General features: G+C 46.2%; 1 protein-coding gene and 1 long non-coding RNA gene across 8 annotated transcripts; one reads left to right on the forward strand and one right to left on the reverse strand.

Annotated features, from left to right (window-relative positions):
• Positions 1–19765: 19765 nt before the first annotated feature.
• On the reverse strand, positions 19766–57634 carry LOC125623294 (uncharacterized). Of its 7 annotated transcripts, none has more exons than XR_007352960.1 (8): positions 57548–57634; positions 51599–51693; positions 25191–25314; positions 24065–24230; positions 21568–22402; positions 21280–21384; positions 20286–20389; positions 19766–19860 (listed from the first exon to the last, which is right to left on the reverse strand). It is a non-coding gene; the product is annotated as an uncharacterized LOC125623294 (long non-coding RNA). The 7 variants fall into 7 exon arrangements; XR_007352959.2 differs by having other exon boundaries at positions 21568–21724; positions 22138–24230; XR_007352957.2 differs by adding an exon at positions 28023–28182 and having other exon boundaries at positions 21568–24230.
• LOC142071010 (uncharacterized) lies at positions 29496–31363 on the forward strand. Its single transcript, XM_075125160.1, has 2 exons — positions 29496–30433; positions 30822–31363. The coding sequence occupies exons 1-2, from the start codon at positions 29854–29856 to the stop codon at positions 31361–31363; spliced, it is 1122 nt and encodes a 373-aa protein (XP_074981261.1). The 5' UTR covers positions 29496–29853.
• Positions 57635–69850: the final 12216 nt, after the last annotated feature.

The following is a 69850-nucleotide window of genomic DNA, read 5'->3' on the forward strand; positions in this document are numbered from 1 at the left end:
TTCTCACCCTAGACCTGGAGCCAGTACCCCCCCGAACCCACCCAAGGCTGCCTCCCGGACCCGCTAGGTGGAGAAGGGACCTCTGGTGAGTGTACCTTTTAAAATACTATACATGGTTTAAAAGCAAGCATGTTTAATGATTAATTTGCCCTGGCATTTGCGGCTCTCCTGGATGTACTCCCAAAGCCTTTACAAAAGGTTTCTGGGGAGGGCAGCCTTATTCCATCAAATACAAATAATGAGGCATCAAAGTCAGAAATGGTTACATGAAAAACAATGATAAAACACTTACTAGTGCCTAACTTAACAAACTATATCAGATTCAAGCAAAGTTTCTCGCCACATGCTTTCAGCAATCTTACTGACCAAAGGACCCAAGGACTCTTCCACCAGAGTGTACTGCTTCCTTTGTTTCTTCAGGTGCAGTGAATATGATGGGCAGGGGGGAGGGTTTCTTGAGGTGTTTATCCTGCCTTTTTATAGTTTGTCCCCCTTCTTGAAAAACATTTCCAGCTGAGAACCAGGAGCCAAAGAGTCTATGAGAAGGATATTCCCTGCTGTTTTTTTCACTTGTTTTAACTTTCTTTGTCTTTCCTTCCTGCTTGATGACTCTGTTTACTACTTAAATGCAAATTAAGGACAGCACACATTCCTGTGTTTAGGACAACTTCTGTTTGGGCATGACTGTGGGGTTTGGAACATGTGTTAATAACACCATAGAGGGGAATCTTATAACCTCGCATACAATGTTGTCACACATATTTTACCAGGACTATAGTGCCCAGCAAATTATGAGTTTTCAAATGATACCTTACAAGACATACTTTGTACAATGATTATAACAATAATGTGTAGCGTGTGAATACAAGGGTGTATTCTGTCTCAAGGATGCAAGAAGCTCTGCTGATAACTCCCTCTTCTACGGAATCTGAATTAGGGCCCCAGGTATCCATTGGCCAAAACCCAACAATATTACTGGCATTACTGGGGGGTGGGAGGGCTCTCCCCTGTACAAAAGAAGCAGCTCCTCCAATTGATCAAGAACTTTACGACTGTATTCTCCCTCCACCCAGGGAGAATGCAGTTAGTCCAACATCACCTAGCAATTATCCTGGGCCAGCTAGTCAGGGAGAACCCTAGACCATTGTCCAGGAGGATGTGGGACTGTTCGAGAAGAAGTACGAGCAATGCTGGAGAGGGGGGTAATTGTGGAGCCCCAAACTGAATGGAGGATTCCATAGTTCTTGTTCCCAAACTGCACTGTTTGGTTGGGTTTTTATCAACTTCAGGAAGGTTAATTCTATCTCAAAATTTGATGCCAATCCAATACCAAGGATGAACAAGTTGCTGGAGTGGCTAGGACCAACAAAGCAGCTGTGCACTACAGACCCAACAAAAGGTTATTGGCAGATCCCTTTATCCCCCTCCTCACATGAGAAAACACTTTTCTACACCCCTTTCAGGCACTTCCAGTTCAAAACTATGCCTTTTGGCCTCCACGGAGCTACTGCAACTGTCCAATGGCTTATGAATAGGATCCTCAGCCCCCACCATCAATACGCCACAGCCTCGACAACATGACCATTTATAGTCCTACCTTGGAAGACCACCTGTAGCACTTAAAGACAGTGTTAAAAGCCCTCCAGGATGAAGGACTAATGGCCAACCCTGCAAAATGTAGATTAGCCATGGGTGAGGTAACCTATCTTGGGTTCTATGCAGGCAGCAGCACTGTGAAACCAGTGGCTGACAAGGTACAGGCACTACCAGCATGCCTAATAATCCAGAGAAAGAGGCAAGTGAGGCATTTTCTCAGCCCGGCAAGATATTACTGGAGGTTTATCCCCACTTTCAGCTCATTTGTGGCCCCCCCTTAAGGACCTCATAAAGGAAACAACTCCTAAAAGATCCAGTGGGATGAGAAATGCAAGGAAGCTTTTAGTGAACTGAAAGCATGACTATGCTGGGCACTCGTGCTCCACGGCCCCGATTTTCCCTGTAAATTCATACTGCACAATCAGATGCCTCAGGCATTGGACTCAACGCCATACTCTCACAAGACTTTGGAAAAGAAGAACACACAGTCCTATACCTGAGTAAGAAGCTATTCCCTAAAGAAAAGGCCTATTCAATTATTGAAAAGGAGGCACTAGCATTCCAGTGAGCTGTGGATTCCCTCCGGTATTACCTGTTGAGCAGCCCCTTCTCCCTGATCATGGATCACACTCCACTAAAGTGGATCCAGACAAAAAAGACACAAACCCTCATATAATGCAATGGTACCTTGTGCTACAACCCTATAGTTTCAGAGTACAACACTGGGTGGGAAAAAAACATAACACCCATTTCTTTTTGTGAGAAATGGGGATGGAGACAAACAACTCCAGAACAGCCTTTACAATTTGAGGGGTAGGATGTGACGGGGCATGCCCTCATTCTGGTGTAGAGAAGACTAATGAGCTTGTCTGGGATCATTCCAGACTGATGAGGCACACCCATAAGGCTTGCCATGACTGGAGGCAGGGAGAGTTTAAAAAGGGAACACCTACTATAGGAAGGTGTGGTGAACAGGAAGAGGACTGCTACACCTCAGAGACTGCTGACCACAGACAGAGAGCAGAAGGAGACATTTGGAGGCCTCACCATCTCTGAAATTATGTAGACCAGCTGTAAAGCCACAGGCCAAAAGGTGGGGCTAGAGGTAGGCCTTAATCAAAAACAATAGACTCTCTCATAAGCCAAGCCCAAAGGGCTGAATTCCAAAAGAGTGCCTAAGTTACAGGCCACCTTTGCTTTGCTTTCATTCAGGTTTTTCCTCCCCCATAAGGGAAAGAGAGAGAAAAAGACCTTTCTTTTGTTTTGCTTAGAGAACCCCACATATGCTATGCTCTGGGGAAGGACATTAGACACATTTTGAAGCAGAGTCTAATGGGGACTCAGGGGAACCCCTGATCCCCAACAGACGTCTTTAAGGCTATACCACAGTGCCCCACTGTCTTTTAAACAGCTTGTGCCTGGAGAGACCACACCCTGAAAGGAGAAGAGATTGGCAGAGTGTAAGGGGTGGTTTGTGTCTGTCTATGTTAGGGTGACCAGCAAGTGTGAAAAAGTGGGTGGGGGGTAATAGGAGCCTATATAAGAAAAAGACCCAAAAATTGGGATTGTCTCTATAAAATTGGGACATCTGGTCACCCTAGTCTGTGTGTAATGTCACCTTCTAGTTCCTAGCTCGCAGATGGGGGAAAAAGGGATTTGCTACTGCTATCAACTATGGGAAAACTCTGGGTCAAAATCATTTTGGGGAAGAATTGTAAAAGAGTTCCTACTAGGAGAGGGCTAGTGGTCTGCTATAGACCCCCAGGGTCAGACTCAGGTATGGAGAGAAATCTCCTTAATATTATTAGAGAAAGAGAGAGACTATTGGGAATTGTATCAGAATGGGTGACTTTAACTTCCCTGATATAGATTGGAGAATAAGTGCTACTAATACTGGTAGGACCCAATGATTTCTGGGTGTCAGTTTTCTTCATCAAATTGTCATTGAACCAACAAGAGGTGATACAATTTTAGACATGTTTTTGAAAAGCAGTGAGGACATCACAGAAGAGTTGGTTGAGGGAAATAAAATTGGATTGAGTGATCATGAACTGATTCAATTTATATTAAATTAAAACCAGGTCATCAACTGTGTGTGTGTGTGTTTGTTTCAAAGGGGGCAGACTTTGGGAAATTAAGGGAATTAATTAAAAAAGACAGACTGAAGAGCTCAAGGACTTAAATGAGAAGGAAGCTTGGAATTTCTTCATATCAACTATGCAGAAACTGTCTGATATTTGCATCCCAAGCAAGGGTAAAAAACATGTAGGGACAAGCTCCAGGCCCAGCTGGATGAATAACCACCTCAAAAAGGTTATTAGAAATAAACAGAGAGCCTATAGGGAATGGAAAAAGCTGTTGATCATCAAAGAAAACTACCTCTCAAAGGCTAGAAAATGTAGGAATAAAGTGAGAATTGCTAAAAGTCAAGCTGAATTAACTCTTTCCAAAGAAATTAAAATAAACAATAAGAGGTTTTTTAGTTTATAAATGAGAAGAAAATAAGGAAGGATGAGGCAGGGTTGCTATGCAGTGTGGTTAGGAAGGAGATTTGGGGGGAGGGATAGCTCAGTGGTTTGAGCATTGGCCTGCTAAACCCAGAGTTGTGAGTTCAATCCTTGAGGGGGCCATTTAGGGATCTGGGGCAAAAATTGGGGATTGGTCCTGCTTTGAGCAGGGGGTTAGACTAGATGACCTTCTGAGGTCCATTCCAACCCTGATATTCTATGATTAAAGATAATTAGGTGTGGCCCATAGACTAAATGAATACTTTGCCTCGGTTTTCAATGAGGATGATAATATGGAACATGGGTATGAAGGCAGGACATCTGATGGAAATTAGCATCTAAAAATGGAAAATACCTTGTCTGAGTAGAAGGAAAACTTAGCAGCCCTGGGGTTCACGTCTGATTTATGGCTTATGTTCTTAAAACCTCATTCTTCATGGCTTCAGCCAGCCATCTGCAGGGGTTAGGAAAGGATTTTCCCCTACCCCCAGTTGGGAATTCCCTGGTGCTGGTATCCTTCCTCTGAGGCACCAAGATGGCCATAAATGGCAATGGAACACTGGGTGGAGAGGGCCAGGGCTCTGAGGTGGCACTGAGCATTTTCTCTGTCAGGTGCTTGGCTGACTGGTTCTTGCTCATATTCTCAGGGTCTACCTCGGTGGTTCTCAACCTATTTACCATTGTGGGCTACATATGCAGCTCTCTAGGCACTATATGGGCCACATGCACACAATATATATACTACCTGTATGGCCCTGAGGATGTCATATGAGCTGCAGCTGTGAGCTGATTGGGCCGCAAGTGGCCCGTGGGATGCGGGTTGAGAACCAATGGTCTAACTGATCACCATGTGTGGGGGCGGGAAATAATTTTTCCTCAGGTCATATTAGCAGTGACTTTGGGAGTTTTTTGCTTTCCTCTGCAGCCTGTGTGTGCGGGTCGCTTGCCAGGATTATCTGGGTATATCTCACTTAGTCATTTCCCTGCCATGGCAAGGGTCTTGGATATTGGTTCAGCTTGGTCCCTCCTATTCTCCTTATATCCTGTGGCATGTAATAGTCTAGTCTGCTGAGGGCTGTAATACTATGGTCTAATTTTGGGTTGGGGGTTCAGTTTGTGGGTACTGGTTGGTGTTGGTGGCCAGTGGTGGCCAGGAGGTCCGACTAGATGGTGGTCCCTTCTAGCTTATGGTCTGTGACTTTAAATCTCCTTTATTGCAAGTGGTAGACACCAGTGGTGGGGAAATGTCTGGACAAAGGCTCTAGGCTCTCCTCTCATTGTACATATGGAATGCAACACATGGATCCTTTATGTGAACTGGAAGCAGATGGCTAATTGCTGTCCAGCTTTAGCAGCTCACCACTTCTAGAGCCTTATCCAACTCCCAATGAAGTCAGTGGAAAGACTTGCGTTGACTTCAGTTAAATGCAAAGAATGAAAGTCAATGCAAGTTGGTTCAGATGCCCGGCGAGAAACTGGATATAGCAAATACTGAAGCCAATGACAGGTTTCAGAGTAGCAGCCGTGTTAGTCTGTATCCGCAGAAAGAAAAGGAGTACTTGTGGCACCTTAGAGACTAACAAATTTATTTGAGCATGAGCTTTCGTGAGCTACAGCTCACTTCATCAGTCCGATGAAGTGAGCTGTAGCTCACGAAAGCTTATGCTCAAATAAATTTGTTAGTCTCTAGTCTCTAAGGTGCCACAAGTACTCCTTTTCTTGAAGCCAATGAGAAATTGTTGAGCAAAGCCATAGAGAGCTGACATCTTCTGTGTGTCAAGAGTAGTGCTAGAATGAACGCCGCAGGGAATAGCAACTGCAACACAAATCAAATTGGCAAGTGGTGCAACTTGTACACCTCAAGGGCTGTTCTGGAGTTAGGAACAATTTCTAAAGGTTGGTAGGTTAAAGGAGTTTCTCCTGGGTGGTAGGACAGCTTGGACTAAAATTATAGCCAGCAGCTCTGCTTTACCTGAACTTGAGTAAGCCGTCTGATCCACTAGAAGATCTCCTGGTGAGGTTTATAAACTTCAACCTTTGTTAACTCCTTTAACAAGCTCCTTCCAATCCACAAGAGTGATCAAGGCATCAATTACAACCAGTGTAAGCAAATGACACTTCACAAAATTCAGACAGCTCTGCCAATGTCCTGTACCCACCACTCCTCTCCCTGCTATTCCAGTCCTGGGCTCCCCACAGTGCTCTGCCAATCCCTTCAAGCTTCATTTGGAAATCATAGAATCATAGAATATAAGGGTTGGAAAGGACCCCAGAAGGTCATCTAGTCCAACCCCCTGCTCGAAGCAGGACCAATTCCCAGTTAAATCATCCCAGCCAGGGCTTTGTCAAGCCTGACCTTAAAAACCTCTAAGGAAGGAGATTCTACCACCTCCCTAGGTAACGCATTCCAGTGTTTCACCACCCTCTTAGTGAAAAAGTTTTTCCTAATATCCAATCTAAACCTCCCCCACTGCAACTTGAGACCATTACTCCTCGTTCTGTCATCTGATACCATTGAGAACAGTCTAGAGCCATCCTCTTTGGAACCCCCTTTCAGGTAGTTGAAAACAGCTATCAAATCCCCCCTCATTCTTCTCTTCTGCAGGCTAAACAATCCCAGCTCCCTCAGCCTCTCCTCATAACTCATGTGTTCCAGACCCCTAATCATTTTTGTTGCCCTTCGCTGGACTCGCTCCAATTTATCCACATCCTTCTTGAAGTGTGGGGCCCCAAACTGGACACAGTACTCCAGATGAGGCCTCACCAATGTCGAATAGAGGGGAATGATCACATCCCTCGATCTGCTCGCTATGCCCCTACTTATACATCCCAAAATGCCATTGGCCTTCTTGGCAACAAGGGCACACTGCTGACTCATATCCAGCTTCTCGTCCACTGTCACCCCTAGGTCCTTTTCTGCAGAACTGCTGCCTAGCCATTCGGTCCCTAGTCTGTAGCTGTGCATTGGGTTCTTCCGTCCTAAGTGCAGGACCCTGCACTTATCCTTATTGAACCTCATCAGATTTCTTTTGGCCCAATCCTCCAATTTGTCTAGGTCCTTCTGTATCCTATCCCTCCCCTCCAGCGTATCTACCACTCCTCCCAGTTTAGTATCATCCGCAAATTTGCTGAGAGTGCAATCCACACCATCCTCCAGATCATTTATGAAGATATTGAACAAAACCGGCCCCAGGACCGACCCTTGGGGCACTCCACTTGATACCGGCTGCCAACTAGACATGGAGCCATTGATAACTACCCGTTGAGCCCGACAATCTAGCCAGCTTTCTACCCACCTTGTAGTGCATTCATCCAGCCCATACTTCCTTAACTTGCTGACAATGTCACAACAAAGAGAGCCTTGTGATTTGTAACATATATTTAAAAGCCATTGATTTAGTCTCTCTACTTGTGCCATTTTACCAAAACTAACTCACTTGAGTTTGCTGTGATCTGTACCGTTCCCATGCCAGAAAGGAAATGACACAACCCTCAAAGGGTTTTCTCTCTAACAAGCACTGTCAAAATGAGGCCATCCATCATTTATTGAGACCTCATCCTCTTGTGAAATGTCAGAAACTACAGCTAAGCAAAATAGGTGTTGCAAAAAGTTATCAGTTTGCCTGTTTTCAGGTTTGGAAACTTCTACAAACTTTGCCCTTGTTCAATTCATTGTTGCTTCTTGTAGGTTTCATTGACTCATAAGATTCTTCACTAGTTAGCCATTTTCTTCTGCCAAAAATCTTGATGGATGTTTTGGTTATATCTAGACTGGAGCTGAAACCATAGTTCAGAGGCCAACTCAGACTTTCTTTAAGTCTCTTGTTCAGTTTTGTGTGGCTCTTTTGGACACACTTCTGTTACATGTCTTTAGTATTGCTTCCTCTCCTTGGCTGGCAATTACTTTGTTTCTTGTAGTGTATGGCATTAGGATAGTATCTCTCTTCATAGTTTGTGAGCCCTCCTGAGATGCTCATTGTGTTCTGTGATTTAGAAGTTGCCAGACACCAGCCATAGCAGCAGCAGGTATGTGGTTCAGCCTTCCATGTTTGCTCATGTGTAACAAAAAGGGTTATTTGGGACCCAGCTGTGCCTGTGTTGCTTGTTAATATTATTTTTATTGTGTAAAGAGCAAATATGCCATATACTCTTACCTTTTCCCTTTTAACTAGGTGTCTACACTAATTACTACTTCAGCCTATAGCTATGACTTTGAATCTGTGAATCGCTCTGTTCATCTCTTTCCTTCATAGGCCATTGGGAGAAAAAGATTGCCAGCATTGCCTTCAGCATGCTCGTAACACTTGCAGTTCTCCATTAAGACAGTAGCCAGCACCAAACCTCATGCTTCAGGGCTCGGATGGTCACCGGCAGCGGTCAGGAAGGATTTTCCAGTTGGTCAGCTGTATTCTGGGAGTGTTTGGGGTAGGGGGTTACTTCTTTGGAAGCATCAGAGATTGGCCACACTGGGAGACGAGACACTAGACAGGGTGCACCAGCACTATAAAGTTGTACATCTTATGCTTATAAGAAGCACACAGGATTTTTTCAGGGGAAAAGGCAATACGACCCCTTTATTGAAGATATAGCAATTAGCATATGCATTTAATTACATATACACATATACACACTGTCCTGCCAACTGATGTTATCGTTACCAGTCTGGATCAATCTAGTGGCTAGCTAGGCTGATCATGGGTAGGTAAGAGCCAGGTTCTGTCAGTCGTGACACGATGCTCTGGGGAAGTCTTGGCAGGATGAACCCAAAGTATCATGGCAAGGCACCCTGTTTATATAGTGATTTTCCTTCATTGGGACCAATGAATTTACACCATTATGCTGTAATTGTTTGAGTGCTTGTTTTCTTAAATTGTTCTTTTAACTTTTTTATTTTGTTTTTGTATTATGTTTTTTAGGGAGTTACCCCATGCTGGCTTTGATTACAGCTGTTTTATTCCCATTGATAGGTGCTTGTCTTATCTTTAGTGTCATCTATCTGCCCTCCTCTGACATTTCAGTAGGGACATGTTGCAACCTCCTGGCACCCTTGTGTCTGTCTTCAGTTCCTCCCTAGAATATCTGGTCTGGTGATGGCCTTCACACTTATTTTTTTAACACACACATTCCTCATTCACACACAACAGAATTGATTTACACAGAACATTTGAACAGGAACATTAAATTGCAATGCAAGAGAAAAAAACAACCATTGCATGCTTTTACTTATTTTAAACCTACAACTAATTGGTGACCCTAAAAGATCTGTCACTGCCTTGAAATCAGCACAGACACAGATTCTGGCGGATGCATCTCTACCAATGGCCCATTAGGCCATTCCTTTCTGTTTTCAGAAAGGGTGGCTGGCAGGATATGGTCAAATCATACACCAGTACATGCTACATTGTATTTTATATAATTTAGAATAAAGAATATGAAACATAAAATCCTACTACTACATACAGAGAATCCTCTTTCTTAGATGCCTGGCTGGTTTGTCTTGCTCACATGCTCAGGGTCATATTAGTTGCCAGATTTGGGATCAGGAAGGAATTTTCCCGTAGCTCAGATTGACAGGGAGATTTGGGGATTTTCGCTGCCTTCTGCAGCATGGGGCATGGATCACCCGATAGTATTATCTGGGCATCTCTAACCTAATCCGTTCCCTGTGACTGCAGCGGCACCTTAATCCCTCCTGTTCTTTGCCTGTGGCACACAACAGCTTAGACTCCTAAAAGTCTATTTTTTTTACAGCAGAATTTACAGTCCAAACTTACTTAGATGCTTTGAAAACTGTCCCCCAAGCATTGATCCTACAATCTCTAACTGCCTCCCCAGTTGACAAAAGCCTGAACTCTCCCTCTGCCAATATCTCCTGTTTCTCCCATGACAGCTTCTACAACACAGGATATGTATTCAACGCTAAATCCAGCAGCATGTTGAAAACTGAAAGTATGGGGAAAGCATAAAAAAATCACACTGGAGCTACTTTACGGTGGGTTTTTACCAGGCAGTTCCTCTGCACCGCCCAACCAGGATGGCATGTCTGAGCGGGAGCAATTCCCCACTGCATGGAAGCAGCAATCAGGAGACACACATTCCCTAATATCTCACAAGCCCTTGCTAGGGAAATATCAGGAACCAGGGAAAATAATGTCATTTCTAACTGACTCAGGGAGGACACAAAAACTGCCACCTCTCCATGTGAGAAAACTAGTGGAAATGGCTTCCACTGACCCTCCTGAGCACAGGGAGTTGGCAGAGCAAATGAGAGAACTTAAAGACTATGATCTGTTGTAACCATTTGACTTCCAGCAGGCCACCAAGCTCAACCCAAACTCAGAAAACATCATGAAAAAACTGTGTGGAATTTGTTGCGGATGTCCAGAAATGCTGAGCATTTAATGCGTAACTGATGGGAATTTAGCTATGGCAACACAGGGCATGTTACACTACAAACTTTAGTCAATCTATGTTAGGTCAACTTACAGCTACCGCAGTAATGACTGCAGTGGTCCAGCTCCACATTATCCTCCTTCTGTGAGGGGTCCTCACCAGGAGTACTTCCATTGACTTAAGAGGGGCAGTCAGCAGTGTGTATGTGTGGAGGGCCGGGGGGGAGAGCCTGGCCTCTCAGCTCCACATGTGGCTGCCTCCCGGACCTCCAGCTCCCGACTGGGAGCCCAGCTGCCGCCACCCCCCAGGCTCTTGGCTCCCCCACTGCCCTTCTCGGCTCTCAGCTCCTTGCTGGGAGCTCGGCAACTGCCTGGGTTCACAGGGGGGAGTTCCAGGTCTGGAGCCCAGGCAGATGATGGGCTCCCAGACGGGAGCTGGGAACCTGGGCATGGCTGGACTTGCAGCAGGGAGCCAGGAGCCTCAGCAAAGCCGGGCTTCTAGTAGGGAACAGGGAGCCCAGAGCCCAAGGGGCACCCAGGCTCCCTGCAGGGAGAGGGGAGCCTGGGTAGCAGCCTGGCTAGGAGTAGGGAGCCTGGGCAGCAGCCCAGCTGGGAGCAGGGAGCCACGACCCCAGGGCTCTAGCTGGAGCCCCACCCCACCCCCCCAACACACACACACCCTGGGGTAAAAGCCTGAGCTGTGAGCCAGACTTTCGTGTCAATTTCGCAGCTCCAGCAGAGAGCCATGAAATTGTCAAGAATGAGAGCCAACAGCTGACATAAGTAATCTGTGCAGCCCTAATTACACCGACACAAACATATGCCTCTCACGGAGGTGGAGTTATTATGTCGGTGTAGTAGGGCACTTACATCAGTGGGAGCAAGACTGTAGTGTGGACACTGACTTAATTAGGACATTGCCTTATGTTGACCTAACTTTGTAGTGTAGACCAGGCCATATCTCTTACTGCATGTACCTGGTGGGGTGTATCTATGCTGAGATTCTATTTCTAATTAGTTGATGTGATGCCTCTGAATTTTTCTATCATTTAAGAATTTGGGACACCCCTACTCAGAAATAAAATGAACAAGTAATTTTTATGGGGGAGGTTGTTGAATTTCCTTTGTGCCTTTCTCAGATTTATTGTAGGGAACCGAGGAATACACATTTGGGTATTATGTTGAATCGTTCCAAGGGACAGTCCCTAGAGTATTGTTTTTTACACTTGACCATTAGATCTGAACAAACAAAGATATCTAAGCACATAATGCAAGGCTGGGAGCATAATTTCAACTCTTCCAACTAGCAATGGAATTGAGCAAGCTTCTGGGTTCAAATGTCAGGGAAGTTAAACAATGCAAGCTCAGTAACCAGTCTCAGAACTGGATATACAAGATTGTGCCAGGTATGTGCTGACGTCATTCCAATAACTTCTCCCCAGCCTGGAACATACTGACACATTGGTGTGGTTGGGATTTGTGAGGAAGTAAATATTGCACATTTGAGAGAGGCTCCCATTGCGGTTGAATATCTGGCCTTTGATTGATGCCAGTTAGGCTTATGTTCAGTAAATCGGATTTCCTCATGAATGGAGATTATTGCTCTGGTAACGACATAGCCCAAATTAGCCCAGTGCATTAAAAGAGAATTTTTGCAAGGCCCAGAAAAATGGGAGCTTCTCTTTGATATCTGTTGCATTGCAGGGGTCCACAAGGGAATCGGCTATCCTGGATCTGGGGGGATTTATTATTCCTGTTGTGCTAGGCACTGCACAAATATGTAACAGGAAGATGGCACCTGCCCTGAAGAGTTTACAGTCTAAGCAAGGCTTGATCTTGCAGCTCTCCCTCATGTGATCAGTAACTCTGGTTTCACTGGAACTATTCCATTGGAGTAAGAGCTGCAGGATTGGGGCTTTCTCTCCCACAGGCCAGACTTAACACACCAGGGACCAAATTCAGTGCAAGTGCTCATATCAGTGGTTCAGATGGAACCTTGGCAGATAATAGTGATTCTGTAAGTAGCATCTTTAGTTTTAGAACAAAATTGTCAGAAAAAAAATTTCCCTGACTCTCAGAAACATACAACACACCACATACATCCAGTTTAAAAAGTTATGTGCCTTCAGGTTTAACCCATTTTTTTTTTTAAATCCGCTCTCCCCAATCAGTTGTCAATGTCTTGCAGTGTCTGCTAATGAGAGAGAACAGAAAGTTCATCTTTGCCCTCAACATGCCCATCGTACTTGACGCTCTGCATTAAGACAAATTACTATAATCAAATCTCATGCTTCAGCCAGTGGCCAACAATAGTCAGGAAGGATTTTTTCCTCAATGTACAATTGGACAGACTTATCCTGTTATGTATTTTTTAGTCCTTCCCCTAAAGCGCCAGAGATTGGCCACACCTGCAACGGGCAACCTGCTGGGGTGGACCAATGCTCTGAGGTGGCACAGTGCATCATCTTTCTTAGATGCTTGGGTGGTCTGCTTAGTTCACATGCTCAGGGTCAACCTGATCACCAGATCTGGGTCAGGAAGAAATTTTCCCTCAAGTCAAATTGGCAGGAACATTGGGGATATTCACCTTTCTCCACAGCATGGCTCGCCTGCTAGGATCATCTGGCCATATCACACCAGTTCCCCGCCACAGGTTCTCTGGCATTGGTGGCACACCTCAGTCTCTCCCATTCTCTGCCTGTGGCACACAACAGTTCAGTTTCCTGAGGACTAAAATCCTTTGGTTTAACTCAAGTTATTGGGCTCAGAAAGGGGTATCTGGATGAAACGTACTACAGCAGACCAGGCTAGATGATCCAATGGTTGCTTCTGGCCTTAAATGCTATGAAACTATGACTCTTTGATCAATGAGTTCCTTGAAACACGCATGAAAGAGATAAACAACAACCCTGAGTTAAAAATCCTGTATTACCCAATATCTAGATAGCTGTCGATGTCTTATTTATAGACTGACTAGATAAGACCAGCATACCCACCTGAGGATAACATTGTTGTAGCAAATTCCTGTGCATTCGCACTCGGCACAAACAACAGTACAATCCCACGCTCTTGTGTGCATGTTCATTTGTGCATAAAAATGCCATAGTAAGTCCCTGTGGGGCCTTGTGCACAGCATTACCACACCAAAGTCCTTTGCGTACACACTTCTGCACAACACTGCACCAACAGAAGCTGCTGCATGCTTGGTATGGTGGAAAATCAGGCTACTTAGACATCTAAATAAGGATTTAAGAGCCTAAATTTATACCTCTAGTTTTGAAAATCTTGGCCCAGGTCTCTGTGTATACAAGAAAAGTTTTCTCAGTAGTAACAAATGGAGTCTGAGTAATGTGTCTATTTGTGATTCTCAGGTCAGGCTGCCACATATTGGGAGGCTGCTTCTGTTGTTTACTTTCATTTCAGCTTGGGCCAAAATGAAAATCCCGCATCCAAACAGCTTAAGAAAAGTTTGAACTGCAAATATCAGGCCTGCTCTAGACATTGTTTCTGGACAGTGCTTGACATACAGAGCTTGATTTTTGGTTACTTTGTACCTTCTGTAGCCAATCACAACTTCACAATGTGCATGTAAAAGGCTAACACCAGGTGAGTGAGTGGAGATGATACAGTAGAGTTTCAATAGTTATTGGTTTCAGAGTAACAGCCGTGTTAGTCTGTATTCGCAAAAAGAAAAGGAGTACTTGTGGCACCTTAGAGACTAACCAATTTATTTGAGCATGAGCTTTCGTGAGCTACAGCTCACTTCATCGGATGCATACCGTGGAAACTGCAGAAGACATTATATACACACAGAGACCATGAAACAATACCTCCTCCCACCCCACTGTCCTGCTGGTAATATCTTATCTAAAGTGATCATCAAGTTGGGCCATTTCCAGCACAAATCCAGGTTTTTTCACCCTCCGCCCCCCCACACACAAACTCACTCTCCTGCTGGTAATAGCTTATCCAAAGTGACCACTCTCCCTACAATGTGCATGATAATCAAGGTGGGCCCCAATAATGTCACGGCTAACCTGGTGGCTGAACTTTGTGACTTTGTCCTTACCCATAACTATTTTACATTTGGGGACAATGTATACCTTCAGATCAGCGGCACTGCTATGGGTACCCGCATGGCCCCACAGTATGCCAACATTTTTATGGCTGATTTAGAACAACGCTTCCTCAGCTCTCGTCCCCTAAAGCCCCTACTCTACTTGCGCTATATTGATGACATCTTCATCATCTGGACCCATGGAAAAGAAGCCCTTGAGGAATTCCACCATGATTTCAACAATTTCCATCCCACCATCAACCTCAGCCTGGTCCAGTCCACACAAGAGATCCACTTCCTGGACACTACAGTGCTAATAAACAATGGTCACATAAACACCACCCTATACCGGAAACCTACTGACCGCTATTCCTACCTACATGCCTCCAGCTTTCACCCTGACCACACCACACGATCCATCGTCTACAGCCAAGCTCTGCAATACAACCGCATTTGCTCCAACCCCTCCGACAGAGACAAACACCTCCAAGATCTCTGTCAAGCTTTCTTACAACTACAATACCCACCTGCGGAAGTGAAGAAACAGATTGATAGAGCCAGAAGAGTTCCCAGAAGTCACCTACTACAGGACAGGCCTAACAAAGAAAATAACAGAACGCCACTAGCCATCATCTTCAGCCCCCAACTAAAACCCCTCCAACGCATTATTAAGGATCTACAACCTATCCTGAAGGATGACCCAACACTCTCACAAATCTTGGGAGACAGGCCAGTCCTTGCCTACAGACAGCCCCGCAACCTGAAGCAAATACTCACCAACAACCACATACCACACAACAGAACCACTAACCCAGGAACCTATCCTTGCAACAAAGCCCATTGCCAACTGTGCCCACATATCTATTCAGGGGACACCATCACAGGGCCTAATAACATCAGCCACACTATCAGAGGCTCGTTCACCTGCACATCCACCAATGTGATATATGCCATCATGTGCCAGCAATGCCCCTCTGCCATTTACATTGGTCAAACTGGACAGTCTCTACGTAAAAGAATAAATGGACACAAATCAGATGTCAAGAATTATAACATTCATAAACCAGTAGGAGAACAAACACTTCAATCTCTCTGGTCACGCAATCACAGACATGAAGGTCGCTATCTTACAACAAAAAAACTTCAAATCCAGACTCCAGCGAGAAACTGCTGAATTGGAATTCATTTGCAAATTGGATACTATTAATTTAGGCTTAAATAGAGACTGGGAGTGGCTAAGTCATTATGCAAGGTAGCCTATTTCCCCTTGTTTTTTCCTACCCCCCCCTCCCCCTACGTTCTGGTTAAACTTGGATTTAAACTTGGAGAGTGGTCAGTTTGGATGAGCTATTGCCAGCAGGAGAGTGAGTTTGTGTGTGTGTGTGTGTTTCCCTGGGTGGGGGGGGGGGGTGAGAGAGCCTGGATTTGTGCTGGAAATGGCCCACCTTGATTATCATGCACATTGTAGGGAGAGTGGTCACTTTGGATACGCTATTACCAGCAGGAGAGTGAGTTTGTGTGTGCGGTTTTTGGAGGGGGGTGAGGGAGTGAGAGAACCTGGATTTGTGCAGGAAATGGCCCACCTTGATTATCATACACATTGTGAAGAGAGTGGTCACTTTGGATGGGCTATTACCAGCAGGAGAGTGAGTTTGGGGGGGGGGGGCGGAGGGTGAGAAAAACTGGATTTGTGCTGAAAATGGCCCAACTTGATGATCACTTTAGATAAGCTATTACCAGCAGGACAGTGGGGTGGGAGGAGGTATTGTTTCATGGTCTCTGTGTGTATATAATGTCTTCTGCAGTTTCCACGGTATGCATCCGATGAAGTGAGCTGTAGCTCACGAAAGCTCATGCTCAAATAAATTGGTTAGTCTCTAAGGTGCCACAAGTACTCCTTTTCTTTTTGCGAATAGTTATTGGGAGAGGCAACTCATTCAAGAGAGAGAGTTGATGGATTGACATAAATTTTACATAAAAGAGGCATGTCTCAGGCACAGTTCAGAGCAGCATGTACTTAACATAGAAGAATGGACTTTTTTGCCGCAGCAGATGCTTAGGGGAGATTATGTTTCAGGCTGCAAGATAAGGAATATGTGTTGATGACATATGAGACCTCATTTCTACATCTGATAAGTCTGTATCTGTTAAAACAACTTGGGATTATTTGGAACAGAGGACAAACATTTTATGTGCACACAGTTCTCCTTTCATTTTCTTAGTGATATTTGTATTTCAGACGAAGATAAGAGCGAATTATCTGTAATTGCAATGAGAAGTGATTTTATAACATGTTGTGGCATTAGCTGCATGTTCCCCTTCTGGGTAGTAGGCTTCAAACAAATCAGAGGTTTGCCAGTGATCTGATTATTATAATTACTTATTTATTTGGATTATTGTGTCACTGATGTAGTCATCTCTTTGTTGCCAACAAACCTGATACAATTACATAAAAATTAAAAGAAAGTTAAAGTTGCAATGTCAAGCACTCCAAAGTTAGGAAACACCAGAATTAAGATTGTCTGTGTAACCTTAATTTGGCTCACTTGTGCATATATATTATGCAACAGTCTTTAATTACATGATCACTGTCACAGTTTAGGGCAACTGCACTTGCATTCTCCCTCAGTGGTCAAGCAAAGGGTGCCCACACTCAGGTTTCCAGCTCTGCAGCTGCTGCCGTTCTGGATGCCTTTCTCTCTTCCGACCCAGGTATTCCCAGGCTGCACAGTTCCCTGCCTTCACCATGTTATCCCCACCACAGGCAGGTTGCCAAACTCATCTGCCTGTTTTCTCTTCAGAGATGGTTAACAGTTCCAGTGTGATGCTGGCCAAGTAATTTAACCTGAATTTTTTTCTAATGGTTCGGGACTATTTAGAAAAACTGGACGAGCACAAGTCCATGGGGCCGGATGCACTGCATCCGAGAGTGCTAACGGAGTTGGCGGATGTGATTGCAGAGCCATTGGCCATTACCTTTGAAAACTCATGGCGATCGGGGGAGGTCCCGGATGACTGGAAAAAGGCTAATGTAGTGCCCATCTTTAAAAAAGGGAAGAAAGAGGATCCTGGGAACTACAGGTCAGTCAGCCTCACCTCAGTCCCTGGAAAAATCATGGAGCAGGTCCTCAAGGAATCAATTCTGAAGCACTTAGAGGAGAGGAAAGTGATCAGGAACAGTCAGCATGAATTCACCAAGGGCAAGTCATGCCTGACTAATCTAATTGCCTTCTATGACGAGATAACTGGCTCTGTGGCTGAGGGGAAAGCAGTGGACATGTTGTTCCTTGACTTCAGCAAGGCTTTTGACACGGTCTCCCACAGTATTCTTGCCAGTATGTTAAAGAAGTATGGGCTGGATGAATGCACTATAAGGTGGATAGAAAGTTGGCTAGATTGTCAGGCTCAATGGGTAGTGATCAATGGCTCCATGTCTAGTTGGCAGCTGATATCAAGTGGAGTGCCCCAAGGGTCGGTCCTGGGGCCAGTTTTGTACAATATCTTCATTAATGATCTGGAGGATGGTGTGGATTGCACCCTGAGCAAGTTTGCAGATGACACTAAACTGGGAGGAGAGGTAGATATGCTGGAGGATAGGGATAGGATACAGAGGTCCCTAGACAAATTAGAGGATTGGGCCAAAAGAAATCTGATGAGGTTCAGCAAGGACACCACCTGCGTAGCCATTCGTTGACTTCCACGATTCAACGGTCTGTACCCCAGTCTTTTCCTTCCACGGGGAGGATGGACGAGAACACCACTTCCACCTCAAACTCCTTTATCCTTCTTCCCAGAGCCACGTAGTCTGCAGTGATCCACTCAAGGTCATTCTTGGCAGTATCATTGGTGCCCAGGTGGAGAAGCAGGAAGGGGTAGCGATCCGAGGGCTTGATGAGTCTCAGCAGTCTCTCCATCACATCGTGAATCCTAGCTCCTGGCAAGCAGCAGACTTCTCAGTTTTCCCGGTTGGGGCAGCAGATAGATGACTCAGTCCCCCTGAGGAGAGAGTCCCCGACCACCACCACCCGTCTCTCTTCTTCTCTCAACAGAAGAATTCTTCCATCAACCTAGCCTCAGGGAGAGCATTAGCTATAGCAGTTGGAGAACCCCTGTCTACATTGAAGCACTACAGCAGTACAACTTTGAAAATCCTTTTCATAGCATTTGATCTTGCAATGTGCTGACCAAGCACTCTGCCCTGATCCAGCAAAGCACTTAAACACATGCTGCATTATGAAGATGTATCAATACAGAGACAATACCTTCACATTTAGGTCTTCAAAGGGTCAAGAGCATCACTGGCCACCTAAAAGAAATAATCACATGCACCAAACTAAAAGTGCTGCATGACAACAGGTGAAAGACTGTCTGACAGACTTATCTGGAGGTGTGCTGGAAATGGCTATTGCAGTAACGTGCTTTAATAACAGAATCTCCTTCTGGGTTGCCAAGCACAAACTCTTCCCGTTGCACATGTGCCTGTTCTAGGTTATCACCATTGTGTTGCTACGAGAGTATTTGGGGCCAAAAGAGGTATAAATAAAAACGCTTGTTCACTGTAACACCATTAAATGGTTGGGGGGGGGGGCATTCATGTCAAGTTAACACTGGTGAGTCCCATTGTAACAGTCACCATTAAAAATGTTTTAACCTTTTATTAAAAACTCAAGAAGGAAAAACAGTTAAAGCATCTGAAATGTAAAGCATTAAGTCAAGCTCTCACTTTAGCAATTTCCCTCATTCTCTCCCCATTTCGATGTACAGAATCTTTTTATTGGAGAAACCTCTGTTTGACTATCTTTTAGATGGTACTTGTGAAGAATGTGGGAAATCTCTATTATTTTTTATGAAAATTGTGTATGCCTAGATTTCCCACCTCACTTTTGTATTGCAATCCACTTGCTATGAAGGGAGGGATTAATCTCTTTCCAGAGACAGGGGAATTAAACTATGAATTGACTGAGTGTGAGTCATGTAGACATGTCTGGGTTCGTAGGAATAGACTGACAAAACCTGTCAATGTATGAATGCAGGTACCTTGAAGATATAATGGGATTGGACCATTCATATTTAATGAAACAACTGCCAGCCAAGGGGCCCTGTTGACTGTGGATGGACAATGTGTGAACACAGCCCTCTCCTACCTGAACCAACAACGTTGGAGAAGGGGTGTCAATCTCATCCTGTTAAAATTAACCAGTCCACACATACTGTAATTTGGAGTGTGACATTTATTGAAATGGCCCTATCCAAGCTCAGTCACAGAGGAAAGTAGGGATCAAAATCACATTCACAGCTTTCATTTCTCCTGGTAGGAAAGAAAAAAAGAGACAGTGATTAAAATCTATAGATTATTTTTTCAAGCAGAAACTAATTTTCTCCCTAAAAAATTATAGTTTTGAGAGGAATTTGTTGCCAAAAATGTGATTTCCAAGAATCTGTTCTTCTAAAAGAAACACCAGCATATAATGTGCCCCTGGGTATCTAGGTGGTAGGGAGTCTCCGGACTAATTGCACAGTATCAACTTTGTTATGATATACCAGCAACTCTGATCTTCAGGGAATGTAGGTAAAGTCCAGGTTGTCCCCAACCTTTTTGAAAGGGTTGGCAGAAAGCAGGCTTTCCTGATCCACAGCAGTATGTGTGGATTTATCTCACATCTAGCTCTCTACTTTTCCTTTTCCTTTACACAAACAATCAACTCTCTTATGCTCTTCTTTCCCCATTCATACCGATCAAATATCTGTTGCTCTCAGTTACCCTTTCCGGGCTCTTGGCTGGTTTCAGCTTGAAGCCTGACTGCAGGGCGTATTGTATTCAGCAAGAGCATACTCTTCTGAAAAAGAAAAGGAAGAAAACATCCATATTCCAACGACAAATCGCTCCAACCCTGTGCATACACATCTGTGGTTAACACACATTCCAGATACACCAGCAGCCAATGGATCTTGTTGTAGCCTCCCCAGGCGTCAAGCGACTTGTTTCCATGACTGATCTAGAATGCATAGTCAGTGCCCAATGTATTGCACTGGGCCCACTGACAATGTTCAGAAGTATTCAGTGTTCAGAGTATTGCACTGGGCCCACCTGACAATGTTCTGATGCTCATTATGTTGATCAGATGGTAGTATGCACAATCACAGGAAGCAGAACATACCTTCAAATCCTCTGTACATCTCTACTGATCTGGGCAAACACCTTGGGACTTTAAGTGTAATGGTAACTATAGCCTTTGGTACTCCATGAAGACTGATACATAGTTACTTAGCTGTTAGGTTCTATGGGGATGATATGGTGGGTGGGTGAGACATGCCAGACTAGACAAGACAGAACCGCTCACCTCAGGTCATTTTTTTCTGCCATCATGCTAAATCTGTAGTACAATGGTTATGCCGCACATTGAACCAGGTAAAGAGTTCTTGAAGTGCCACTGTCCATCTGTCTTTGTGTTCAAATTAAACAAGAATGGGGAGAGAGAATTCCCAATGTCTCTCCTTGGTTGAGGAGCTGTGTAGTAACCAGTAAGAGCTACATACTTACCTTCCACACACTGCTGCTGTGAGGGAAAAAAATAGGGCAAATGCAGAAATGGAAAGAGAAGTCTGCATCCAACCAGCTGGGGAAATGCATCAGATTTCATCACTATGTAGCTCTTTGGCTTCTGCTAAAGCTGGAATCAGTAGTTTGGTTCAGTGGTCTCTTCCCAGGCTCAGCCAGGCCACCTACCTGTTTCGTAGCAGTCATAGATGTGTGCACTGCAGCAGGTTTCATATCAGACCCAGGAAGGTTTTGCTCAACTGAAAAAGAGAAACTGATTTTCTCCTGAGATGCCTGAAAACAGGACAGAAAACTGCATCAGACTTTGTTTCTTTTAATACTAATTGCTGCTACTCTTAATGGATTTATATAGTGTGACTAGGCCATCTGAACAGCCCACCACACCAATTATAGGGGATGGCAATAGACACTTTAAGTCTCTTTGTAGAAAACAATAAACACAGGCTAGTCGCTGACCTGCTGATGATGTGGTTTTTTTCACTTATTTGGGAGTCCATGCTCCAAATATAACAAAAAACAAAAGGACATTCTTCCCCAAGCTTATCTTTTCCAGGTAGAAGAAGACATGGTTGTTCTTGGTTTCCACCTCCATCACTGTGTGATGATCCTGAAGCTTTAAACAAGGAAAATGATATCAACTTTTAACACAGGAGATATCCCTGATCCTACACAAACAGCCATTTGTAGCCAGGGATGGGCAATGGCTATTATATGCCTATGATTCCACAGTGACATCTACTGGCCAGAATAGTTAATAGAAAAACTATTTATTGTGGTTGTCCTAAAAGGAGTATGAAGTCATCATCATCATAAAATATAAAACTTCTCAAAATTCAATGTTTCACATTTTATTGGATAATACAGCATCACGTGGCCCAACCACCTCAGTTACAAACGCATATATGCAACAATAGAGAATAAAACCCAGGACCTTTGGTTCATAAACCCACCTGTTTCTACTGCATTGTCTGTCAGTAGTAGTAGGAATTATATTCTCTGTGGGACAGCCACTAGACGGTAACTTACCTCAGTGACAGGGTTAAACATTTGGGGATAGGGATAGTATTTGGCAGTGGTTGGACAGTTCTATCCCAGTGGCAGAACTGGAAGCCTGGGAGAAAGCTGAGATCACTCGCCTCCAAGACATTGCTTAAATGGTTCCCAACATTTTGGAAATTGACGTCTGGCTTCTGTTTACTCCCAGCCAGATCAGGGTTTGAGATTGAACATGGTCGCAGTATAGATGTAGCATTTGTCTTATGTGAAAGACTTGTATACTAAGGTGGTGAGCCTGCAAGGGAACCACACAAGCATGAGGGAGGAGCAGGGAGTATATCTAAGCTGCCTGGCAATTCTGCTACCACCTTCCACGTGGGATACTGGAGGAGACGCATCAAGCAGAATCTAAAGCCCAATCTGGTCTCATGTCAATCTCCACTCTATGATTTTCCCCATGACTATGCCCCAGCAAGCGGTGCTTGCTAAAAAAGTCTGTACAGTAGACACACAGGTGGGACAAAAGGAATTCTGATTATTACAGCCACCATGTTTCAGCGCCCATTTTCCTTACTCTCAGAATTTTCCCCTAGCAGAGCAATATTTGGAGGAAGGGCAAAGACATCTGTATGTTTCCAAGATCCTTTATTGGGGCAGTTAGAGGCCGTACAGGTGGTTCTCCCACTCCTCATACAAAAAAAGCAGGGTGTCTCCAATCACTCAGCAGCAAAAGCTGCAGGATTGACAGGCAGCTTGGCAAACTAGATTGAAAAACCCTAAAGAGTGAAGTTCTCTATTCATGCCCAGAACAGGTACAATCCACACTGCAGTGGTATAGCCTTCACCAAGCTAGCCTTTCCCCTACCTACACACCCCACAAAAATTGGGGAAAAGGTTGCTTTTAGGGGGCATAGAATATTTGCAGAGGGGGTTCTTTCCCTTAAAAAGAGATGACGCATGCCTGTCAGGATGTACCTGAACTGCATAATGATTCAGAGCTTGAGTTCTTTCTTGGCAACATTAAACTAGTAACTATCGGACAGTTTTTCACAAATGTATCAGAATCCATCATCCCAATGTTAAGGTTGTTAAGAAATTAAGTGAGGCAAAATATTACTATTCAAGTAGCAGAAGGAAAAATGGTTCCAGGATACTCCAAAACGTCCCTTTCTGTTAGTATGCAATGTCTCCCTACTAGGGATGGAAGCTGTTATTCCACAGAGATTGGAGAGAAAAACCCAGAGCATTTACTTACACACCATTGTGAAAGGTAAAGAGGAATTTCAAGGAGAGGAAGAGGCACTAGCATTAATTTGGAGTAATTAATTTCATTAATGTTTTAGAAATTCAGAATTTATCACCATTCCCTAGAAAATCTGGGGCTCAAAGGCATGCATTGTACTTTAGGCAGCAGCTGTGATGCAAAGATGAGCTTCAACCTCCATTGCACATGAGTACCATGTGAGATACAATAATTCAGAGGAACACGCTGACACCCTGGTACTGTCCCAATTGTTTCTGATAGCAAGGTGGGAGGGGAAGGGAGGGTTCTGATTTGAAATGATGGGAGCAGTGGGGAATAGAGTTGTCAGAAAGGTACTGGGATCAGGATTTCCTGGTATACGTAAAGGAGGTAATAATAATGAATCATATTGTCCTGCTGTTACAGCAGAGGTCCAGAAAAGGCCCGGAGATTGAAGATGATGTAAATATGTTTACTGACTTGAAAATGGGTCTGTTTTTATTGGCCTAAAGAAGATATTAGTCTAATTGGTGGACCTAATGATGGCCATGAGGAACAAGTGTCAAACGCCCTTCATGACTGATACCTTTAGACATAATGTAAATGCAAACCTCCCAGAAGACTAAACATGTATAAGTTAATGAATTGCAGGGGAGGAGTCAAAGCTATGTAACTGAAGGGAGAAGCTGTCATCATGTTGTCTGTGGTCTGCACCTTTCGCTGTTGAAGAGCCATCTTGTGTGCTGTGGGAGCAGCTGGAAGGCAAGCTGCCTTCTTCTGTTTCAGTTCAGATGCCGCATGTCACCAAGACAGTCACTGTGTTTGCTCTCTTCCAAGGAGATTTATGTTTGTTGTTTCTCCACTTGCTATTTTCCTATATCTGAAATAAGAAGCACCTCAACTGAGAAATTCACGTGCTGCTTTTTGTTTTTTAGAAACACACTTGCAACATTTGCCTTTATTTCAAGAGAAGCAGAATTTGCCCATTCTTCGTATCTCATTAGATACACTCCTCCTCCCCCTTTCTTTATCTGAGAGTTCATTATTAGAGCTTGTCAGAAAACGGAACAAAAAATTGCCAAAAATTGTCCAACTAGCTCAGAGGTGGGCAAACTACAGCTCGCGGGCCGCATCCAGCCCACGGGACCATCCTGCCTGGCCCCTGAGCTCCTGGCCGGGAAGGCTAGCCCCCAGCCCCTCCCCTGCTGTCCCCCTGCCCTGCAGTAACACCGCCGCGTGGGCAGCGTGGCTTGCACCCGCCCACCTCCCAAGCTTTCCAATAAGCCTGTCCTGCCACTCTGAGCAGCATGGTAAGGGGGCGGGGGGAGGGTGGGGTTGGATAAGGGGTAGGAGGTCCTGGGGGACAGTCAGGGGACAGGGGGCGGTTGGATGGGGTGGAGGTTCAGGGTGGGGGCGGTCAGGAGACAGGGAGCAAAGGGGCTTGGATAGGGGGTGGGGTCCCGGGGGGGACAGGGAGCGGGGGGGGTTGAATGGGGGGGGGTTCTGGCGGGCAGTTAGGGATGGGGATCCCAGGAGGGGGTGGTCAGGGGACAAAGGGGGGGGTTGGATGGGTCCGGAGTCCCAGGGGGCCTGTCAGGGGGTGGGGCTGTGGATAGGGGGTGGGGCAGTCAGGGGACAGGGAGAAGTGGGGGTTGGATAGGGAGTGGGATCCCGGGGGGCCGGTTAGGGGCTGGGGGTCCCGGGAGGGGGGCGGTCAGGGGACAAGGAGTAGGGGGGTTGGATGGTCAGGAGTTCTGAGGGGGGCAGTCAGGGGGCGGGAAGTGGGAGGGGCAGATGGGAGTGGGGGCCAGGTTGTTTGTGGAGGCACAGCCTTCCCTACCCGGTCCTCAATACCATTTCGCAATCCCGATGTGGCCCTCCATCCACGCTGTTCTTCGTTTCAGTGGAGGAGTATTTAGTTCCAGGAAAAACAAGCAGAGCCTCAGTGATGAAACCCTGGAGTCCTGGGGAGAAAAATCATACAATAGAGTATCTTGTTCCTTTCCTGTAGAATTTGCATGGCACTCATGGCTGAAAGCACTTTTCAAAACAAGACCTTACCTGAGCTGAGGAGCCCTCTCCATGGCTTATCTATAATATATGGCCAGTAAAATTTTGTTTTAAACAGCATAAAGTCCTGCAATCTCTCCCCTCCTGTTATTCTAGGGCTAGGATCTGAAAGCTCTGCTGATGCTTCTCAGCCTTTACTGGATGCAACAGCACCAAAAGGACAGGATAGAAAGAACTGTTCTTCAACTCTTTCTGGTGTGTCCTCACTAGGAAACAGGTGTGTTCCTAGCCTTGGTATCGAACCAAAAATCACCCAACTGTTTCTGTACTGGGGTCTTGGAGACCCCCTGGTTTGTCAAAATTGTGGGGAAGGAGGATGGATGCATTTAAAACTGACTTTACTGTAACCAGTGAACTATAAAACTATGAACAAGTTAAAACTTTTCTAGAGTCAGCAGCACACGACACAGTATTTGTGCTGGGTCTAACTGACCCCATGATCAAAACTCTTTTTTTTTTTTTTTTAAACTACATAAAATACAGGTGTTGGGATTTAACTGACCCCAAGTATAGACAATGAAAACAGACAGGAACAGCAACAGTATAAAAGGCAGAAACACAACAAAGTGGCAGTAAATGTCTTATTGCTTTGAACAAATGGAGCAAATAGTCAACATGTTCTGAATATACAAAGTTCTTACACTTTGCATATTTTTATTATTTATTTATTTTATCTGGAGCAGATGTTGCATCTTCCCCATTTCTTAGGCTCTAGATAAGTACCCAGCATACTCGGAATCTGAGGCAAGGCTGCAATGTTCCTTTCTGCATCATGACAGGTTTCAGAGTAGCAGCCATGTTAGTCTGTATTCACAAAAAGAAAAGGAGTACTTGTGGCACCTTAGAGACGAACAAATTTATTTGAGCATAAGCTTTTGTGAGCTACAGCTCACTTCATCGGATGCATCCACTGAATGCATCCAATGAAATGAGCTGTAGCTCACAAAAGCTTATGCTCAAATAAATTTGTTCGTCTCCAAGGTGCCACAAGTACTCCTTTTCTTTCTGCATCAGTGATTTCTCACCCACTGAAACTACAATAAAAGCAATGGAGAAAGATTCATATAATCCCATCATAACTGCTGCCTCAAAATAAAAACAATCTGATGCTGGAATACATGCAAAATTAATTTGGGGTCCAACTGACCCCAATACCATTTAAGTGACTTTTTTCACTACACTAAAACCACAACAGGTATGCAGACAAAACCAGTGCTAACATGTTGGTCTCATCACAGTTTGTGAATACGTAAAAGAAGAGACAGTGGTTTGCCTGTCATGATTTATTTAAATGTTTGTATGTGTTTGGGGTCCAAGAGACCTCCAAAGACCCTTGGATGTGTAGTACTTTCATTTTTGCCACTGACTAAAATTGAGGGATCTAACTGACCTTTTTATTGACTTTGTTTGATACATCAAAACTGCAACCAGCAGCATGATAAAACCAACACGGAAAAAGGGACCTCATCCTACTTTGAGAATAATGTGTGAATAGGCCCAGATTTGACACAAAAAATGTTATTTACATTGTTATGCATAGTGTGGTCAGATAGACCCCAAATCACTAGGCGGGTTAACTCGAGTTAGTAAACATGAAGTAAAATCCTAGTGAAGACAAGACAATTTGTAGCTGTCACATGAATTAGCAGGTCATGGTAAACCCTAGGCTATGCCACAGTTTTAACTTGACCTACTAACCCATTGGAAACTACAAACTGTTTGTCTTCACTGCCTTTTAACCTCATGTTAGCTAACTCAAGTTAAAATGCACACAGGTTCTTTAACGAGCCCCTGCATGGGAAGGCAAAGCTAGGGCACGTCCCATTTCCTAAGGCATGCACACCACTCTGGAGTGTAACCCCAAAATTATACCATCTTGCGCTGCACACGGAACTGTACACTGTAAGCTCATGAAATTGGCCCCCTCCCTCAATGGCGAGAGGAATATACAACAGCTTTTTGCCCCAAGTTATTACTTCCACACACCTTGGTTTTAGACAAAGCAAAAACAAATGTATTAACTACAAAAGATAGATTTTAAGTAATGTGACAAGGCAAGGCCAGATGGCTATAGAAAGGTAGTGGGAGACAGATATATTAGCTCCAGGCTAAACAAATCCCTGGTACCAGGATAAGTGAAATGGCGGCTGCTCCAGGTCAATTAAGACACCTGGGGCCAATTAAGAACTTTCCAGAAGGCAGGGAGAAGGCTAGGTTGATTGGGACACCTGAAGCCAATCAGGGGCTGGCTGAAACTAGTTAAAAGCCTCTCAGTTAGTCAGGTGGGTGTGCATGTCATGAGTTGTGGGAGGAAGTTGTGCTGTTGGAGAGACTGAGTAGTACACACCATATCAGGCACAAGGAAGGAGGCCCTGAGGTAAGGGTGAAGTGGAGTTTGAGGAAGTGAGGGCTGCTGTGGGGGAAGTAGCCCAGGGAATTGTACATGTCATGTTTCTAAAAGATCAGCTACCATAGCTGATACTATGGGCTGGAGCTCGGAGTAGAGGGGGGGCCCGGGCTCCCCCCCACCCTTTTCCCCCTGATTAATCACTGAGACTGGGAGACAACAGTGACTGTGCAAGGAAGGATAACTTCTCCTCACCTCCCTCGCTGGCTTATGATGAAAATGGCTCAGTAGACTGTGACCCTTGTCTCTAGACAGAGAAGGGTTATGTGGAAGGTCACAGTGAGCCTCTGAGGCTAGCGAAAGCCGCCAGGAAACGTGGAACCCATGGAGTCAAGGACAGAGCTTGTCACAGTAACTATAAGGGATAGCAAACAGATCAAATCAGATTACCTAGCAAATAAACAAAACATGCAAACTAAGCTTAATATACTACATAGACTGGATATGAATAGCAAATTCTCACCCTAAATGACGATGCAAGCAGGCTGCAGGATCTTAATGGGCAAGCTGCACTAGCTTACAGCTTGGAAACCCCAGGTGTTCCATTCACAGGCTAAAAATCTCTTTAGCCTGCGTCCAGCACTTCCCCCAGTTCAGTCTTTGTTTCTCAGATGTTTCCAGGAGTCTCTTTGGGTGGGGAGTCACTCACCTGCTTTATATAGCTTTTGCATATGGCGGGAACACTTTGTTTCAAAGCTTGGTTCCCACGCCACTCAACGGAAGAACACTGGAATCCCAAGATGGAGACCAGCACCAGGTGACCTTGTCATGTGTGCTTGTAGTGTCATAGCAATCACGAGTCAGAGGCTGTTTGTAGCATCCTCAGGAAGCCCACCCCCTTACACCCAGTGGGAGATAAACTTCTTCTAAGTCCTATTGTTTTCTCTAATGGCCCTTTAACCTGAATGGGCTCATCCCAGCCAGCCATCTAGACTGAGTGCATGCTGCCTAGTGGGCGTTCCCCAGGTGCAAACACATTTGTAATACAAATATACAAAGACAATATTCTTAACTTCAGATACAAAAATGATACATGCATACGAATAGGATAATCATATTCAGTAAATCATAACCTTTCCATGATAACTCACATGACACATCCTGTATAAGATACATTATGATTATGTCATAATCATATAATAATATCTCTATGAAGAATATGGCATGCAGCATCACATTACATTCCCAAAGAACTTTACCTTGTGTAATAGAACTGTCTAATATAGTAATCTAGCTGAAACATCTTCCTTGGGCTGGTATTTCATATTTCTCACCTGTTAGTTTGCTCAAGTGCACACAGCCTAGGACTTGAAGATATGAGACCTTAGTGCTTTATCTCAGCTGTGCTATTTATTGTGTGGGTGGCCATGAACAAGTCCTTATGGGTGTGTCTACACAGCAACTAGACACCCATGGCTGGCCCTTGCCAACCAACTGGGTCTCATGGGGTTCGGGCTGCAAGGCTATTTCATTGTTGTGTAGATTTCCAGGCTCTGGCTGTGGCCTGGGCTCTGGACCCTGTGAGGTGATAGTGTCCCAAAGCTCTGGCTCCAACGTGAGCCCAGAAATCTAAACAGTGATGAAACAGCCCCACAGCCTGAGCCTGTAAGTCCAAGTTGGCTGGCATGGGCAAGCTGCGGGTTTTTCTTTGCTTTGTAGACATACCCTTAGCCCTGGTCTACACTAGGACTTTAGATCGAATTTAGCAGCGTTAAATCGATTTAAACCTGCACCCGTCCACACAATGAAGCCCTTTATTTCGACTTAAAGGGCTCTTAAAATCGATTTCCTTACTCCACCCCTGACAAGTGGATTAGCGCTTAAATCGACGTTGCCGGCTCGAATTTGGGGTACTGTGGACACAATTCGATGGTATTGGCCTCCGGGAGCTATCCCAGAGTGCTCCATTCTGACCGCTCTGGACAGCGCTCTCAACTCAGATGCACTGGCCAGGTAGACAGGAAAAGAACCGCGAACTTTTGAATCTCATTTCCTGTTTGGCCAGCGTGGCAAGCTGCAGGTGACCATGCAGAGCTCATCAGCAGAGGTGACCATGATGGAGTCCCAGAATCGCAAAAGAGCTCCAGCATGGACTGAACGGGAGGTACGGGATCTGATCGCTGTTTGGGGAGAGGAATCCGTGCTATCAGAACTCCGTTCCAGTTTTCGAAATGCCAAAACCTTTCTGAAAATCTCCCAGGGCATGAAGGACAGAGGCCATAACAGGGACCCGAAGCAGTGCCGCGTGAAACTGAAGGAGCTGAGGCAAGCCTACCAGAAAACCAGAGAGGCGAACGGCCGCTCTGGGTCAGAGCCCCAAACATGCCGCTTCTATGATGAGCTGCATGCCATTTTAGGGGGTTCAGCCACCACTACCCCAGCCGTGTTGTTTGACTCCTTCAATGGAGATGGAGGCAATACAGAAGTAGGTTTTGGGGACGAAGAAGATGATGAGGAGGAGGTTGTAGATAGCTCACAGCAAGCAAGCGGAGAAACCGGTTTTCCCGACAGCCAGGAACTGTTTCTCACCCTAGACCTGGAGCCAGTACCCCCCGAACCCACCCAAGGCTGCCTCCTGGACTCAGCAGGCGGAGAAGGGACCTCTGGTGAGTGTACCTTTTAAAATGCTATACATGGTTTAAAAGCAAGCATGTGAAAGGATTACTTTGCCCTGGCATTTGCGGTTCTGCCTTTGCAAAAGGTTTCTGGGGAGGGCAGCCTTATTTCGTCCTTCATGGTAGGACACTTTACCACTCCAGGCCAGCAACACGTACTGGGGAATCACTGTAGAACAAAGCATTGCAGTGTATGTTTGCTGGCATTCAACCAAAATCCGTTCACGCGGTGGGAGGAGGCAAAATGCGACCTTGTAACGAAAGCACATGTGCTATGTATGTAATGTTAACTTTCAAGGTTTACCCTGAAAGAGTGTAGCCACTGTTTTATAAAATGTGTCTTTTTAAATACCGCTGTCCCTTTTTTTTTCTCCACCAGCTGCATGTGTTTCAATGATCACAGGATCTTCTCCTTCCCAGAGGCTAGTGAAGCTTAGAAAGAAAAAAAAACGCACTCGCGATGAAATGTTCTCCGAGCTCATGCTGTCCTCCCACACTGACAGAGCACAGACGAATGCGTGGAGGCAAATAATGTCAGAGTGCAGGAAAGCACAAAATGACCGGGAGGAGAGGTGGAGGGCTGAAGAGAGTAAGTGGCGGGCTGAAGAGAGTAAGTGGCGGGCTGAAGACAGGGCTGAAGCTCAAAGGTGGCGGCAGCGTGATGAGAGGAGGCAGGATTCAATGCTGAGGCTGCTGCAGGACCAAACCAGTATGCTCCAGTGTATGGTTGAGCTGCAGCAAAGGCAGCTGGAGCACAGACTGCCACTGCAGCCCCTCTGTAACCAACCGCCCTCCTCCCCAAGTTCCATAGCCTCCACACCCAGACGCCCAAGAACACGGTGGGGAGGCCTCCGGCCAACCAGCCACTCCCCCACAGAGGATTGCCCAAAAAAAAGAAGGCTGTCATTCAATAAATTTTAAAGTTGTAAACTTTTAAAGTGCTGTGCTTAAAGTGCTGTGTGGCATTTTCCTTCCCTCCTCCACCACCCCTCCTGGGATACCTTGGTAGTCATCCCCCTATTTGTGTGATGAATGAATAACGAATGCATGACTGTGAAGCAGCAATGACTTTATTGGCTCTGCAAGCAATGATTAAAGGGAGGAGGGGAGGGTGGTTAGCTTACAGGGAAGTAGAGTGAACCAAGGGGCGGGGGGGTTCATCAAGGAGAAACAAACAGAACTTTTACACCGTAGCCTGGCCAGTCATGAAACTGTTTTTCAAAGCTTCTCTGATGCGTACCGCGCCCTCCTGTGCTCTTCTAACCGCCCTGGTGTCTGGCTGCGCGTAACCAGCAGCCAGGCGATTTGCCTCAACCTCCCACCCCGCCATAAACGTCTCCCCCTTACTCTCACAGATATTGTGGAGCACACAGCAAGCAGTAATAACAGTGGGAATATTGGTTTCGCTGAGGTCTAAGCGAGTCAATAAACTGCGCCAGCGCGCCTTTAAACGTCCAAATGCACATTCTACCACCATTCTGCACTTGCTCAGCCTGTAGTTGAACAGCTCCTGACCACTGTCCAGGCTGCCTGTGTACGGCTTCATGAGCCATGGCATTAAGGGGTAGGCTGGGTCCCCAAGGATACATATAGGCATTTCAACATCCCCAACAGTTATTTTCTGGTCTGGGAATAAAGTCCCTTCCTGCAGCTTTTGAAACAGACCAGAGTTCCTGAAGATGCGAGCATCATGCACCTTTCCCGGCCATCCCACGTTGATGTTGGTGAAACGTCCCTTGTGATCCACCAGAGCTTGCAGCACTATTGAAAAGTACCCCTTGCGGTTTATGTACTCGGCGGCTTGGTGCTCCGGTGCCAAGATAGGGATATGGGTTCCATCTATAGCCCCACCACAGTTAGGGAATCCCATTGCAGCAAAGCCATCCACTATGACCTGCACATTTCCCAGGGTCACTACCCTTGATATCAGCAGATCTTTGATTGCGTGGGCTACTTGCATCACAGCAGCCCCCACAGTAGATTTGCCCACTCCAAATTGATTCCCAACTGACCGGTAGCTGTCTGGCGTTGCAAGCTTCCACAGGGCTATCGCCACTCGCTTCTCAACTGTGAGGGCTGCTCTCATCTTGGTATTCATGCGCTTCAGGACAGGGGAAAGCAAGTCACAAAGTTCCATGAAAGTGCCCTTACGCATGCGAAAGTTTCGTAGCCACTGGGAATCGTCCCAGACCTGCAACACTATGCGGTCCCACCAGTCTGTGCTTGTTTCCCGAGCCCAGAATCGGCGTTCCACAGCATGAACCTGCCCCATTAGCACCATGATGCATGCATTGTCAGGGCCCATGCTTTCAGAGAAATCTGTGTCCATGTCCTGATCACTCACGGGACCGCGCTGACGTCGCCTCCTCGCCCGGTATCGCGTTGCCATGTTCTGGTGCTGCATATACTGCTGAATAATGCGTGTGGTGGTTAATGTGCTCCTAATTGCCAAAGTGAGCTGAGCGGGCTCCATGCTTGCCGTGGTATGGCGTCCGCACAGAAAAAAGGCGCGGAACGATTGTCTGCCGTTGCTCTGACGGAGGGAGGGGCGACTGACGACACGGCTTACAGGGTTGGCTTCAGGGAGCTAAAATCAACAAAGGGGGTGCCTGTACATCAAGGAGTATTTCAGGCAGGACTGCACGGAGGGTTCCAATAAGAAATGGTGCACCTAAGTTATCGTTGTTATTGGAACAAGGAGGTTAGCCTGGCCTCTGATTGATACATGGCTAGATTTACCTCGCTGCACCTTCTCTGTGAGTGACTGCAGTGTGACCTAGAGGAATGAGTCCCCTAGACAGGGGAGGAGGCAAATGAGTACAAAACAAATCTGGTCTATTTCTTGTTTTGACCCACTCCATCTATCTTTTACATCTTTGGCTGGCAGCAGACGGTGCAGAAGGACTGCATGCCATCCACATCTCATGGCTGCTTGGCAGAAGATGGTACAGTACGCCTGCTAGCCATCCCCATCTCTTGCCTGCCTGGCAGAAGATGGTGCAATACGACTGCTAGCAATCCTCATCTCTTGCCTGCCTGGCAGAAGATGGTACAGTACGACTGCTAGCAGTCCGTATCGCCTGCCTGCTCACCATAAGACGGTTCAATAGGACTGACTGCAGGACTAAAGAGAATGACCTGGTCAAGTCACTCCAAATTTAGTCCCTGCGCCCATGTCTGCCCAGGCGCTCCCAGCCGACGCGGCCAGGAGCACCTCGGACACGATGAGGACGACTACCAATCGTATTGCACCGTCTGCTGCCAGAAGGCAAGGGGTTGCTGCTACTGTGCAGCAAAGCCGTACCGCGTCTGCCAGCACCCAGGAGACATAGGGTGACGGTTACCTGAGCGGGCTCCATGCTTGCTGTGGTATGGCGTCTGCACAGGTAACTCAGGAAAAAAGGCGCGAAATGATTGTCTGCCCTTGCTTTCACGGGGGGAGGGAGGGAACGGGAGGCTGACGATATGTACCCAGAACCACCCGCGACAATGTTTTAGCCCCATCAGGCATTGGGATCTCAACCCAGAATTCCAATGGGCAGCGGAGACTGCGGGAACTGTGGGATAGCTACCCACAGTGCAACGCTCCGGAAGTCGACGCTTGCCTCGGTACTGTGGAAGCGCTCCGCCGAGTTAATGCACTTAATGCACTTAGAGCATTTACTGTGGGGACACACACACTCGAATTTATAAAACCGATTTCTAAAAAACCGACTTCTATAAATTCGACCTTATTCCGTAGTGTAGACATACCCTTAGAAAACAGCCTTTAGGTCATTGTTTTGTATTGCCATGGAGCAGATTATCTCCTCCCTCATCCCTTCCTCCCATCTCTCCATCATCTGTCAGTCTCCCAGCTCCCTCTGCATCTCTTCTGCCTGTCCTTTTGTAGGGTCTCCAGATCCCTTTCCCCATTCTCCCATCTTCTCCATCTTCCTCTCTTCCTTCCAGGTCTCTTCTCCTCTGGGTAGGATGGGGAGGGAGTTGGCAAACATGACAGTTACTGAGATGGAAGTGCCTATGGTCAGGGCGTCTGTGATGGCTGGGACGGGGAAGGAGAGAAGAGGAAAGGATCCACTCTCCTGCCCTAGAGTGTGTGCATGCTATGCAGGTCATGGCCCCACACAGCAAGTCTGCAGAGCGCTGCCTGGGAGCTGAAGGCTCTGCGCCTTCTAGGCTCAGCTGCTGCTATGGTGAATTATGGGCTTGGTCTCTATCAGTTTACTCATTCCCATGTTCATCAGCACGATGCAGGTCACTCCTGGATTGTAACTGGCATCTGAGAAAGCACATCTCAGTAAGATGATACCACAGCCCCCTTGACACTACTAGGCCACTCCTGCCTTAACTGGCAGCAGAAAGACCTCTCATGGGATACTGGCCTTTGATGACCCCTCCGTTTCTCATCTGTAGTTAATATAAATAAGCAGGGTATAGTGCAGAAAATAGCTGAGTATTCACCCCCATGTTTGTTTCTTTCCAATTGTGAATTTAGTGCATGAAAAAGAGGGTCTGAAAAGCTGTTTTACCAGGGATACAACAGATTCTGCAATAATGCGAGATGAGTTATTCTTCCGGGTGCTTCTCCGATTCTTCCCAGAGCAGGTTGAGTAACCTATGCAGATCTATTCTAGCATTCCCATTGGTGGATTACATTTAACAAAGATCTTTTCTTTTAAAGTTCTTGTCAGGTGTTCGATTTAATTGAGTATTAAAAAACAGTTCTAAATTGTGTTTAATTTACACAATAAGTGAAACCTGAGCATTTATCTAGACGACTAGAATAGAATTCATACAAAGTCTTACAGAAAAAAATAGAATAGGCTAGACTTGAATTTCTTATTAAAAAACAAAACAAAACAAAACAAAATAACCCTGCTCGTTTTAAAAACAGCTTTTGGTCTCCTTTAAACAAAGAGAAAAGTAGGGTGACCATATGTCCAGTTTTGGCCAGAACAGGCCCTTTTTTAAGCCCTGTTCTGGCCATCCTGACTCTTTTTTTTTTCCAAAAGGAGGCATTTGTGCCATTTTATCTTGCTGACTTGATTATTTGGTAAGAGCAAACAGGACAGATGCTCACTTTTGGAAAATAAAGTGGGGTGCAGTGCAGAGGGCGCAAGTGGAGATACTAGCCCCACAGAGGGGGGAGGCAGGGTTGGGGGGGAAGCAGCGTTCCAGCATGCAGGGGCCAGCAGGGTTCCAGTGGCCAGGCAACTGTTACCAGATATGCCCGTTACTTTGGGGTATGCTCATTTATTAGGGTTCCTCTTTGGTGGGGTGGAGGGTTCTGTAATTCTATTAATGCACTGCTTATGTCACTTGTGTGTTCATATAGAGCTCTACTCCTTCCTTCTGCAAGTCCCCTCCCAGTGGCGCTATCCTGCAGGACCTAGGTTCCCCAGGACTGGGTTCCTCCAGCCCTAGAACTAGATGAAAACACACACACAAACACACACAAATATACTAACAGAGCAAGTCTGAGCAGACCGGGTCAATCAGTGCTCTCAAGCTGATCCCCTTATATGTCCCTGTACTCAATGGGCTGGGTTAAGCAGCATCCTCAAGCTGTCACCCTCGTGTGCCCCTGGTCTCAATAGGCTGGGATGAGCAGCACTTTCAGTTGCCCTCTGCCCCCCTTATGTGCCACAGGTTTAACATGTCCCTATCCCCACCTTCTTGTCACAATTGTACCAGTAGTAACCCACTGGATGAGCAAACCGCACAGTATTTTGGGCGCTACAGGGATCTTTAGCTTAGGTAAAAGAAGCGCTGCTGCAGAGTAAATGGGGGAAGCTAAAACCCAAAAGAGTAAAGTGCAGAGAGAGAGAGAGAGAAGCAACCAGCTTAACCATAAAAGTTATTTATTGAATAATAGTGATAACTACACAAGGAGGGTTAAATCAACAAAACATACATTATTAAAGGTTAATACCTAAGGTAGAAAGGAAAATAAAGAGAGAGAGAAAGAGGGGGATCTCACCCACTCCAGGAGGCTTGAACTGGTCGGGGTTCCCAGATGATGGTGGTAGCTCAGGGTCCTGAGTGCTGGAGACAGGCAGAGCCCCCAGCACAATCAGTCAGGAGATGGAGTCCCGGTGGAACTGATGCATAGTTTGGATCTAAGCGTCAGAACACTGACTGGAGGGTGAGCAGGGATTTTTGTAGAGAAAATACAATGGTTCAAGAGAGAACATTAGATTTGTTTATAGGTAAACTGATGACTCAAGGGTTTTCTTTAGGCTAGACAATAGGAGCTGATCACTCTTGGCTATGGATGGTGTTTTCTTCCAGGGAGCTCACAATGCAAATAGGCTGCTTCAGTATTTTGGATATCAATCAAGGATTAATTACTAGAATTGGTCTGATAATTGCTGAGCTGGGTGTGTGCAGGCGTAGGTTCATTAACATCTGGAGCAGAGATTCCCATGATGCAGTGCGTCCCTGCTTTTCTGGTCCCAGAGTTCAGTGCAGTTCTCTGTTCTTCATTCTTTATGCTAATCCCTGTCCCATCTTTCATGCAGATGAGGCTAGGGGAGTTGTCTCTGTTCTTCATTCTGTATGCTAATGGAGATGTCTTACTTTTGTCATTCTTGTCAGGAGGGGTCAGGTGTGTCTCCCAACGCCCTTCACTGCTCTCTGCCAGCCTTTTTTCTGATCAGTTTTTGTTCAAGCAGAGACTGGTGGTGGTGGGGTGTCTTTCAAGAGTCAGACAGGCTAGATACTACGCCCTGGTTCCCCCAAAAGACAGAACTGACTGATATCACAACAGCCTCCTGCGGGGGCCAGCAGGGTTCCAAGGACCAGGAAACAGCCTCACAGGGTGGGGGTCATAGGGTTCCAGCAAGCAGGGTTCCAGCCACCGGCAACAGCATTGACAGGGGGGCCTCGGACGAGCAGCTGGGGGTGTCCCATTTTCTCTTTGGGAAATATGGTCACCCTAGAGAAAAGGCACAACCTCTCTTTTCCTTTACATGTAGTCCAAAGGAAAGTTTTCATAGGGAAATCCCAATTTTCCACACCCACCTAGATATTTTCTTTTTCAATTGTTTTTGATAATCTCAACACTTAACTAAAAATGTATATATCACCAAAAACATAAAAGGATCCTTGCCCCCAAAATACTTTACAGTTGAAAAGAGCACCCAGTGAAAACTCTGCAGCTCCACTCAACAAGAATGGGCAGGAAGAAACTTTCACAGGCCAGCAAGTTTCATGGAAACAAAAAAAATGCTTCAAGAATGCAATGAAAGGAAATCCAGGGAGAGAAAAGCCCCACATTTTCGGTGAGCATAGCATTCTGATAAGCATAACATATGATGAGATAACTGCCTCTGTGAATATGGGGAAAGTGGTGGTTTTCTTGAATATTTTTATTAATGATTTGGATGATGGGATGGATTGCACCCTCAGCAAGTTTGCAGATGACACTAAACTGGGGGGAAAGGTAGATATGACGGCGGGTAGGGATAGGGTCCAGAGTGACCTAGACAAATTGGAGGATTGGGCCAAAAGAAATCTGATGATGTTCAACAAGGACAAGTGCAGAGTTCTGCACTTAGGAAGGAAGAATCCCATGCAACTCTACAGGCTGGAGACCGACTAGCTAAGCAGCAGCTCTGCAGAAAAGGACCTTGGGACTACAGTGGATGAGAAACTGGATATGAGTCAGCAGTGCACCCTTATTGTCAAGAAGGCCAATGGCATATTGGGCTGTATTAGTAGGAGCATTGCCAGCAGATCAAGGGAAGTGATCATTCCCCTCTATTCGGCACTGGTGAGGCCACATCTGGAGTATTGTGTCCAGTTTTGGTTCCCCCACTGCAGAAGGGATGTGGACAAATTGGAGAGAGTCCAGCGAGGGCAACAGAAATGATTAGGGAGCTGGGGCACAGGATTTATGAGGAGAGGCTGAGGGAACTATGATTATTTAGTCTGCAGAAGAGAAGAGTGAGAGGGGATTTGATATCAGCCTTCAACTACCTGAATGGGGGTTCCAAAGAGGATGGAGCTAGGCTGTTCTCAGTGATGGCAGATGACAGAACAAGAAGCAATGGTCTCAAGTTGCAGTGTGGGAGGTCTAGGTTGAATATTAGGAAACACTATTTCACTAGGAGAGTGGTGAAGCACGGGAATGGTTACCTAGAGAGGTGGTGGAATCTCCATCCTTAGAGGTTTTTAAGGCCCGGCTTGACAAAACCTTGGCTGGATGATTTAGTTGGTGTTGGTCCTGCTTTGAGCAGAGAATCTTGACCTCCTGTGGTCTCTTCCAACCCTAATATTCTATGATTCTTTCGTTGGTGATGGGAAACTATCCTGACAGAAGGACACTATACACATGTGTCAAGGTTCCTCCCCCACTCTGAACTCTAGGGTACAGATGTGGGGACCTTCATGAAAAACCTCCTAAGCTTATCTTTACCAGCTTAGGTCAAAACTTCCCCAAGGTACAAAATATTCCACCCGTCGTCCTTGGATTGGCCGCTACCACCACCAAACTAATACTGGTTACTGAGGAAGAGCTGTTTGGACGCATCTTTCCCCCCAAAATACTTCCCAAAACCTTGCACCCCACTTCCTGGACAAGGTTTGGTAAAAAGCCTCACCAATTTGCATAGGTGACCACAGACCCAAACCCTTGGATCTGAGAACAATGAAAAAGCATTCAGTTTTCTTACAAGAAGACTTTTAATAAAAATAGAAGTAAATAGAAATAAAGAAATCCCCCCTGTAAAATCAGGATGGTAGATATCTTACAGGGTAATTAGATTCAAAAACAGAGAGAACCCCTCTAGGCAAAACCTTAAGTTACAAAAAAGATACACAGACAGAAATAAGAAAAGGAATACTTGTGGCACCTTAGAGACTAACCAATTTATTTGAGCATGAGCTTTCGTGAGCTACAGCTCACTTCATCACGAAAGCTCATGCTCAAATAAATTGGTTAGTCTCTAAGGTGCCACAAGTACTCCTTTTCTTTTTGCGAATACAGACTAACACGGCTGTTCCTCTGAAACAGACAGAAATAGTTATTCTATTCAGCACAATTCTTTTCTCAGCCATTTAAAGAAATCATAATCTAACACATACCTAGCTAGATTACTTACTAAAAGTTGTAAGACTCCATTCCTGGTCTATCCCCGACAAAGACAGACTATAGACAGACACACAGACCCTTTGTTTCTCTCCCTCCTCCCAGGTTTGAAAGTATCTTGTCTCCTCATTGGTCATTTTGGTCAGGTGCCAGCGAGGTTACCTTTAGCTTCTTAACCCTTTACAGGTGAGAGGAGCTTTCCCCTAGCCAGGAGGGATTTCAAAGGGGTTTACCCTTCCCTTTATATTTATGACAACACGTAAATAGTTAAATTTGTAGTTCTAAAATTATTTCTTTTCTTTTTGTTTAGGATGGGTTATTGGGTGTCACCGTTTTACTGATCAGTAAGATGGACAAAACTCAGTTGGGAGGTGTTATGAGCATGATGAAACCTTGATATGGGTTGACTTAAAACTTCTTTAAACCCACATGTGAATCAGTCACGCATTTGAGTCAATTGTAAAACAGAGTTAATGGGTCACACCTAAAACAAAGAGAGCGTGCTCAGAACTAGCACCAGGTGGGTGGAGGGTTTGACTGAGTAGTGTAAAGAGGCATGGGTGGATTGGGGGGATGGGTGTGGGGTGGAGAACAAACAAAAACTGACTGAGAGGACAGGACAACAGGCTGAAGGAATACCTGATAGCATATGGCTGACCCTAGAAGAAACCTGGGGAGAGGGATTTTTTTGAGTTGGGGTGCAGGCTGAAAAGATTACTCTAGTGCTGTGCGCAAAATAAGTTGCTTCCACTTCTGTCAGTCCCTCTGCGTTCAGAGACACAGGACTTATTTGTAAATAAACAAAATTGCATTAAAGAAATCCCTATCTCCCATTTCTACTCCCAGCTGGAACACCCACAGAACCCCAGTCTTTGACTAGATGCTAAAGATAAAAAGGGGCAGCACTTTATCAGTTAAGTTTGCTGCCTTTCAGTTTCATTTAAGTTCTTGTATTACTGGAAAAAAAAACAAACATTTTTTTCAGTCTACCTCCTTTACATCATTATGCGTACCTTTATCATAAGAACATAAAACCACAAGAACAGCCATACTGGGTCAGATCAATGGTCCCTTTAGCCCACTATCCTGTCTTTCAACAGTGGCCAATGCCAGATGCTTTCGAAGAAATGAACAGAACAGGACAGGTGGTGTTTCTCAAATGCAGGCACTGTGGCCACATGTAGCCATCAGGGGGTTTTCCTGCAGCCACAACAGCCTCCTGGACAGAGATGGGGGAGGGGGCAAAGCAGCACCAAAGGGCAGGCTTCAGCCAGAGACTCCAGCGGGGAGCTTCAGCCTCACAGGCTCCCCCCAACCTTCAGCTGGAGGCTCCAGCGGCAGGCTTAACCCCCCTCCCCTCCTTTGGCTGCATGGGGCTCTTGCAAGCTCCATGCTTCAGCCTCTGTTTCTTCCCCACTCCCACCTTCAGAGCTCCAAGCTCCAGGCTTGAGCCTCCCCCACCCCGGATCCAGCGGTGGCTCTCCAACTCTGGGTTTCAGCTCAGGGTGGAGGGGCTTCAGCAGGGCTGACCTTGACCATGGTCAAGAAGCAAGGATCAGGGTGAGCCTGGGGTGCGAGGCTGCAGAAGGGAGCTCGGGGCAATGCAGAGGAGGGAAGCAGTGGGGGTCAGAGGTGATGGGCGGGGAACCAGGGAGGCAGCAGAGTCCAAGGACACCAAAATACAACTGTACATTATTTTTATTGTCCTCAAAAAAACCTCTATATAAATAAATTACAATGATATATGCATATTTATTTGTTTTTTTCTAAAGTTAATTACTTTTTAGGAAAATTTGTCAGAGTGGCCACCAGCAAGAGTTGTGCAAAATGTGCGAAGTGTAAAAACTTTGTATGTTTAGTATCAGAGGGGTAGCCGTTTTAGTCTATATCCAACAAATTTATTTGGGCATAAGCTTTCGTGAGTAAAAAAACCACTTCTTCAGATGCATGGAGTGAAAATTACAGATGCAGGCATTATTATACTGACACATGAAGAGAAGAAAAAAGTACTTGTGGCACCTTAGAAACTAACAAATTTATTAGAGCATAAGCTTTCGTGAGCTACAGCTCACTTCATCAGATGCATACAGTGTATGAGTTTTTTCATGAAGTTGATAGATTTCCACTCCATACGGCTAAATTCAGTGCCTTGCATAATGACAGGTTTCAGAGTAGCAGCCGTTTTAGTCTGTAGCCATAAAAAGAAAAGGAGCTGTAGCTCATGAAAGCTTATGCTCTAATAAATTTGTTCGTCTCTAAGGTGCCACAAGTACTCCTTTTCTTTGTACAGATACAGACTAACACGGCTGCTACTCTGAAGAGAAGAGAGTTACCTTACAAGTGGAGAACCAGTGTTGACAGGGCCAATTCAATTCAATCAGTGTCACTAAAATAGATATGGGGACAGAGTACTCTACTCTAGTGACACCATCAGAGTACCCAACCACACCAGCATGGACTCATTCACCTGCACATCGACTATGTGATATACCCCATCATGTGCCAGCAATGCTCCTCTGCCATGTACATTGGCCAAACCTGACAGTCTCTACATAAAAGAATAAATGGACACAAATCAGACATCAGGACTGGTAATATACAAAAGACAGTAGAACACTTCAATCTCCCTGGACACTCTATAACAGATTTAAAAGTAGCCATACTTCAACAAAAGAACTTCAAAAACAGACTTCAAAGAGAAACTGCAGAACTAAAATTCATTTGCAAATTATAACACCATTAATTTGGGCTTGAATAGGGAGTAGGAGTGGCTGGTTCACTACAAAAGCAACCTTTCCCTCTCTTGGTATTGACCCCTCCTCCTCAATTATTGGGAGTGGACCACATCCACCCTGACTAAATTAGCCCAGTCAGCACAGGTTCTCCACTTGTAAGGTAACTCCCTTCTCTTCATGTGTCAGTATAATAATGCCTGCCTCTGTAATTTTCACTCCGTGCAACTGAAGAAGTGGGTTTTTTACCCACAAAAGCTTATGCCCAAATAAATTTGTTAGTCATTAAGATGGCACTAGACTCCTTGTTGATTCTGAGTGTTTAGAACACATGTTGCCTATTTACTCCATTTGTTTTTAAGCAGCAGGCCATTTATTGCTACACTGCTGCATCAGTGCCTTTTATACTGTTGCTTTCTATTTTCATTGTCCATACTTAGGGGTCTACTGAATTCATGGCCATGACAAATCACCTCATGGACTGTGAAATCTAGTCTCCTCCATTAAATGATGTATCCCCTGTGAAATCTGCTCTCCAGAGGCCCAGCGCTGAAAGCCGTGGTGCCCCGCAGCACAGAAGGGGACCACACCATACAGGGCTTGCCTCAGAGCTGGGCCCCGGCCAGCAGCCAGTGCTCTCTTGCCCCCCCGGCTCCAAGCAGGGCGGCTACCAGCGGCGGCCTAAGGGTGCCAATACTGTGCCCCCTCATCGGCTTGTGATTCGCTTCTGGGGTCCTGGCCCCTCGCTCGAGAAAGGCTGTGGAGAAATTACACATTTCGTGGGCTGGTCATGGCATAAATAGCAAATTTCACAGCCCTGAACTTCGCCCCCGGGGGGAGGGGGTGCGCGCCGGCCCTGCCCCGGCAGAAACACCGCGGGGGCCACCAGGGACGGGCTGACAGCGCACGGGTGACAGCGGAGTCCAGTTTAAATGCCCCCCCCCCGCACACACACCCCGCGTGTTCCCCCCTCACCGGGGTCTCCAGGAGCCCCACAAGGAGACGACGCGGGGGGGGGGGGGGGGGCTGCGCGCCCGCCCCGCGCAGCAGGACCGGGAGCCCCGCCCCCCCCCGCGCGCAGGGATCGCGTTACACCCCGGCCGGCAAGTGACGTGACGTGACGTGACTCCGGCCCCGAGCGCAGCCCCTGCACGCGTGACAACGGCTCGGCGACGTCACCTCCTGCGCCCCCGCGACATCGTCTTTACCCCGCCCACTCTGCGCTCGGGCCAGCTCGGTCACGTGCGCTGCGAGCACGCGGCGCGGAGCCGAGGGAGCGAGCGAATCCTGTGACTCCAGGAAAGGGGGCGGGGCTCTGGGCGTCACCGCCTCGGGCCGGAGTGGGGAAAAGCCCGGCGCGGCTTGAAAGGCCAGCCCGGGTTGCCCCCGCCGCGCGCGCCGCGGGGCCGGCCCCTCTTTCCCTCCGGGCCGCAAGCGCGGGCACTTCCGCCTCCTTACCGGTCGTGGCCGCCCCCCTCCCGCCACAGGAGCGGAGACCCAGCCGGGGGGAGGGGACGGAGGGGCGTGGGGTGACCAGAGGCCGGGCACGGCTTGCGGGCGGGGGCGGCTCCCTGGTGCTGCCCAGCAGAGACCTGCCGCAGGCTGAGTGTCTGAGCTGTGAGAGGCTTGTCCTGGGCCGCCCCGCCCAGCCTGTGACTAGAGGGGTTGGGGCCAAGGTAGAGAGACCGGCTGCCCCTATTTTATAGGGACAGCCCTGCCATTGGGGCTTTGCCTTATACAGGCGCCTGTCCCAGTTTTTCACACTTGCTCGCTCCTCACCCTCTGGTAAGCACTGAGGTTTCCTGTCTGCTAGTCCCATGGGCAAACTGCCTGGTGAGAGAGTGATAGCACCACTCCCCCTTGAGCTGTGTTTATTGGCCCTTTTAAAGGAGGCAAAGCTTTGTGGGAACATAGTAACTGAGAGAACCCAAGGTGAGACTTGATCTCAGCAACAGGACATCCTGGAGGGCAGGGATAGGGTCCAGAGTGACCTAGACAAATTGGAGGATTGGGTCAAAAGAAATCTGATGAGGTTCAACAAGGACAAGTGCAGAGTCCTGCATTTATGATGGAAGAATCCCATGCACCGCTACAAGACTGAGGACCGACTGGCTAAGCGGGAGTTCTGCAGAAATGGACCTGGGGATTACAGTGGACGAGAAGCTGGATATAAGTCAGCTGTGTGCCCTTGTTGCCAAGGGCATATTGGGCTGTATTAGTAGGAGCACTGCCAGCAGATTCAGAGAAGTGATTATCTCCCTGTATTCAGCACTGGTGAGGCCACACCTGGAGTATTGTGTCCAGTTGTGGACCCCACCACACCCCACTACAGAAGGGATGTGGACAAATTGGAGAGAGTCCAGCAGAGGGCAACGGAAATGATTGGGGGCTGGGGCACATGACTTACGCGGAGAGGCTGGGGGAACTGGGGTTATTTAGCCTGCAGAAGACAAGAGCGAGGGGGGATTTAATAGCAGCCTTCATCTACCTGAAGGGGGGGTTCCAAAGAGGATGGAGATAGGCTGTTCTCCATGGTGGCAGATGACACAACAAGAAGCAATGGTCTCAAGTTGCAGTGTGGGAGGTCTAGGTTGGATATTAGGAAACACTTTACTAGGAGCGTAGCGAAGCACTGGAATGGGTTACCTTGGAAGGTGGTGGAGGTTTTTAAGGCCTGGCTTGACAAAGCCTTGGCTGGGATGATTTAGTTGGGGATTGGTCCTGCTTTGAGCAGGGAATTGGAGTAGATGACCTCCTGAGGTCTCTTCCAACCCTAATATTCTATAATTCTATGATTCAGGAGGGATAAAAATAGTAATAACTGGTAAGTGAGCAGAACAACGTCAGAACATCATCCACAATAAACGTAACCCCAAAGGACCAGGCTTGCAAAGGACCAGGCTTTCAGCATGCCTCCTTAATTTGCACCTTTGAAATGTGTCAGCACATCCTGTTTGCAAATGTATAGACACAGCTAAGGTAGCCCTACTGCCTTGTTAAGCAGTTTGTAATTAATTCCAAGTAAACTTACACAGGGCTAAGTGCAGTGGTGATGTAAGCTATAACTGTGGTATCAATACTGTGTATAGGCCACATAGCAGTGTAACTTGCATTGATCTGATGCTCAAGGGGAGTGTAATTTGTTACATTTTATTGTATCACTGTCTGATATGATTGGCCTTGCTTTGCTCAGTTACCCATCTATACCCCTTTCTAACACATTTAGTTGTTCCCTTCCTCACTCCTCTCTCTTTGTTCAACTCTAATTTAAATTATCAGAATAAATCTAGGAATCCATTTTCAGTAGAGCAATCATCTCTCATTAAATTTCATTCCAAAGTGGATCAACACCACCACCTTATGATTGTTGGCAAAATAATCCAAGCAAAGGTGGATAAAATGGTGCACGGAGAACAGCAAGAAACTGATCTCTGCAAAGCAGGGGCTTTCTTCTGACTCATTCCAGCAGCAGCTTTCCCTGGCCTGCTTCTCCTCTTTTTTGTCCCCTCATTAGATGACATTCTTCATTACTTGGTGTGCTGGCCTGCAGCCTTTCTGCGTCCCTCTGCGTGATTGACTCATCTGCATGTCAAACCACCTTTACTGAAGCAATCCCTTTACCTGCTCCAGTCCCACTGTTCGGATTCAGCTCTCCACTCCAAGGCCTACAGGAAAACTCCTTCAAGAGACCACCTAACTACTTCTCCAACAGACTCTCCTGCCACATTCCTCGGAAGGAAGAATAATTCTGTAGTTAAGAAACAGGAATAAGAGTCAGGACAGCTGGGTTCTAATCCAAATTCTGCCACAGATTCCCATTGTGACTGTGTGCAAGTCACTATGCCTCAGCTTCTCCATCTTTTAAGTATGGGACATTCCTCACACTTGGGGGGTGTTTGTTTATTAGTGCAGCATTTCACAAATTTTGGAAAGATGTACTCCTCTTCAGGGTAATGGAAACAAGTACAAACCCCTTCGACACAACCATGTATTGTAAAAGGCCTACCCAAAATGAGCATAGCTGTTAGAGGGCTTATTCCTTCACCTGCTTACTTCCCTGGTCCTTCTCGCATGAACAGAGAGCAACAATATCTGAAGTCCAAAGGTGCAAACTATTTGATGTTATTGAGGTGAACTTCCAGCAAGCAATGATTCCACTTTCCTTCCTTAGTATCCACCTTCCCAGCTCTGACACCACAGAGCCTTGCCTGTGTAAGCAGAGTCAGGATGAGCTCCACCCTGACATCTGGTGGTGAGTTGTGGCAAGTTGTGGAAAAGACTTCAGGGGCTGATCTCATTTGCATAGGCAAACCCACCCTGTCTAGCATGAGCCCATAGCTGCCCAAATGGTCACTTTGGCTGCTGTGGGATCCCTGGTTTCTCTGTTATTGGGGCAGGAAGAATAAATTGTTATTATCCTGATTATGTGAATCAAGGACAGTGGAACTGTACTTGGCCTTTTGTTATGATGGAGGGACTCGCCATCACCTAAGTAGCACTCGCTAGGCAAGGGACATGGGTTCCAAAACTCAGTGAATTGAGAGAGGCTGAGAATAGGTATTAATACCTGGGGGTATGGGCCTTATATGCTAATTGCATTGCCTCCTCTCTTCATTGAGGAATATCAGAGCTAATTTTGATTCTATTAGGAATCTAGTTACAGGCTGCTGAGCTGAATTCACTTTGGGTTAATGGGGTACCAGAACTGAGGCTCCCTTACTACAAGCTGAAATCACAAAAGAGCTAAATTTACTAAGAGCTGAAATTGCTGAGTGTTGTGCTAAGTAGTGGGGGGGCGTGTGAAGATATATCGCAGAGCAGAGCGGCTGGTGGGGTGGAGCAGTTTATGGGACGGCTGGCGCGGGTCATGGGGGCGGCTGGCAGAGCAGAGTGATTTGTGGGACGGCTGGTGAAGCGGAGCCCCATGGACAGATGGGGCAATCAGCTTTGAACCACATAAGGTACCCCTTAACCTCCCCATCTCCACCCAGGTTGGGAGGTAAAACTGCAGATAAACTTTTGAACTCTGGTGCTGCACTGATCAGGGACAGAGACTTTTGGGTTGTTGGACTTTTGTGACTTTGGGTTGCTGGGCTCAAGAACCAAAGGGAAAGGACACAGCCCAATTTGCTTGAATCGGGTTTTTTTGCTCATGGGTTGTGTTATGAATCCTGTTGGTGGTGTTTCCCCAACATAATGTCACATTGTTTCTCTCTGTTATTAAAAGGCTTTTGCTACACTCAGACTCTGTGCTTGTGAGAGGGGAAATATTGCCTCTTGGAGGCGCCCAGCAGGGGTGGTATATATTTGTCCCAGGTCACTGGGTGGGGGCTCAAGCCGGTTTTGCATTGCGTTATTGGAATGATCCCCTAGATACTGAACCTGGCCCTTGTTGCTGCCAACTCTGATGGGCAGAAGGGTTACACCTGTGTCCCTGTTCACATCCCCCCCACCCTTAGCAAAACATGATGCCAATTCACCCAACCCATTCCCTGTTCCCATTCCCCCCTTACTTCCTGATTTACTGCAGACGATGTAGTAAAACTTGAGTTCTGCTTAGCTATACCGTAACAAATTTTACTGAAATTTAACTATCCAATCCTAACATATTGTAACATGATTATGTAACCAATTATATCCCACCACCTTAATTAGTTTACACCCAACAAAATTAATTATACAGCAGACAGAAACAATCACAGAACCAGACAGAGATTATACAGACAAACAATAGGGAAATGGGGACTACAGTGATAGAACAACAAAGAAATGAGGATTTCACATCCCAGCTATTGATAATCAAGTTCTTGCCAGACAGGATGCTATCAAACTAAGTTTTCTTTTACATCTTCTAGGCTCTTCCCTTTCTCTGGAGGCGATAGGAATACAGTCCTGTCCCGATAATGCATAACAACCTAATAGCACTTTATTTCAGTGTGACTAGTTTGGAATGTAAAGATGTGACCGGTCGCTTCCCAGCTTATGGCTGCCTCTGCTGCTTAGCCAGAGGCCTTACCCTAAGAACAGGGCCTCAGACTGTCACAGTAAGAGAAGGCCCTTACACCGGCAGACAGTGATTTTGATTCTTTTATACCTCTATAACTAGCTAAGTGATAAGAAGGGTTTCTTCTGGTATGTTGGCAACAAGAAGAAAGCCAAGGAAAGTGTGGGCCCCTTACTGAATGAGGGAGGCAACCTAGTGACAGAGGATGTGGAAAAAGCTAATGTACTCAATGCTTTTTTTGCCTCTGTCTTCACGAACAAGGTCTGCTCCCAGACTGCTGCACTGGGCAGCACAGCATGGGGAGGAGGTGGCCAGCCCTCTGTGAAGAAAGAAATGGTTCAGGACTATTTAGAAAAGCTGGACATGCACAAGTCCATGGGGCCAGATGCATTGCATCCGAGAGTGCTAAAGGAATTGGCGGATGTGATTGCAGAGTCATTGGCCATTATCTTTGAAAACTCGCGGCGATGAGGGGAAGTCCCGGAAGACTGGAAAAAGGCTAATGTAGTGCCCATCTTTAAAAAAAAGGGAAGAAGGAGGATCCTGGGAACTACAGGCCAGTCAGCCTCACCTCAGTCCCTGGAAAAATCATGGAGCAGGTCCTCAAGGAATCAATTCTGAAGCACTTAGAGGAGAGGAAAGTGATCAGGAACAGTCAGCATGGATTCAGCAAGGGAAAGTCATGCCTGACTAATCTAATTGCCTTCTATGATGAGATTACTGGTTCTGTGGATGAAGGGAAAGCAGTGGACGTGTTATTCCTTGACTTTAGCAAAGCTTTTGACACGGTCTCCCACAGTATTGTCAGCAAATTAAAGAAGTATGGGCTGGATGGATGCACTACAAGGTGGGTAGAAAGTTGGCTAGATTGTCAGGCTCAACGGGTAGTGATCAATGGCTCCATGTCTAGTTGGCAGCCGGTATCTAGCGGAGTGCCCCAAGGGTCGGTCCTGGGGCCAGTTTTGTTCAATATCTTCATTAATGATCTGGAGGATGGTGTGGATTGTACCCTCAGCAAGTTTGCGGATGACACTAAACTGAAAGGAGTGGTAGATACACTGGAGGGTAGGGATAGGATACAGAGGGACCTAGACAAATTGGAGGATTGGGCCAAAAGAAATCTGATGAGGTTCAACAAGGACAAGTGCAGAGTCCTGCACTTAAGACGGATGAATCCAATGCACCGCTACAGACTAGGGACCGAATGGCAAGGCAGCAGTTCTGCAGAGAAGGACCTGGGGTGACAGTGGACGAGAAGCAGGATATGAGTCAACAGTGTGCCCTTGTTGCCAAGAAGGCCAATGGCATTTTGGGATGTATAAGTAGGGGCATTGCCAGCAGATCGAGGGACGTGATCATTCCCCTCTATTCAACATTGGTGAGGCCTCATCTGGAGTACTGTGTCCAGTTTTGGGCCCCAGACTACAAGAAGGATGTGGAAAAATTGGAGAGAGTCCAGCGAAGGGCAACAGAAATGATTAGGGGTCTGGAACACATGACTTATGAGGAGAGGCTGAGGGAACTGGGATTGTTTAGTCTACGGAAGAGAAGAATGAGGGGGGATTTGATAGCTGCTTTTAACTACCTGAAAGGTGGATCCAAAGAGGATGGATCTAGACTATTCTCAGTGATAGATGACAGGACAAGGAGTAATGGTCTCAAGTTGCAGTGGGGGAGATTTAGGTTGGATATTAGGAAAAATTTTTTCACTAGGAGGGTGGTGAAACACTGGAATGCGTTACCTAGGGAGGTGGTGGAATCCCCTTCCTTAGAAGTTTAAGGTCAGGCTTGACAAAGCCCTGGCTGGGATGATTTAGTTGGGGATTGGTCCTGCTCTGGGCAGGGGGTTGGACTAGATGACCTCCAGAGGTCCCTTCCAACTCTGTTATTCTATGATTCTTTGTACCTACATTCTTAAAGTATAGGCCTTTGCAGACAGACCTGAATATCTATATCCTAACAATAGCTTGCATCATAAATTGTGTAAATCTTCATAATGATACTTCTCCACTCCACCCTGCTTTGATGAGTCATGAAATATTTTTAAATTTCAACATTTTAAACTATGATCATTGTCATCTGAATACCTCAGAGCTATTCTTGCAGAATCTCTGCAAGCTCATGCAGGCACTGCTCTATTAATTACTTTTAGGTTGTCACGTTTTCAAGGTTTTAATTGAAAGTATAACAACTAGGGACTTGCCCATATCTTTTTTGTTGTTGTTTTTTTTTTTTTTTAAAAGGCATCTAGTTCCCAAACTATGGTCTGCTAAACACTTGCTGGTGTTGGAGAGTTGGTTGGACACCTAGTGCTGGCTCTCTTCCTTTCCCTCTGAGAAACAGAGGAGATAAAATGAGGGACAAAATAGTCTGTGTAGTTGACCTTTTAGAAAAAAAAAATTAACACCTTCCCTGCATCAAAGGCAACTGCAAATACATAAATACTTGCCCAAGGATTTTCTGTGAAAGTATTTGCCATAGGAATGTATGACACGCTGAAGGTTAAATGCCACGATACCTACACTCTAGAAAACATTATCTGCATTGAGTTCACTCCAGTTGGAAAAGCAGAAGGCTTAACAATTCTGTGCAGATACAAAGAGATGCTTTCTAGCTACCCGGAGGAGGCACACTAGTTAACTTTTGAGATCACCAGACTGATCCACAAAGTGTTCAAAGGTACACAGAACTTTGCAAAAGCACATGTGGGTAACATTACAATGTTTAGCAACCTTTGGGAACTGTAGGGTCAAAACCTAACGAGGACCTTGGACACAGTGCCTTTGCATTAGTCAGTGATTAAATTCCTGCACTAAACTAAGGGGAGAGCTGTGACACTCCGACTCAAAATAGCACCCTGGAACTCCCATACTCACCAGTGTGATGATATGATATGTTTTGTACAAAGTATGCCTTGTGAGGTATCATTTTAAAAGTCTTGATCTGTTGAACATTAATATCTTTTTGAATGGTATGTTCTATAATTATATGTGAAGTTATGAAGTTTTGCTATGTGTGTGATACTGAAATATGTTGTGAGATTGGAAACACCCACAGCCAGCTTTTCAGGTACAGCAATGGAGTAGCCATCGTTAGCCAGACAGCATTAATGGCTCATCAACACCCATCAAGGAAAGAATCCACTATCCCAGAGACTTCTCAGAGAGAGCATGTATGAAATGGAGACTGCTTGACCAATGGGGACTGCCTGAGCCCCACATCATAGCTAAGATTTTTCCAGCAAGCTGGAAGACAATATAAAAGCAGGGAAGTGACATCATCACCTGGCCTCACATCTTCCCCTCCCTCTCCTCCTCCCCTGCCAATACCTGGAAGACAAAGACTTTGAACTGGGGAAGGGTGGTCGCAGGCTGGAAAAGAGTCCCACTCCGTGTAGTGAGGATCTGTGACCTCTTTGTAACATCTGTTAGGGTGAGAAAAGGTGTATGATTAAACTCTTGCTAAAAGTTTAGGATTTAGAATGTATGTTTACTTTTTACTTTCTTAAGGTAACTATCTCTGACCTGCATTTCTATGACTTATAATCACTTAAAATGTATCTTATATTTTACCTAAAATAGTGTGTTTTGGTTGAAGTGCTTGGGAAATCTCAGCTCAGTTTACAAAGGCTAGTTTGTGTCTATTACACACTGAGTAAGTGGCAAACTGGGTAGTGGATGTATGCAGGCTTCTGACCAATGCAAAATGGTACAGTTCTGGGGTGCAAGACTGGGGAGCTCGGGAAAATTGGCTGGAGCCTCTCTGTTGATGGTTCTGGAGTGGCTGGGTGGTCATTCATATAACACAGGCATGCGTGTCCCTGCCTGTGGATGTCGGTGTAAGTGCAGTGTCCGTCAGAGGCTTATCACAGTGTGAGGGCCATCCCACGTTGGTGGGACAGAGGGCTCAGTGGTCCCACAGTCCAGGCTGCACCCCGGGGACCCTGACACAGAATGTTATGTGATTATGAATGGGAGGAGAGGTGGCTCATGTGATCACAAATGGTTCACACTGAGAACCTCCCACTTTAGGACTTTGAGATAATTTGCTGTCAACTAACACTGGTTCATCATGTGCAATATCTTGCCACAAACAATAACTGCAAGCCATAAAAGGTTACACATCGGCTAATGGAGCTTTCACATCTTTGCAATTAGTCCACAAACCTCATAGCAAACCCAATTTTTGTGACCACAGATACACAGATAAAAACAACAAAGACTCTGGTCTACCTTTATGTGGTGCTCTAAAAGTCCCTCAGTGTGCACCTGCTAGACCATGGAAACCGAGCTCTGAATACTAGGGAGATTTCAAGGAAACCGACTCAGTGACAAAGGTCTCATATGCAATAGCTCCAGCCTGGCCATTGTTGACAAGAAGATGCTTTCAGGCTTTGTAGCTATCAGATCCTCTCTGTGCAAGGTAGAGAATGGGAGCAAAGTGAATAAGCCACCCTGTAGGCAGCAAATGTTACAGGTTATTACAAGATGGGCTGGTTAAAAGGGGTCTGAGTAGCTAGCATGGTTGTCAGCCACAGGAGAATCAGTACAACCACCTGGTTCAGAGTTCTAGCTACTTTATCAGTTGTAAACTACCAGTTTTATACAGAGCCAACTTCCTGCCTCTTTTGGATGAAAAGCTCTATATGCTAGATGACTTGAGAGCCCATTACAGCTTTTTATACTGCATGTGCAGTGTTTTCTTGTTCCTCAAGCAACTATAATTGTCTTGCTAGTCAGCTCCTCAGATAGCCTTTGGCCTTCCTGCCTAGCTCCAGTCCCTGGCCAGTCTTCATTCATCCAGTCCCTGCACTCTGACACCAGACCACAGCCATTGCTACTCTATGACGTCATACCAGCTAGGGGGGTTCTCACAACAAAATTTTTGGTGGCCTCAAAGTGTGGTCACCAACTCTTGCTGGTGGCCCCAATGACAATTTCCCCCAAAATACTTAACTTCAGAAAAAACAATAAATATGCACATTCTTGTCCACATCCTTGTAATTTATGTATGTAGTGGGAAGGCGGTAAGAAGTAGAGCACCCCATTCAGCACACCTGACTTTGCTCCTATTCTTGTGCTCATCACATGTCACAGAGCAGGAGCCCCTCACCCTGCTGGGGAAAGCTGCCAAGCCCTGCAGCAGCCCAGGGCCATTGAGCTGCTTTGGTAGGGACAGTAAATATAAACAGTAACTAAGTGCAACCCCAGGTGTGGGAAGTACCGACCCATCTCTCTGCCCCTGCCTCCTGTTGCCCTTCAGTGAGAGCCTGCCCTGGAGAAGGTAAGTCAGAAACTCACCAGCTGCCTGTGGAGTCCCAGGCTCCCCATGCCCCAAGCGGGTGGAAGCAGGGGAGCTTCCTAGGGGAGCTCCCAGGTAATGAAGCATTGCAGCCACCTCTACTGACAAGAGTCACCTGCAGCACTGCACATGGGCCCCATGTGTCTCCAGAGGTGCTGCCCAGAGCCCCTGAGGAGGCTTACAGGCACCAATCCCTGCTGGCAGCACCAGCACAAATACCAAGGTGGTGCATCTTGCTGCCCTTGGTAACAGCTATTCAGGAGCAACAGCTGAGCACTGCAGGGAGGGGCCCCTGCTCCCCCCCCCCAAAAATCTTTGCCCATGCTTTGGAGACTGTCATGGCCACACAAAAAAACTGGTGGCCGCATTTCAGAAATGCTCTGCTAGTACCACTCCTTCCCCCAGTTTACAGCCAACTCCTCCCCGTGTCTTCCTTGGCAGTCTTCTCGCTGTCCATGTTCTCCCCTATGACAGAGTACTAGGAATCCACACCAATTGAATCCTGGGAAGGTGGGTGTGCACAAGCCCACCCACAGGTGAAGGCCCCTCCCCCAGCCTAGGGAGAGTAGCCACCAAACTCAAGGTTCAACTGAATACAGGGGACAACAAATGAAGAAACAGGGATGGGGGTCACAGGGTCATAATAAGGGATCCGGAGGGGGACACTGAGCAGAGAACCTGGACAGCACCCACTGCTCCTCAAAGGTGTCTAGGGAGCCAGTAGATGCCGCCCAGAGGAACTCTGTCCAGATGCATGAAATGAGGGAGGAATGGAAGTAGGCCCTACGGTCGCAAAGCACCCCCTCAGACAACATCCTCTCTCTGGTGTTATAGATGGCCACTTTGGCCATCTCTAGGAGGAGATTGATGAGCAGGTCTTACGACTTTGTGGGAACACAGATGGGGTGTGCAATACATTAGAAGGTGGGGAGAGAAGTGCAGCCAGAACTGCAAAAGTAGGCCCAGGAGGAGCCAGAAAAGGGGCTGCAACCTGACAGACTCAAGGTATGCGCCAGCATCTCCCTCATGCCTCAGAAGGGACAGGCATCGGGGACAGGAGTGAATCACGCCACGTACACACCAGTGCTCAGGGCTTCATGAAGGAGCTGCCGACTAATATCGCTGGTGGGCCGTGGGACCAAGTTGGAATAGAGACTGGCCCACCGGGGTTCCTCACCCTCAGCAGATGGCAATAGGTCCCACCACTTAATATCAGGGCAGAACACGAGGGTGAGGAAATGGAGAATATGGTGTATGAGCGTGTTCAGATGTGCCCTTGGTGGGGTTTGGAAGCGAACCAACTGCAGGCTGCGCAGCTGGCTGAAGGTATGCAGGGGGAACAGCCAGGGGGGCTCACGGGGCAGGGGCCCAATTAAAAGATCTGGAGGGCCAGGAGTGAGGGGTGGGCTGGGAGCACCCTCTCGCAGGACCTGCTCAAGGTAAGCTGGAGAGGCGAGCAATGCTGGGAACCTACAGTTAAAACCAGCACTCTGATTAAATGCCAATTAATTCCTCCTTCCCCACAGGGACTTAACTGTGCCTAATTAGCAGAAGTAGAGTAGAAGATGGCATAGGAAGGAAGAGTCTCTGGCTGGAGACAGATCATCCCTCTCTACTCCTTAGTAAAGGGATGAGAAGTAACAAATGCTGTAAATAATGTGGTGTGTGGGTCAGTAAAGGTGAGATAATGTAAATAAACTCCATAGTGGTGTTTAACAACTGCAGGTCTCTGAATAGCCTGGGTAGACAGAAGAAGGAGTGTGACCTCACCCTGTCGTATCCCCCATCTAAGGGCATGTCTATGCTACAGCTAGGAATGAGCCTCCCAGCCAGGTAGCCAGACCCACACTAGTGGGACTCAAGCTAGCACCCTACAGCAATGTAGACAGTCTGGTTCAGAATAGATTTCAGTGTCTCAGCCCTACGGGTTTGCTTGAGAGCCTGAGCTCTTTTTTGAACCAGATCATCAACATAACGTGTAGTGTGCTAGCTGAAGCCTTGCTAACCTGGGTATGTCTACCCAAACTAGGAGGCTTGCTCCCAGCTGCAGTGTAGAAATACTCAGCAACTGCTCCATTACACCTTAGCAAGTCTGTCAAGTGACATCTCTCCTCTCCTTGGCTGACCCTGCAGCTCCTTAAACTAGGACAGGTTTCCTTACGACCCAGCAAGTTCTGCCACTCCCTATTTCAAGAAGAACTCTGTGCAAGCTTGAAAGCTTGTCTCTCTCACGAACAGAAGTAAAATAAAATATATGACCTCCTCCACCTTGACTCCCTATCTCAGGCAGTTCTGAACAGAGTTAAGCAGGTCACAATGGAAACTTTAATTACTAATTGCTTAATACTTAAACAGCAATCATCAGACAATGAAAACACAAATTATCTGACACAATTGTGTCATTTGGGCACAGCTCAGGGGAAGAGAAGCTCTGCACTGCCCTGGAAGAGGTCTAGGGGGAACATACGGGTGGCTACGTTCCCTTGTGGAGCACACTTTGCTGTTTCTGTGTACTAGGGAAGGCCCTACCTCCTTCTCACCCCTCCTTGCTTCTCTTGGGGCACTTTGTGACCTCAGAGGTGTATGGCAGGAGTGGTCTGGGTGCTCCCCCAAGTGATGATGATTGTAATTTGTCCTTACACAGGCTGTGCAAGAAGGGGAAGGCCACACATACATTCATGTACAGGCCAGGCATGTAATCCAGGACAATTAAAACCTTAAACACTATATGGAGAACCAGTCCATAACAACGGAAGTTCATAAACTCTTCTAGAACATAAGAATGGCTGTACTGAGTCAGACCAATGGTCCACCTAGTCCAATATCCTCTCTTCTGACAATGGCCAGTGCCAGGTGCTTCAGAGGGAGTGAACAGAACAGGGCAATTTATCAAGTGATCCATCCCCTGTCATCCGTTCCCAGTCCTAGCATTCTAGCAGTCCTAAAATATCCTACCTGTGAAAGCTCCCTATGTTAGTGTGCAGAGCCCTCTCATATAGGTGTATGTGTGAAGTTTGGAGTGCTTAAATTTATCCAGTATTCAGAAAGTCAGAAAAGAATCAAACTATTGTAAAATTTAAAATGCAGCCATCTTCCAGTTTCCACATTCTCAGGAAAAATTCTGCTAAATTACTCTGTGCAAATTTAAAATAGGCTTCCCATGAATACCCAGGTATGTGTGTATAAAGCTCAGTATTTGTGATTACTTGTGAGATTAAAAGGCACTCAAGTGAATATCTGCAGAGAACGCACATAAATGGGACATAAGCCAAGCTATAGAGGAACCATTCTAAAATTCAAACAAATAAACTAAATCCAAAGCCTAACTATAAACACGAACTCAAAAGGTTTGATGACTCTGTGTTTAGGGGATCTGAATTTAACGCTTGTTATTAATATTACTTCATCTTCTTTTTTATTTTATAGCTTTAAGAGGATCATAAGTTGATCTGTATAGAAAACAAGAACAACCATGTCCTCTTCTAACTGGAGAGCATAAGTTGTGGGAAAATCACTCTCCTTTTTATAGTGTCTCTTGTTTGGGTTTGGTTTGTTTGATTGTTTTTGTTTATGTTTTTTAGAGTTCTTTTGAGAAAAGAAGCATAAACAAGTACACTAAAGTGGGTGAACAAGGATCTCGTTGGCTGGATGGGATTAGCTAAGGGGAGATCAATTTGTTTGGACCCTAACTTCATTTTGGGATCCCCTCTGCTCATCCCAGTGGAAAATAATCTGTATTCTAAGCACCCAATTTTGATGCAGTTCCTTCCTTTCATTTCCAAGTCTCACAGTAAGAAATCATTTTCTCGATCTCAGTTGAGCAAGAATGTCCTGTGGCCAACGTTACATCAGCTTTAGTGCTTATCTATGGCCTGGTCTACACTAGGGGGGCGGGATTGATCTAAAATACGCAACTTCAGCTACGAGAATAGCGTAGCTGAAGTCGACGCGTCTTAGATCGACTTAGAATCGCTTACTTTGCATCCTCGTGGCGCAGGATCGATGGCTGCCGCTCCCCTGTCGACTCTGCTTCCGCCTCTCGCCGTGGTGGAATTCCAGAGTTGACGGCAGAGCGATCGGGGATCGATTTATCACGTCTACACTAGACGCGATAAATCGATCCCCGATAGATCGGCGGGTAGTGATCGATCTGGCGGGTAATGTAGACATGGCCTTAGACTACTACAGAACAGGTAGTTAGCCTTGTTGCACCTGTGCCAATTAAAAAAAAATAGCAAACTACTGAGCACAACTTTAGCAAGAGAGAAGCAGCTGATTTCCTTAAAATTACTGCATTTCTTCAGCTATTTCCTGGGCTTCTGATCTAGTTTCTGCTTCTGTATCCTAGTGAAGGTACATATAAATCAGAATTCTGGAGTCAAATGTGCCAAAATGTTGTAGGAGTTCGGATCTGAATGCAGACTCTGTCACTCAATCCTGTCTCAAAGCCACTCTTTTTACTCCCTACATAGCCCAATAAGCCCAGAGAGTTTGAAGATAGATAAAAATTAAGTTTATTTGGGGTCAGGATGGCCACTTCTCTAGCCCCACAAAGTCCTACCACACTTCCATTTTCTACCCTCCTGGATTCTCTTCCTCAAAAGCCACCTCCCATCTCTACAATGCCCCGAAGAGCGTTTTAAGATTTCTCCTTAATTTTCACACTTTGCCAGCTCCTGAGGTGCCTATTGAGAACAAAGCTTTGCCCCATCACACCCTTTCACTAGACAGATGGGGTGGGAGGGGGCCCACTTGTCCACAATGCTGCCACTGCACAGCAGTGACTCAGCTCTGTGCTTCGCAGAAGTCTGGGCTGTACAACAGAGTTAGGTTGACATAAGGCAATTTACATCAGCCTAACTGTGTAAGCATCTACACTAAAATGTAGCTCTCACTGATGCAACTCTCCCACTACACCAACTTAATAACTTCACCTCTGCAAGAGGCGTGGTGCTTAAGTTGATGTAGTTAGGTTGATACGGTGTCAGTGTAGACAGTGCATTGCTTACATCAGCTGTTGCTGCCTTTCAGAAACTATCCCACAGTGCCCCACGGTGGCAGTTAAATTGGTGCAAACGGTCTTGGTGAGGACATGCGTCACCAACACAAGGAGTGCAGTGTGAATATGTAAAACTGATTCAAATACTGTGGTGGCTGTATGTTGACATAACTTAGGTTGACTTAATTTTGTAGTATAGACTTGCCCAGAGTGTCATCAGGGCCTGTCTTCAGAGCAGCTCAAGAAGTACAACTATAATTAAAGCATGAGACAGAGTCAGGCTTATGTTTTGTTCCTGGCTGTGACACACTCACTTTGTGGCCATGACATGGTCATTTCCCCTCACTGGGCCTTGGTTTCCCAATATGTAAAACAGGATATTTGCCTACCCCCCAGGAAGGGTTGTGAGCCTTAACTTATTTTTGAGAGCCTCAGATAGAAGGCATTGTAAAATTACAAAGTATTATGGAGCTCCTCTACCTCTCAACAAACTAGCACAAAAAATAGAATGTAGCTGTGGCAACTGGAGCAGTGGGAAGAGCTAGCTGCCCCAAAGACGATACCTAGCATCTCTGATGGACACATATGTAGGGTAGCTAGCCCCTCCACCACTCGCACTTCTGTGGCTTAACTGCCTTCAGCATGCTGGGTTGATGGGAGCTAAAGCAGTTATGTCTCTCTGAGCTGAGAATCACAGCCCCCAGCTCTAAGTGTGTAGACCAGGGGTTCTTAAACTGTGGGTCAGGACCCCAAAGTGGGTCACAACCCCATTTTAATGGGGTCGCCAAGGCTGGTGTTAGATATACTGGGGTCCAGGGCCCAAGCCCTACTGCCTGGGGCTGAAGCCAAAGCCCGAGGCCCTCCCCTTCCCCCACCCAGGGAAGAAGCCTTTGGGCTTCAGCTTTGCCCCCCGCACTCGGGGCGGTGGGGCTCAGGCGGGCTCTGGCTTGGGTCCCCCCTCCTGGGGTCATATAGTAATTTTTCTTGTCAGAAGGGAATCACGGTGCAATGAAGATTGAGAATCTCTGGTAGACATATCCTGTGTGCCTGTGCATTCTACCCAAGCTGTGACATCACAGATGGCATCAGTGCTGGGTGTTGTGCCAGTCCTTGGGGTGGTTCCACTGGAATTTATCAGTCACTGACCACATGTTGTTGAAGCAGTAGTGGTAAAACTGAGTTCACACTGGGACATATATATCTTCCTTGTTCCAGATAAATATGCTGTCAAGGTTCCTCCCCCACTCTGAACTCTAGGATACAGATGTGGGGACCTGCATGAAAACCTCCTAAGCTTACTTTTACCAGCTTAGGATAAAACTTCCAAGGTACAAATTAATTTTATCCTTTGTCCTTGGAATAACCACTGCCACCACCAAACTAACTGGGTTTACTGGGAAACGTAGTTTGGACATGTCTTTCCCCCCAAAATCCTCCCAACCCTTGCACCCCACTTCTTGGGAAAGGTTTGGTAAAAATCCTCACCAATTTGCATCAGTGACCACAGACCCAAACCCTTGGATCTGAGAACAATGAAAAAGCATTCAGTTTTCTTACAAGAAGACTTTTAATAGAAGTAAAGGAATCACCTCTGTAAAATCAGGATGGTAGATATCTTACAGGGGAATTAGATTCAAAACATAGAGAATCCCTCTAGGCAAAATCTTATGTTACAAAAAAGACACACAGACAGGGATAGTCATTCTATTCAGCACAGCTCTTTTCTCAGCCATTTAAAGAAATCATAATCTAACACATACCTAGCTAGATTACTTACTAAAAGTTCTAAGACTCCATTCCTGTTCTGTCCCCGGCAAAAGCATCACACAGACAGACACAGACCCTTTGTTTTTCCTCCCTCCTCCCAGCTTTTGAAAGTATCTTGTCTCCTCATTGGTCATTTTGATCAGGTGCCAGCGAGGTTACCTTTAGCTTCTGAACCCTTTACAGGTGAGAGGATTTTTCCTCTGGCCAGGAGGGATTTTAAAGGGGTTTACCCTTCCCTTTATATTTATGACATATGCCCTTTCTGAATACAGCACAGCCTGTAGTCAGGCTTCCTGCTGACACCAGTAGATAGCTGGAAAGGGTAACAGCGGGTGAAATGCTAGCTGGGGAAGGGGAAGGAAGTGGTAGGATAGAAGGGTGAATGGTGTAGAGAGAGAGTAAAGATGGATAGATAAGATGGTTGTAATACCGTGGGAAGATGTCCACCATAATATTCCCTCAAATTTTTGATATCCATTTGCGGAATTAATTTTGTTATGTGCACCAATATGGAGGTGATGAGTGGTAGAGGTGGGGCCGAGGGGTTCAGAGGGTGTGAGGGGGTTCAGGGCTGGGGCAGAGGGTTGGGGTTCAGGGGCATGCGGGCTCTGGGGTGGGGCCAGTGATGAGGGCTTTCGGGTGGGGGAGGGGGCTCAGGACTAGGGCAGAGGTTTGGGCTTGGGGTGCAGGGGGCTGAGGGCTCTGGCTGGGGGTGCAGGCTGCCCTGCCCTCTCTCGCCACAGCCCTGCATGCCCCAAATTGCTCCCCGCACACCCCTACCTCTCTCCTCTCCAGGCCCCTGTGGCTGTACACCTGAGTGGCCCTTGATAGCCTGCTGTGTAGCCATGCAGCTTATGCAACTTCAAGGGAACTTAGGTCCATCCTCTCCTTTAGACTGCTAACCAGGGCTTTACATTCCAGGTCTTTCTCTGGGTAGGCTGTGACAGAAGTTTAATCAGTACTGCCAGGGTACCTGTGTAATGCAATAAAGCCCAGAATGTGATAAATAAATGTCATATCTCAGTGCTGGACTGCAATGCCATTCTGTTAATCAGAAACAAGCTATGGAGAAGAGCAGAAGGAGTGATGTGAGCTTAGTGTGTTTTGTTCAGATAACTCTCACATCTGCAGGAATATCTTGCTTTTCTAAGAGAAAGGGAGGGCATAAAGTCATCCTCTCAGCCCCACTGACAGAAGAGTGGCCCTAAAATCACTGATGTTTCCCAAACTAACTCATCCTGCTAATAAATTGAGACTCTGAGATCAGCTCCTGAAGTGCTGGCCTTCCCAGAGCCACACTGGGTACCATAGCTAGGGTTGATAGCAAAGCAGCAGGTGTTGTACAGCTATTTCACTGGCTCATCAGGAAGGAGAGATTTTCATTCTTTCAAAACTAATTATAATTTCTGGCATCAAAATAATTTTTATGGGTGCTAACACACCTTGCAATTGTGTAACTGAGGTAGTGGCAGAAGGTGTGGCCATTACCCCAGGCATTGATCAGATAAATAATATTTGCATGATAACAGGGGATAATCCACTGTCCAGTTACAGCAGAAGAAAGTGACTATATACAAATGGCACCATCTTATTCACTATATTGTCTATGCCTGAGATGGCCGATTTTACTCTACTTGGTGCTTACAAAGCAATCTGTGGGAGAGCAAGCTGGATGCTTTCCTGGCTCATGCACCACCCTCAGGTACCTGCTGAGCTCAGCTTGCAGAATCTCTATTTGCAGACATTGTCATGAAGCTAGAAAAGTATAGATGGATTTTCAGATCTCTGGCTCATTTTCTCTTGACTTTTAAATGGAGTTACACCAGGGCTGAATGTTCCTGAGGGAGGGTAAAGGTGAGACTCCATAATGTGAAATGGGGGCCCAAGGGTGCTGTGTGCTTGTGGGCTGGGTCTTTTGTTGGTTGGTTGGATTCTTTACAGAATGTTGCCCAGAATTAGAGATGGACTAACAATAGATTCCTGAATCCAAACACATCTGAAGTTTGGATGATACGCAAAATCTGAACCTAGATGCAAATTATACACATTACTTAGTTTTATAACAGATTGAACCCAACACTCTTAACACACTTGTGTTTGTGTTGTGTGTTTGAAAGCAAGCTCCAGATCCTAATCCTGTGTTTTAACCCCATCTCAAATCAGAATATAGCCTCACTATAAAATCAGATATTTCAGTTTGCTCATCTCTGTGGCCTGTGATAAACAGGAGGTCAGACTAGATGATCACAATGGTCCCTTCATAGAATCATAGAATCATAGAATATAAGGGTTGGAAGGGACCCCAGAAGGTCATCTAGTCCAACCCCCTGCTCAAAGCAGGACCAATTCCCAGTTAAATCATCCCAGCCAGGGTTTTGTCAAGCCTGACTTTAAAAACCTCTAAGGAAGGAGATTCTACCACCTCCCTAGGTAACGCATTCCAGTGTTTCACCACCCTCATAGTGAAAAAGTTTTTCCTAATATCCAATCTAAACCTCCCCCACTGTAACTTGAGACCATTACTCCTCGTTCTGTCATCTGATACCATTGAGAACAGTCTAGAGCCATCCTCTTTGGAACCCCCTTTCAGGTAGTTGAAAACAGCTATCAAATCCCCCCTCATTCTTCTCTTCTGCAGGCTAAACAATCCCAGCTCCCTCAGCCTCTCCTCATAACTCATATGTTCCAGACCCCTAATCATTTTTGTTGCCCTTCGCTGGACTCTCTCCAATTTATCCACATCCTTCTTGAAGTGTGGGGCCCAAAACTGGACACAGTACTCCAGATGAGGCCTCACCAATGTCGAATAGAGGGGAACGATCACGTCCCTCGATCTGCTCGCTATGCCCCTACTTATACATCCCAAAATGCCATTGGCCTTCTTGGCAACAAGGGCACACTGCTGACTCATATCCAGCTTCTCGTCCACTGTCACCCCTAGGTCCTTTTCCGCAGAACTGCTGCCTAGCCATTCGGTCCCTAGTCTGTAGCTGTGCATTGGGTTCTTCCGTCCTAAGTGCAGGACCCTGCACTTATCCTTATTGAACCTCATCAGATTTCTTTTGGCCCAATCCTCCAATTTGTCTAGGTCCCTCTGTATCCTATCCCTCCCCTCCAGCGTATCTACCACTCCTCCCAGTTTAGTATCATCCGCAAATTTGCTGAGAGTGCAATCCACACCATCCTCCAGATCATTTATGAAGATATTGAACAAAACCGGCCCCAGGACCGACCCTTGGGGCACACCACTTGATACCGGCTGCCAACTAGACATGGAGCCATTGATCACTACCCGTTGAGCCCGACAATCTAGCCAGCTTTCTACCCACCTTGTAGTGCATTCATCCAGCCCATACTTCCTTAACTTGCTGACAAGAATACTGTGGGAGACCGTGTCAAAAGCTTTGCTAAAGTCAAGAAACAATACATCCACTGCTTTCCCTTCATCCACAGAACCAGTAATCTCATCATAGAAGGCGATTAGATTAGTCAGGCATGACCTTCCCTTGGTGAATCCATGCTGGCTGTTCCTGATCACTTTCCTCTCATGCAAGTGCTTCAGGATTGATTCTTTGAGGACCTGCTCCATGATTTTTCCAGGGACTGAAGTGAGGCTGACTGGCCTGTAGTTCCCAGGATCCTCCTTCTTCCCTTTTTTAAAGATTGGCACTACATTAGCCTTTTTCCAGTCATCCGGGACTTCCCCGGTTCGCCACGAGTTTTCAAAGATAATGGCCAATGGCTCTGCAATCACAGCCGCCAGTTCCTTCAGCACTCTCGGATGCAACTCGTCCGGCCCCATGGACTTGTGCACGTCCAGCTTTTCTAAAAAGTCCCTAACCACCTCTATCTCCACAGAGGGCTGGCCATCTCTTCCCCATTTTGCGATGCCCAGCGTAGCAGTCTGGGAGCTGACCTTGTTAGTGAAAACAGAGGCAAAAAAAGCATTGAGTACATTAGCTTTTTCCACATCCTCTGTCACTAGTTTGCCTCCCTCATTCAGTAAGGGGCCCACACATTCCTTGGCTTTCTTCTTGTTGCCAACATACCTGAAGAAACCCTTCTTGTTACTCTTGACATCTCTGGCTAGCTGCAGCTCCAGGTGCGATTTGGCCCTCCTGATTACATTCCTACATGCCCGAGCAATATTTTTATACTCTTCCCTGGTCATATGTCCAACCTTCCACTTCTTGTAAGCTTCTTTTTTATGTTTAAGATCCGCTAAGATTTCACCATTAAGCCAAGCTGGTCGCCTGCCATATTTACTATTCTTTCGACTCATCGGGATGGTTTGTCCCTGTAACCTCAACAGGGATTCCTTGAAATACAGCCAGCTCTCCTGGACTCCTTTCCCCTTCAAGTTAGTCCCCCAGGGGATCCTGGCCATCCGTTCCCTGAGGGAGTCGAAGTCTGCTTTCCTGAAGTCCAGGGTCCGTATCGTGCTGCTTACCTTTCTTCCCTGTGTCAGGATCCTGAACTCAACCAACTCATGGTCACTGCCCCCCAGATTCCCATCCACTTTTGCTTCCCCCACTAATTCTACCCGGTTTGTGAGCAGCAGGTCAAGAAAAGCACCCCCCCTAGTTGGCTCCTCGAGCACTTGCGCCAGGAAATTGTCCCCTACGCTTTCCAAAAACTTCCTGGATTGTCTATGCACCGCTGTATTGCTCTCCCAGCAGATATCAGGAAAATTAAAGTCACCCATGAGAATCAGGGCATGCGATCCAGTAGCTTCCGTGAGCTGCCGGAAGAAAGCCTCATCTACCTCATCCCCCTGGTCCGGTGGTCTATAGCAGACTCCCACCACTACATCATTCTTGTTGCACACACTTCTAAACTTAATCCAGAGACACTCAGGTTTTTCTGCAGTTTCATACCGGAGCTCTGAGCAGTCATACTGTTCCCTTACATACAGTGCTACTCCCCCACCTTTTCTGCCCTGCCTGTCCTTCCTGAACAGTTTATATCCATCCATGACAGTACTCCAGTCATGTGAGTTATCCCACCAAGTCTCTGTTATTCCAATCACGTCATAGTTCCTTGACATCACCAGGACCTCCAGTTCTCCCTGCTTGTTTCCAAGGCTTTGTGCATTTGTATATAAGCACTTGAGATAACCTGTTGATCGCCCCTCATTCACAGTATGAGGCAGGAGCCCTCCCCTCACAGACATTCCTGCCTGTGCTTCCTCCCAGTATCCCGCTTTCCCTTCTGGCCTTGGAATCTATGAAATGTATTATGAAAGAATCACATGGGCACTGTGTTTATTAACTATATGCAAGCCTTCTGGAGCATTAAAGATGATTAGAGGACTCACCAACTATTTAAAGGGATAGTACCCTATTTTTAAAAATTACAGCCTGTGTTTTTGAGTGCCCAATTTGAGAAACCTGATTTTTCAGAGGGGCTCAGTACCTGAAGCTTCTGTTGAGGTAAGCAGAATTGAGTGTTCAACATCTCTTGAAATCAGGTTTGTAGTCTCAAGTCGGACACCCAGAAGGATTGGCCACTCTTGACAATTTTGGCCTTAGAATGAATGAGGCAAAAATTATCCAGCCAGGGTATCTATTTTGGCACCTAAATGAAGTGGCCTGCTTTTTTAAGGTGCTGAGCACCTTCAGATGTCTTTGATTCTGCAAATCTACTTGTCGGCACCAGCAGCTCTCCAAGCAACCTTCTATTTGGGACACAGCCTAAACAATTCTGGAGCTGCCAGTTATGGTAAGTAGATTTCTTTTCCACACCCCAGCAAAGAAAACAGGATTGTGCTTCAACAGACTGAGGCTCCACAATGTGTACGAGTCCCAGGTCATAGCCATTTCATCACAGGCGGAGAACAGACCGATGGATTTTTGGACTCATTGACACATGATTCACAAAAAGCAATCCATTAGAAGGGTGTAGACAATTATTTTCTGAGGTATGAAGGGTGCCATGTAGCAGCTCTTCCAACAGATCTCCCTGACTGAGTCAGAAAAGTTTTGCCTTGAGGTGTACAAAGTGTTTGCAAGAAAGAGGTCTGGATAAGGCAAGAGTAGGGGGACTTCATTTTTTCCAAGGAAAATTAGGTTTAATCAGTGACCTTCAAAGGCATATCGTCACGAGGAAAAAAGTGTGTTCTTAATTTGAATTAGCTAACATGAGGTTAAAAGTTTAGTGAAGACAAGGCAATCTCTAGTTTTTACACGCGTTAGCTGGTTAAGTTAAAAACTTTTAGGGAGTCTAGAATCATAGAATATCAGGGTTGGAAGGGACCTCAGGAGGTCATCTAGTCCAACCCCCTGCTCAAAGCAGGACCAATCCCCAGTTAAATCATCCCAGCCAGGGCTTTGTCAAGCCTGACCTTAAAAACTTCTAAGGAAGGAGATTCTACCACCTCCCTAGGTAACGCATTCCAGTGTTTCACCACCCTCCGAGAGAAAAAGTTTTTCCTAATATCCAACCTAAACCTCCCGCACTGCAACTTGAGACCATTACTCCTTGTTCTGTCATCAGCTACCACTGAGAACAGTCCAGATCCATCCTCTTTGGATGTGGGGTTAGTGCTAATGAGCCAATTCAATTAAGGTGGAAGTGGACTATTATCAACAGTTGACAAGAAGAGGTGAATACCAAGGGAGGGAAAATTACTTTTGTAGTGCTAACGAGGTCAATGCAATCAAGGTGGCCCATTTCCAACAGTTGACAAGAAGGTGTGAGTATCAGCACAGGGAAAATTACTTTTTGTTGTGACCCATCCACTCCCAGTCTTTATTCAGGCCTAATTTGATGTTGTCCAGTTTGCAAATTACTTCCAGTTCTGCAGTTTCTCATCCCAGCGCTCTAAAAAACCCACTTCGATGAGGGGCGTAGCTACCAGCACAGGGAGTGCGGCTCCCAGTTCTGGTGCACTGTCTACACTGTCGCTTTACAGCGCTGAAACTTGCTGCACTGGGGGGGGGGTGTGTTTTTTCACACCCCTGAGCGAGAAAGTTGCAGCACTGTAAATTGCCAGTGTAGACAAGCCCTTAGAGGATTCCTTCCTCTCCTTTTCTTTTTATAATGAGAAACAGTGAATGAGCAAATTCTGCTACTTTTGAAATAAATTGTTGTGAAAAAGCAACACATGAATTTCTCAGATGAGGTCTTTGTATTTTAGATATATGAAAGCAGCAAGTGGAGAAAGCACAAATATAAAATCCATTGGAAGAACGAGCAAAAGCTATGAATGACTTGGTAACATTCTGCATCTGAACTGAAACAGAAGAGGGCAGCTTGCCTCCCACCTGCCCCACAGCAACAAGGTAACTCTTCAACAGCAAAAGGTGTAGCACACAGACAACATAATGACAGCTTCTCCCTTCAGTTACATAGCTTCATGCACCACGCTCTTTTCCTGCAATTATCATAGAATCATAGAATATAAGGGTTGGAAGGGACCCCAGAAGGTCATCTAGTCCAACCCCCTGCTCGAAGCAGGACCAATTCCCAGTTAAATCATCCCAGCCAGGGCTTTGTCAAGCCTGACCTTAAAAACCTCTAAGGAAGGAGATTCTACCACCTCCCTAGGTAACGCATTCCAGTGTTTCACCACCCTCTTAGTGAAAAAGTTTTTCCTAATATCCAATCTAAACCTCCCCCACTGCAGCTTGAGACCATTACTCCTCGTTCTGTCATCTGATACCATTGAGAACAGTCTAGAGCCATCCTCTTTGGAACCCCCTTTCAGGTAGTTGAAAGCAGCTATCAAATCCCCCCTCATTCTTCTCTTCTGCAGGCTAAACAATCCCAGCTCCCTCAGCCTCTCCTCATAACTCATGTGTTCCAGACCCCTAATCATTTTTGTTGCCCTTCGCTGGACTCTCTCCAATTTATCCACATCCTTCTTGAAGTGTGGGGCCCAAAACTGGACACAGTACTCCAGATGAGGCCTCACCAATGTCGAATAGAGGGGAACGATCACGTTCCTCGATCTGCTCGCTATGCCCCTACTTATACATCCCAAAATGCCATTGGCCTTCTTGGCAACAAGGGCACACTGCTGACTCATATCCAGCTTCTCGTCCACTGTCACCCCTAGGTCCTTTTCCGCAGAACTGCTGCCTAGCCATTCGGTCCCTAGTCTGTAGCTGTGCATTGGGTTCTTCCGTCCTAAGTGCAGGACCCTGCACTTATCCTTATTGAACCTCATCAGATTTCTTTTGGCCCAATCCTCCAATTTGTCTAGGTCCTTCTGTATCCTATCCCTCCCCTCCAGCGTATCTACCCCTCCTCCCAGTTTAGTATCATCCGCAAATTTGCTGAGAGTGCAATCCACACCATCCTCCAGATCATTTATGAAGATATTGAACAAAACCGGCCCCAGGACCGACCCTTGGGGCACTCCACTTGATACCGGCTGCCAAGTAGACATGGAGCCATTGATAACTACCCGTTGAGCCCGACAATCTAGCCAGCTTTCTACCCACCTTGTAGTGCATTCATCCAGCCCATACTTCTTTAACATACTGGCAAGAATACTGTGGGAGACCGTGTCAAAAGCTTTGCTAAAGTCAAGAAACAATACATCCACTGCTTTCCCTTCATCCACAGAACCAGTAATCTCATCATAGAAGGTGATTAGATTAGTCAGGCATGACCTTCCCTTGGTGAATCCATGCTGGCTGTTCCTGATCACTTTCCTCTCATGCAAGTGCTTCAGGATTGATTCTTTGAGGACCTGCTCCATGATTTTTCCAGGGACTGAAGTGAGGCTGACTGGCCTGTAGTTCCCAGGATCCTCCTTCTTCCCTTTTTTAAAGATTGGCACTACATTAGCCTTTTTCCAGTCATCCGGGACTTCCCCGGTTCACCACGAGTTTTCAAAGATAATGGCCAATGGCTCTGCAATCACAGCCGCCAGTTCCTTCAGCACTCTCGGATGCAACTCGTCCGGCCCCATGGACTTGTGCACGTCCAGCTTTTCTAAATAGTCCCTAACCACCTCTGTCTCCACAGAGGGCTGGCCATCTCTTCCCCATTTTGTGATGCCCAGCGTAGCAGTCTGGGAGCTGACCTTGTTAGTGAAAACAGAGGCAAAAAAAGCATTGAGTACATTAGCTTTTTCCACATCCTCTGTCACTAGTTTGCCTCCCTCATTCAGTAAGGGGCCCACACATTCCTTGGCTTTCTTCTTGTTGCCAACATACCTGAAGAAACCCTTCTTGTTACTCTTGACATCTCTGGCTAGCTGTAGCTCCAGGTGCGATTTGGCCCTCCTGATAACATTCCTACATGCCCGAGCAATATTTTTATACTCTTCCCTGGTCATATGTCCAACCTTCCACTTCTTGTAAGCTTCTTTTTTATGTTTAAGATCCGCTAAGATTTCACCATTAAGCCAAGCTGGTCGCCTGCCATATTTACTATTCTTTCGACTCATTGGGATGGTTTGTCCCTGTAACCTCAACAGGGATTCCTTGAAATACAGCCAGCTCTCCTGGACTCCTTTCCCCTTCAAATTCATTAACCTATACGTGTTTAGTCTTTTGAGAGG

This window comes from Caretta caretta, chromosome 1 (assembly GCF_965140235.1).
Source record: "Caretta caretta isolate rCarCar2 chromosome 1, rCarCar1.hap1, whole genome shotgun sequence".
Lineage (NCBI taxonomy): Eukaryota > Metazoa > Chordata > Testudines > Cheloniidae > Caretta > Caretta caretta.

Excerpts from the sequence above, each read along its gene's own strand:
- LOC142071010 (XM_075125160.1), top strand. The coding sequence starts at position 29,854 with ATGCAGAGCTCATCAGCAGAGGTGACCATGATGGAGTCCCAGAATCGC. Across the intron at positions 30,434-30,821 it reads AGGCGGAGAAGGGACCTCTG|CTGCATGTGTTTCAATGATC; the intron begins GTGAGTGTACCT and ends TTTCTCCACCAG.